This window comes from Serinus canaria, chromosome 7 (assembly GCF_022539315.1).
Source record: "Serinus canaria isolate serCan28SL12 chromosome 7, serCan2020, whole genome shotgun sequence".
In the NCBI taxonomy this organism is placed as follows: Eukaryota; Metazoa; Chordata; class Aves; order Passeriformes; family Fringillidae; genus Serinus; species Serinus canaria.
The window spans coordinates 473,519-541,472 of record NC_066321.1 but is presented as its reverse complement, the minus strand read 5'-3'; the positions used below and the strand labels follow the sequence as shown (position 1 = coordinate 541,472).

The 67,954-nt window shown below is 57.4% G+C and overlaps 4 protein-coding genes across 5 annotated transcripts in view; 1 reads left to right on the top strand and 3 right to left on the bottom strand.

Annotated features, from left to right (window-relative positions):
* The first annotated feature begins 24,640 nt into the window (after positions 1-24,640).
* Positions 24,641-37,111, top strand: GALNT5 (polypeptide N-acetylgalactosaminyltransferase 5). The gene is made up of 10 exons (XM_030240225.2): positions 24,641-25,634; positions 29,133-29,299; positions 30,399-30,518; positions 31,697-31,832; positions 32,166-32,285; positions 32,639-32,756; positions 32,925-33,245; positions 34,311-34,391; positions 34,833-34,994; positions 36,722-37,111. Exons 1-10 carry the CDS (start codon positions 24,784-24,786, stop codon positions 36,866-36,868), a joined length of 2,223 nt encoding a protein of 740 aa, XP_030096085.2. The 5' UTR covers positions 24,641-24,783; the 3' UTR covers positions 36,869-37,111.
* A 3,659-nt stretch (positions 37,112-40,770) lies between these two features.
* On the bottom strand, positions 40,771-43,817 carry ERMN (ermin). Its single transcript, XM_030241752.2, has 3 exons — positions 43,482-43,817; positions 43,096-43,182; positions 40,771-41,323 (listed from the first exon to the last, which is right to left on the bottom strand). The coding sequence occupies exons 1-3, from the start codon at positions 43,726-43,728 to the stop codon at positions 40,917-40,919; spliced, it is 741 nt and encodes a 246-aa protein (XP_030097612.2). The 5' UTR covers positions 43,729-43,817; the 3' UTR covers positions 40,771-40,916.
* Positions 43,818-49,583: 5,766 nt separating this feature from the next.
* On the bottom strand, positions 49,584-56,793 carry CYTIP (cytohesin 1 interacting protein). Of its 2 annotated transcripts, none has more exons than XM_009088223.4 (8): positions 56,334-56,793; positions 54,838-54,887; positions 54,400-54,454; positions 52,174-52,276; positions 51,965-52,058; positions 51,775-51,844; positions 50,954-51,020; positions 49,584-50,392 (listed from the first exon to the last, which is right to left on the bottom strand). In XM_009088223.4, exons 1-8 carry the CDS (start codon positions 56,463-56,465, stop codon positions 49,926-49,928), a joined length of 1,038 nt encoding a protein of 345 aa, XP_009086471.3. In that variant the 5' UTR covers positions 56,466-56,793; the 3' UTR covers positions 49,584-49,925. The 2 variants fall into 2 exon arrangements, with proteins under 2 accessions (XP_009086471.3, XP_050833020.1); XM_050977063.1 differs by having other exon boundaries at positions 50,954-51,017.
* Positions 56,794-60,453: 3,660 nt separating this feature from the next.
* The window catches only part of ACVR1C (activin A receptor type 1C), a 21,008-nt gene continuing 13,507 nt past the window's right edge, over positions 60,454-67,954 (bottom strand). The window contains exons 4-9 of the mRNA XM_050976854.1: positions 67,563-67,793; positions 67,088-67,255; positions 66,206-66,362; positions 65,472-65,596; positions 65,227-65,357; positions 60,454-63,785 (exon numbers count right to left, since the gene is read on the bottom strand). Of these exons, the coding sequence (XP_050832811.1) occupies positions 63,660-63,785; positions 65,227-65,357; positions 65,472-65,596; positions 66,206-66,362; positions 67,088-67,255; positions 67,563-67,793 (938 nt within the window). The 3' untranslated portion in view covers positions 60,454-63,659. The remainder of the gene's footprint in view (positions 63,786-65,226; positions 65,358-65,471; positions 65,597-66,205; positions 66,363-67,087; positions 67,256-67,562; positions 67,794-67,954) is intronic.

The following is a 67,954-nucleotide window of genomic DNA, read 5'->3' as shown; positions in this document are numbered from 1 at the left end:
AATTCCTTGCTCTATCCCAGACCCAATCCTGCTGCGGCCTGGACAGAGCATTCCAAGGGCAGAAGTAACAACAGAAATGCACACACAAAACCCATAATCACCCCTACAGCCTGCAGTGGTGCAAGGATCCAAGGAAAAACTCCTTTAGCAACCCAAAAACCAATCCTGCAGCACCGACCGTTCTTGCTGCTGGAGCCGAGGGGAGCTCCTCCCGAGGATGCTCCACATAAATCAACTAACATTTCTCCCTTCGTCCTTTATTTGTCTAATTCTTTGCTTTCCTCCCCTCTCCTTCTTCTCTCAGCAGCCTTGGGAAGTGACACTGGAGATCTCATAGAACTCAGTGTGGCCGCAGGAGGGGAGGGCAGGCGGACTTCTACCTAAAGGGGGAAATGCACTTGCTAATGTCCCAGCAATCTGGCTGCGGGCAGCCAAGTGTGCGGCTTTCCCTCTCTTTGCTGGGGCCGTGTGCCCGAGCAGCAGCAGCAGCAGCGGCAGCAGCGGCAGCAGCGGCAGCAGCGGCAGCAGCACGTACCTGCCGCGGAGCGCTGCCGGCGCGCACAAGCTGCAGAGATGCTGCCTGATTTCCCTCAGGATGCAGCCGGGAAGGCGAGAGGAATAGCTGAAATTCCTACCTCAGTGAATTAGCAGAACAGGCTAATCCCCGCAAAGAGAGAGGATTTAGGATTTGACTCTCGGTTCTTTATCCAATTGCACAAATCTGCGCAGCCCGGCCGCGCCGGAGCGCCGGAGCTCCGGGTCAGCGGCTCCGCCGGCGGCGCACGGATCAGGGGGCTCCTCTTCGGGATGGTGGGGAAACAGACCCAGGCTGGGTAATTAAATACTGAAACTGAGGCTTGGCATCGCTAATTACGTATTAAAATCCAGCGGCTATTTACATTTCTGCGCCTGGATTTCTACTGGAAGCCGACGGTTAATGTCACCACTTATGCAAACCCGATGGCATCTGCCAGTAAAAGGGTGATTGTAAAAGCTGAGCACTTTACCTATAAATTCATCTCGCTAATAAGCAATGCGCTCGTGACTGAAAGTCAAAGAGTCTTTGGAAAGTAGTTGGGTGTTTTATTTCCTTTAAAAAAAATGTATCTGATGGCAGGCAGGCAAGTTCTGGAGAGCAGCGCTCGTGTCGGAGTGCCAGCGCCGAGCTCGGTGATGCCGGGCAGGGTGATAAATAGCGGCTCCTCAATTACATCTCTGCTTTATTCCCCAAGTGACTTGTATTCGGGTTGATATACAGGCACTGTGATTGCACTTGTTTCCCACTGCAAGGGAAATGCCCTTCATGAAAACGTTATTAATTAGGCGGAGCTGTAATTGCGGGAACGCGGTGGGAGTGGCGGGCGGCTCTGCCTGCCCAGGTAGCGCATCCCTGGCGCTGGCAGAGCGCTCCCACACGCGGGACAGTTTGGCTGGGACTGGGGGCGCACAGCCCCTTCCCAAACCGCTTTGGCTCTCTCTGGAAACGCACATTCCCCGTGTCCGAAGGAGATTTTTTTTCCCATTTATCGTGCGGCCCTTGTTTCCCTTTAATAAACCTGTAATTGTACATGCTCACGGGTATTTGCCGTGCCTCACGCCTTGACATCTCCTGCCTGAACCTTATCCAGGTCAAGAGAGGTCACGAGTCAGTAATGATTTCCCAAGAGCCCCAGCCCAGAATCTATTTTTTTATTTGGAATATCTTTTATTTAATTAACCACCGAGCCAGGCAGACGGTGTGTCCTGCACACCCTGCCAGTACAGGGAATATCTCGGTGAATTTCCTGGGGAGGATTTCTCCCTCCCACTGCGCCAGGCAGGCAGTGCCCACAGAACCCCGCTCTGGGCTCCTGCTTCCTTTCCCCCTCTCTCCTTCTCTCTCTTTTTAATTATGAAAATCAAGGAACCCATAATTCCCATGGCAGCTGTGACTGCACACAGACTGAACCATAAACTGTGCAGCAAATGCCTGGTTTGTGGAAAATCCTGTTCTCTGACATATGTTTCTCATTATGGGGTAGATCTGCAAAGGAACAAGGCTGGTTCCTCCTGCAGGTGCAAAGTGGAGCCCTGCATTTCCCGTGCCCCGCTCTGCACCTGCAGCCCAGCCCGTGGAGGGACGAGGGAGGCTTTGCCTTCCCTTTGCGATGCAGCAGAGGAGCAATCCCCGTGTCCCCGTGCCCGTCACATGCCCCCGAGGGATGTCTGGGAATGCACCACGGCTGTGCTGGGAATAACCCGGGGCAGGGAAAGGTGTCCCTGCCCACGGCAGCGGGTGGAACGGGGGTGGAACCCAAACCATTCTGGGATTCCTCCCGAGGGGCAGGGGAGGGGCAGGTAACCCACTCCTCACTCCCGTGACCTGTGACAGGGCTCGAGGAAACGGCTGGACCTGAGTCAGGAGAGGTTGAGGTTGGATGTCAGGAAAGGCTCTTCCCCCAGAGGGTTGTTGGGCTCTGCCCAGGCTCCCCAGGGAATGGGCACAGCCCCGAGGCTGCCGGAGCTCCAGTAGGGTTTGGACAGCGCTCTCAGGGACAGGGTGTGACCTGTGGGACAGGTGGGCTGTCCTGTTCAGGACCACGAGTTGGATCAATGATCTTATGGGTCCCTCTCAACTCAGCATATTCTCTGATTGTTCGGCTGTCCAGGTCTCGGAGTGCCCCTCAAGTCCCAGGAGTGAGCTGCGAGGTCTGGGCTGCTGCGCTGGGACCGGTCCCTTGACATGTCACCCAAGAGCAGGGGCTGAGCAGTGACAGCCCTGCAGCAGCCGAGCAGGATCCCAGAGGGCGGGAGAGGGAGCAGGGGAGGTTGGTCCTCATCTGGGCAGTGGGATGGTGACAGCCCTGGGGAGCTGGTGAGCGGTGCCCCCACCGATCCTGGCTCCTATCCCTGAGCAGGAGCAGCTCAGCCCCCGCTGTGCCGGGCTCAGCCACTGAGTCCTCCTCCGCCTCCTTCCCCTAGTAAAGAACACTTCCTCCCCCTCCTGGCTGCTCTAACTCCATCCTTCCATGGCATTAACTCTGCATTCCTGCTCTCCCACCGTCAAACGTTTTCATTTCAGCTCCTTTCCTGCATCCCGTGTCTCCATCCAAATTTCCTCATGTCCTAAGGAGTTCAAAAACTTCAGCAGCAGCAGCAGCAGGTTGCAAACAGAAGAGAGAATTTCGTGTTAATCCAGAGGGGGTTGGCAAACCCACGGGCCAGGAGAAGGAAAGTTTCTGTTTCCTGCAGAGGCATCAATCTCACTGAAGGAAGCGCGCACGGGGTGATCTCACAGCTCAGCCCAGACGAGGGCTCTCGGGGGTGCAGCCCTGCCTTCACCCCAGCCATCACCTTCCTCACACCCTTCTCCCGCGCTGAGCAGCACCAGGGCCCTGGCACTGGCTGTGCCGGCACCACCCCTGTCCGAAACCCGAGCGCGGCAGAGCCCGGAGCGCTGCTGCCCCGAGCTGCCCCTTCCTGCCGGGAGCTCTCGCTGGCTCGGTGCTTTGGGGCATCCTGCCTTCCCTCTCAGTGCTGATGCAGATAATTCCGTAGGGATATTTGTTGGAAAAAAAGAAAAAAAAAAAGAAAAAGGAAAAAAAAAAAAAAAGAAAAAAAAAAGCCCAATGCGATGGCCCAGTCTGTGGAACAGTAGCAGAGCAAGTCTAAGCCAACCTCCCTGGCAAGAACCTCTTGGGACAGCAGATCTGACCCTCATCCCTCCTTGATGTCAGCTGAGATCTGTGCAAACTTGGGAAAGAAAAGAGAGAAAAGAAAAGAGAGAAAAGAAAAGAAAAAAGAAGAAAAGAAAAGAAAAGAAAAGAAAAAAAGAAAAGAAAAGAAAGAAAAGCAAAGAAAAGAACAAGAAAAGCAAGAAAGAAAGAAAAGAAAAGAAAAGAAAGACAAGAAAAGAAAGAAAGAAAAGAAAAGAAAGAAAAGAAAAGAAAAGAAATAAAAGCAAGACAAGAAAAGAAACAGCAAAAAAAGACACGCACGCCACAAATAACAGACCACAGCAAAGAAACGAAAGCACAGAAATAGACACGACAAGAAAAGAAAAGCAACGAAACGCAAAGAACAGAAAAGAAAAGAAAACAAGAGCTTTGGATGTACAGAGGAATGTTTCCTGGTGTTTATTTTACAACTGCTCCCGAGCTGGAGAGTGGAGTTGCCATTAAGCATTAACTAGACAGGTATTAGCAATAGCCCATGTCACTGCTCTAAAGGAAATCAATAGACAACATAAATGCAAAATCAAAGGGTTCTTCCCCTGACGGTGTCATCTTGCCAGCACTGAGCAAATAAACCCCAAAGCATCTCTTACTGCTCCCCAGTCCCTTCAGCAGGCTGGAATTGCCTGGGTGTCCTGGGGCATGTGGGTCAGAGATCCCGAGGGTCAGGGATCCCGATGGATCAGAGATCCCCATGGGTCAGAGATCCCTGTGGATCAGAGATCCCGATGGATCAGAGATCCCTGCCAGGAGCCGGCGGTGGAGCACACCCCCCTCACCCCTCACCCCTCACCCCTCACCCCTGGCTGGGCTCAGGCAGGGCCAGCTGGACCCCAGGGGCGCTGGCCAAGCCCGCTGGCCGTGGGCTCATGGAGCAGCAGGGACACCTCGGCTGGTCCCTGTGACCCCGGCCTGCCCAGCCAGGGGAGGCTCGGCTGAGCTCATCCCGAAGGCTCGGGGCATTCCCGGTCCCACAGGACGCACGGGAGCAGGGCAGCTCGGTCCTTCCCTACCTCTTCAAGGGGTGCCAGGTAACCCCAGGAGCCCAGCCTTTGCCTGCTGGGGGTGCCACAGCAGCTCTGGGCAGGGCAGGGCGCATTCCCGTGCGGAGCATCCCCCCGGAGCCCGTCCCTGGCAGCACCAGCCGGGATCGGCCCGGCGGGATGCGGCGGGCTCCGGGGCCGGCGCTGGCCGTGCCCAGCCCCACCCCAGCTCGGGTGGCCGTGTGGCAGTGACACCCGGGCTCTGCTGCCTGCCCCGGAGCAGCTCCATCTGTTTCATCTTGCTCCCTGCTAGGAAATCACATTTCCTTTCAAGGCTGAATTTCTCCAACCTCCACTTCCAGGCGTAACTTCAAGTGAAGAATGAAGATTATATTTTTAGGAAGTGTGATCGTTTGCTGGGGAAAAGCATACAGAACACATAACATAACGAGAGAAGTTGCCTCATTAGATTAATTAACTTGTGCAGGCGAAGCCTCAGACGCCAGCTCTGGAGGGAGCAGAGCCCCAGCTGCCACCACTCCCTGAGCAGGAAAAATGTTCCGCTTCTCCTGGGCTTGCAGGAGAAATCCACAACCTGTGGGCCTTGGAGCCAGTCCAGAGAGGGCCCCAGAGATCATCCAAGGCCACGGAGATGCTCCAAGATGCTCTGCCATGGAGCCAGGCTGGGAGAGCTGGGAATGTTCCCCTGGAGAAGGGAAGGCTCCAGTCAGAGCTCAGAGCCCCTGGCAGGGCCTGGAGGGGCTCCAGGAGAGCTGGAGAGGGACTGGGGACAAGGATGGAGGGACAGGAGCCAGGGAATGGCTCCCAGTGCCAGAGGGCAGGGATGGGTGGGAGATTGGGAACTGGGAATTGCTCCTGTGAGGGGTGCAGCAGCTCCTGTGCCGTGGCTGCAGAGGTGGGACCCCTTCCCCAGCCCTGTGCCACCTTCCCTTGCTGCACAGCCCGCTCCCTCCCAACCACCAGCCCTATAATTCAATGTCAAGGGGGCTTATGTAATATTTAGGTGTGTATTACACTAAATTAATCTTAACATGAAAAATCTTTTGATTACATAGTGTGTTTTTGTCATTGATTGATTAATTCATTTATTCATATAGTAATGCTATGTCCAACTTCTATTTATATTCAGTTGTAAGAGAAAGTTCCTATTCATGTCAGAGGAGATGAATTAAAATAGTTATCACTGGTATTTGCCAGCCGACTGTTCAGAAGGTCCCTTCACAACGTGTACTCTCATTCCTGTGCCAGCTGCCTGCCAGGAATCCCTCCCATTCCCATCCTGCCCAGGGGGCTGAGGAGTCTGGAGGTGCTGATCCCTTCAGGGCAGCCCCCGTGCCCAGGAGCAGGGCTGGGACACCTCCAGGGAGAGGAGAAGGCCAAAGGCTGAGTGGCACCGTGTGACACAGGGGGCCCTGGCACTGCCACAGCCCGGCATGGCCGTGCCACCTGCCCTTGGAGCTGGCACAGCCCTTCCAGGGAAGCAGCACTGCCGGGCTGAGCCGTGGGTGAGGCTGGGCTGCCGTGGCGTGGGGCTGCCCTGATGCAGGAAACATTCCTCTGCATTTTAAATAATGCTTAATTAATTGTGATCCTCCAATGGCTCTGCCATTAAGGCAGAGCACCCAAGGGCCCTGCAAGGCTGTCACCACTGTGACACGTGTCCCCTCAGCCCCTCACCCTCCTTCCCAGCCACCGAGAGTGTGGGGGAGTGACCTGCCCCACAAGGCATGTCCCACCCTCCATCCACAGCAAAACCTGGGAGCTGGCCCCAGTCCCTGTCCCTTGTCCCCAGCCACTGTCCCTTGTCCCCAGCCACTGTCCTTCATCCCCAGCCCCTGTCCTTTGTCCCCAGTCCCTGTCCTTCATCCCCAGCCCCTGTCCCTTGTCCCCAGCCCCTGTCCCTTGTCCCCAGCCCCTGTCCCTTGTCCCCAGCCCTGTCCTTTGTCCCCAGTCCCTGTCCCTCATCCCCAGGCACTGTCTCTAGCCCTGTGTGCCCAGTCCCAAGGCTCAGCTGCCCCAGCAGCTCCTGCCTGGCTCCACAGGGATGCAGGAATTGGTGGCAATTGGAGTCACCTCCAATCCCTTCTGTTCTGTCACACACGACACCAAAGCCACCGGGAAGTGGCTGTGCACACACGGAATGTACCTTCTGCTATTTATAAGTGTTTTCCTAAATTAAGGGCAATATAAAACCTGTGAGAAATCTACTTGGAAGCATTCCCTCTCGGGTGGGCAAACACTTCAATCCCAGCAGTTCCAGCAGGGAGAGCAGAGCCACCACGGAGCAGCCCCAGCGCTCAGAGGGGCAGCCAGGCCCTGGGTGCCCTGGGGCAGGGGGCACTCCCAGCCCCAAACCCACCAGAGCTGGCCTTCCCAGCGGATTTCTGTGCCAGGGACGAGGAGGGCCTGGAGCCCAGCTTGTCTGGGCTGGGCACAGGTCAGCAGGGCTCTCGGGAAGGGGGAGCAGCAGGGCTTGCACTCACCCCCGACTCTGTTCAGCAATATTTCACACACGCAGGTGCACGGAATCTTCATTTTCATGCAAATCCCCCTGCAGCCAGGCAGGTGCATTTCCTGATCTCTATTCATCATCTGGAAATCCAATAACTTGGCTTCTGTGCTTGCAGCTGGTTAGGGGCTGACCCAGTGTGCACTTGAGCATGGATTTCAGGTTGGGCAGCAGAGAAATGGCTTATTTTCCCCCTGGCCTTTATAAAATTAGGTGCAAGCCCCTCTGTGTTGGTGCAATGTTCATGTGGCAGGATCAAGCATTTAGAAGTCAGGAAATTCCATAACTTAAGGTTACTCCAGCGATGCCAAGTTGAGGCATCCCCATTTGATGTGGTTTTCCTGTATGTCTAATTGTAAATATTAATAATTGAGCAGTAAAATGAACAATATTAAAAGATGATAGCATTCCAGACTATTGAAACAAAGGGAATTGTGGCAGGAGATCCCATGTGTGGGCTCAGAGCCCTTGGAGATGGCCTTGCTGAGCCTGACAGGCTGGAATGGGTGGCCAGGCTGTGTCAGAGCAGCATGGCTGGGGCTAAGGTGTCTCCTCACGGGGGGATTCTGCACTGAGATTGTGGAAAAACAGCTCAAACCCAGAGCTTTTGGGGAGGGTTTGGAACCTGCTGGCCCCAGTGTGGCCAAAGCACCCCAGGAATTTCAGCATCCCCCAGGCTGAGCATCCCTGGCACCTGGGTGGGGACACCAGCTGCAGAGGGATTTCAAACACAGCAATTCTGTGTCCTCCTCTTGGTGGGGGAAAATAAACCCTGCAGTTTTCCATGGGGAAAAGCTATGCTCCTGGTGCCAGGAGCTCCTGTGGCTCCGAGCTGGCAGAGGCAGGTGGGCCCCCAGTCTCTGCCCTGAGCTGGGGCTGTGAACCAGACCTGCTCTGGGCAGGGAGAGCCTCTGCCCTCTCTCTGCCAGCCCTCAAACATCCCCATGATCCTGCTGCTGCTGCAGCTTCTCCAGAGATTCTGGGTTGTGTTTGCTTGTTTCAAGCAGGAAAAATATTTGCTTCTTTTATTATCTTAAAAACAGACAAAAAAAGTAAATTTTTCTTTTTGTTCATTTTTTTTCCCTCTGGAAAACGGAGGAACAGAAGGGCAGGAGACCTTTGGGAATGGGCCAGACATGGACAGGTTTGACAAGGAGAGACTTGGAGCAACCTGGTGTAATGGAGGTGTCCCTGCCCAGGGGGCTGGACCAGCTGATCCCCAGGGTCCCTTCCCACCCAAACCACTCCATGATTCTGTGATTTTGGTCATTCACTGACTCTGCCATGCAAGAGGGAGGAAAATCTCATTATAAGGGGATAAACCAAAATCCTGCTGGGACGAGTTCCCCTCCCCAGGCCAGGAGCTGCTGCCTCCCATGGCTGCTGGCCAGGGGGCTGCCAAGGTGCAGCCCCTGTGCTCCAGTTCCAGAGCAGAGGTGCACATGTCATTGCTGTCCAGCTGCTGCAGCTGCTGCGCTTTCATTGCAAAATAATGTTTTTTCAAATGAAGTATCAGAAAACAGCTTTACATTTTGGTTATCCCTTCCAGCACAAAATAAAAAATGCCTTTGCTGCCAGTACCTGATTCAATCAAGTGGAGCACGTTGGATACCCACGGGCTACACAGGCTGGAAAGAGCTGACTTGTATTTTAATTAATAATGTGATACAGCATCTCCAGACCCCGGCCTCTGGCAACGCTCCTGCCTTGCTTCATAATTTGCTGTAAACAATTTCCAAGCGATGTGCAGACAACCCTATTCTTTAATTTCTGCTAATTCATAACCAGCAAAATGCAGGATTTTTCTTGTGCCATAAAGCCAGCGATTCAACCCCCTCCCACCTCCTGGAGGATTTCAGACTGGGTCTGCCCTCAGACCAGGAATGGGCACGAGGTTCAGCAGGGTTCCCCTGGGGCCTGGCAGTGAGGATGGCAGAGGTGGCTCTGGGGGAGCGAGGGGCAGCCCCAGGGTGGGATGCAGGAGTGGCTCCCCTCTCCAAGAGAGGAGTTCATGCTCCAGGCTGCAGAGGGAATGGGATCTCAATCCACCTGCAGCTCTCTCACTGTTTCTCTCCCAGGTCTCTGCCCATCCCACTGGGAGGGGAGTGGGGGGCCAGCTGGATTAACCCCCCCACCACTCAGGCTGGCTTTGTTCTGTCCAGCCCTGCTGTTCCCCTGGCAAGGACCCAGCTGGCCCTGCCCAGACCCAGCACAAACCCCATTTCTGAGGCCGTGGGGATACCTTTGTCCAGCTGGGTGGAAAGGTGGGTGCAAGGCGGAGGGTACAGCTTGCACCCTGGCAGGTACAGGAGCATTGCTCTGTCTGTGATCTCCCTGCTGCTGCCACAGAACCACCACAGTTGGAAGAGCTTTGAGATCACCCAATCCAGCCATCAGCAGTTTTGCTGCATTATTCACCTGATCCTTTCATCCTGTGCATTTGGCTCTGGCAGCTCCAGGATCAGTTTTCCCAATCCAGCACAAACACAGCCAGGAGCAGCTGCCCTGTCCATTTCCTGCAGGGTGCAGCCAGGGCTCTGCAGCCCCAGATGCCTCACAGACCCCTCTGAAATGTGCCTCAGCTCCTGTGACCAGCAGCAGTTTGATCCCAGCTCCTGATGAAAGCCCCCGCACCAGGAACACAGGAACCTGGGGTGGCACAGAACGTGCCGCCCTGCACGGCTGTGCTGCAATTACACAACTTCTAACAATTAAGTGCTCGCTGATTACGTGTTGAAAGGAAGCCCAACACTATCAGATGGCATCGTCGTTGATTTATTGAGTTATTATTGGCCACATCCTCAAGCTCTGCTCTTCTTCTATCAAAACTCCTCATTTAACTGGATGGAGATGAAGAATTTTGCCCTGTAGTCTTTCAGGCCAGAGTGTGTAATCTCCAAACCTTTTCAAATGCTATTTATAATCCCGAAGCATATTGTTTTATGCTTGTTGAGTTTTATAAACAACTATTTTTCCTGCAAGGATAAAAATAAAGTCAGCCAATGGCTTCTGCATTGGAGTCGGGTCACCACAAAGTGCAATAGGCAGGATTTTAAAAGGTCTGGTTTTACAATTTATTGAAGGCAAAAGAAAAGACTCCTGGAAGCTTCCCCATTCCACATGCACTGCAGTACATTATGTATAAAATAAGGTCACAGATGCATTATCTCCTTTCTAGACATCAGGCATGGGATGAAACAGAGCTGACAAGCCATTTACTGAGTGTTTTCTTTATTAATATCACAAACTTAATTCAGCCGCGAGAGACTCTTTGCATAGAGCATGCCACTGACAAAAAGGTACTAGACAATCATAAAGAGAGCAAGGTAAGAGATCTTCATCATTATTATTATTTATTCCATCTCTTCCCTTTCCCCCATTAAGCATTTCATTTGGAAAGCCACTGGGGAAAAAGCAATGGGAGGAAATGCGTTCTGCTCTCCCATCTGAATATCCTTAAGTCACATATGCTATAATGCATTTGCATTTTTAAATAAATACCCCTCGCAGGAGCAGAGAGGAAGGGTTGTTTCTGTCTCTGGGAGCCGTGCTAGCCCGCAGTGCTGTCAGAAGGGCAGCCGGTGCCCCCGAGGTGGCTGTGCCCGCCGTGACCGGGCAGCGCCGCCCATCGCCAGCCTGCCAGACTCGCTCGTCTGCCCGGGGCCTGGCATTTGCCTTATTGCAATGTACACAGACAATATGCATTTCAAACAGCCCCAGCTGCCTGCCCAAAGCAGCCAGGGGCCCGCGGTGCCCGCGTGGGGAGGCTCCCAGCCCGACTCGGAGCAGGCAGCTATCGGAGGGAGCCGGTGCATCTGGAGCGGGGCTGGCTGCACTCGTGCCTGGCATTTGCTCCATATTGCGAGGGAGAGCCATCATCTGCGTCAGCTGGAGCTTAATTACAGTCTGCCACCAGCCAAAGCTGCTCTTCAGCCTCTCTCAGAGAGAGTTCATCAAACGCAGCAACAAAACAGGGGTAGTTCTGCCCTCCTAAAGAAGCTCACCCCAACCCGGAGCCCCTCAGGCGCAGCTGCTGCTGGGACTCCCTGTGGCCGTGGTGCTCGGTCAGCAGGGGCTGAAATGGTCCAAAAGAGCCAATTCCTGCAAGTTTTCCTCTGGCCTGATGGAGCAAACCCGACCCATGGGAGGAGATGAGGACTGCCCGGAGCAGGAGAGGGGAAGGCAGGACAGGATTTAACCATCCCTGCCTCAGGGACACTTTTGGAAAACCCCCGGAGTAGAGCAGTGCCTGGCAGGAGCTGTTCCTGCTGGCCCCTGGGGTCACTCTCACCGGGGCAGACCCAGAGAGGCACCTGCTCTGCCCCTCCCCTCATTACAGGCCACCCACCCTCCTCCCCTAACCCTCAGCTCCTCTGGCAGAAGGCAAACCCCACGGAGCCGTGGCCATCTCCAGCTGACGGGGACCCTCAGGGCCTGTGGGAAGCCAGCAGCTCTCCAGCAGCACTGTGTGATCCTCCTGAAGGTGTCCCAGGCCCCCCAGCCCCAGCAGGGAGGGAGGGACAGTGCCGTGGGCAGGGATGGATGTCCCTCCCCACCAGGGTCTGGCCGGGGGCTGGCAGTGGCCATGGACCAGCTCTGCCCACTCTGCTGGAGAGGGGCTCTGCTCCAAGGGGAAACTTGGCAGATCTTGAGGCTCTTGGAGCACTGCTGATGTGACAGAAGAGGCAGATGGTTTTAAGGTGGTGCCCAGCTGGTGATGGGAGGCTTGGACAACGTGGAATGTCACCACAGTGCTCAGAGTGGCCCTGCTGACAGGGGAAAGCTGTGTGAGGGTACCTGTGAGCCCCCCACGGGGGAGCAGGGCTGGGCTGTGTGTCCCACCCACAGCCTGTGCCAGCACCCATGGGCAGTGGGGCTGTGCCAGGGGAGCAACCAGAGCCAGCTGTGCCCCAGGGCTGGGCTGGCACACTGCAGTGCCCGAGCTGAGCCCCCTGGCAGCCCCTGGGCCAGAGCCAGCTGTGCCCCAGGTCTGGGCTGGCACACTGCAGTGCCTGAGCTGAGCCCCCTGCCAGCCCCTGGGCCAGAGCCAGCTATGCCCCAGGGCTGGGCTGGCACACTGCAGTGCCTGAGCTGAGCCCCCTGCCAGCCCCTGGGCCAGGGCACGGGTCCCTGACCTGGCCCAGGAGAGCTGGAGAGGCACTGGCTGCTGGGGAGTGAGGCAGCAGATGTCAGTGGAGCTGGGGCTGTCTCCTCAGCAGGTTTGCCCTCCACACTTCTCGTCAGAGGCTCAAAGGAATAATGCTGGATACAAACAAGGGAAAAAAGCTCTGAGAGAACCTGCCCCTTTTCTCCCCACCCTTGAAAAACGTGCCCAAGTGATGTCTCCTTTTGGTGTGTCACAGTGCTGGGAGCCAGGAAAGGCAGCCCATGCACTTTCCATGCCTCCTGTTTTATTGAAATATCCACCAGTGCCCGCTGTGTGCAGTGCCAGCCCCGGCTGGGCATGGCACCCAGGGCTCTGTGAAACACCTCACTCCTGCTGGGCACACCTCACTCCTGCTGGGCACACCTCATTCCAGGTGAGCACACCTCACTCCAGGTGATCACACCTCACTCCTGCTGGGCACACCTCACTCCAGGTGATCACACCTCACTCCTGCTGGGCACACCTCACTCCAGGTGAGCACACCTCACTCCAGGTGAGCACACCTCACTCCTGCTGGGCACACCTCACTCCAGGTGAGCACACCTCACTCCTGCTGGGCACACCTCACTCCTGCTGGGCACACCTCACTCCAGGTGAGCACACCTCACTCCAGGTGAGCACACCTCACACCTGTTAAACACACCTCACTCCAGGTGATCACACCTCACACCTGTTAAACACACCTCACTCCAGGTGATCACACCTCACTCCTGCTGGGCACACCTCACTCCAGGTGATCACACCTCACTCCAGTTGGGCACACCTCACTCCTGTTGGGCACACCTCACTCCTGCTGGGCACACCTCACTCCAGGTGAGCACACCTCACTCCAGGTGATCACACCTCACTCCTCTTGGGCACACCTCACTCCTGCTGGGCACACCTCACTCCAGGTGAGCACACCTCACTCCAGGTGATCACACCTCACTCCTGCTGGGCACACCTCACTCCAGGTGAGCACACCTCACTCCTGCTGGGCACACCTCACTCCAGGTGAGCACACCTCACTCCTGCTGGGCACACCTCACTCCAGGTGAGCACACCTCACTCCACGTGAGCACACCTCACTCCAGGTGAGCACACCTCACTCCAGGTGAGCACACCTCACTCCAGGTGATCACACCTCACTCCAGGTGAGCACACCTCACTCCTGCTGGGCACACCTCAGGGAACAGCCAGCATTGCTTCACATCTGCACCTTCATTGAAAACATTTATTCAATCAAAGGGAAAAATAAATGTGGTCCCTCTGCTCTGTCAAGTATAAACTGTTATTGATCCCCTAAATGAAATTTGTCCATGCTGATCGATCAAACACATTATCCTTTTTCCCCAGTCCATTACCAGCAATTGGAAACTCTCAAGCATCAATAGCAGCTTGACCACACACAGCTGCACGTTCAGCCTCTGCTCACCAAACCCAAATCACTCCTGTCTCCCTCCTTCCCCTCCACACAACGGGATCTCAGCATTATAACCACATTTTTTCCAAGCTGACGGGTAGAAAAACTAAATTTCATGAAATGCTGGGAATCAGTTGTGTTGTGTTAAACTCCAGCACTGTGTGATGGCCATGTCACAGTGAGGGGACAGCACCAGGGCCAGCCAGGCTCCCAGCAGGGCCCTGGATGTGGAGGGATGGCTGTGTCACAGCATGGGGACAGCACCAGAGCCAGCCAGGCTCCCCAGTGGGATCCTGGATGTGCAGGGATGGCTGTGTCACAGGGAGGGGACAGCACCAGGGCCAGCCAGGCTCCCAGCAGGGCCCTGGATGTGCAGGGATGGCTGTGTCACAGCATGGGGACAGCACCAGGGCCAGCCAGGCTCCCAGTGGGATCCTGGATGTGCAGGGATGGCCGTGTCACAGTGAGGGGACAGCACCAGAGCCCAGCCAGGCTCCCAGCAGGGCCCTGGATGTGTCCCAGTGTCAGCCCCTGGCACCCTGGCTGCCCACCCCTACTGGAGCAGTGGATGCTGGCATTTCCTAGGAGTGCATGTTTGCCAAAGCTGGTGTTTATTCCTGCTGTACCAGCTGCCTGGCACAGTGCCCACTCCTGGGCATGGCTTTGGGGTGGCCTTGGCAGCGTGGGGGACGGGCTGGGCTCACTGGGCTTTTCCCAGCCGAGCCTCCCCAGGTGCTGTGGTTCCACAGAGCTGGCAGGTGACACCGAGCCCGGAGCCCAGAGGCAGAGCCACTCTGCAGGTGCCCTGCCAGCCCCACGGGCACCTCGCCCTGCTGCTCCCCTCAGTGCCAGCACAGGACAGGCGCCTTCCCACGGCTGCCCCAGCCTGGCACGGCCCAGCAGGGCATGGCCCTGGCCTTGTCCCTCCCTGTGCCCCTGTTCCTGTGCCTGTTCCTGTGCCTGTCCCTGACCCTGTCCCTGTCCCTGTCCCTGTCCCTGTCCCTGTCCCTGTCCCTGTCCCTGACCCTGTCCCTGTCCCTGTTCCTGTCCTTGTCCCTCTGTCCCTGTCCCCCTGTCCCTGTCCCTGTGCCCCTGTCCTTGTCCCCCTGTCCCTGTGCCTGTCCCTGTCCCTGTTCTTGTCCCCCTATCCCTGTCCCTGCCCCTCTCTCCTGGACAGATGGCTCTCCAGGAAGGGCTGTCACACCCATCGTGTCCCAGCTGCTGAACCCCTGGGCACCAGGTGCTGGTTCCACAGGGCCACTGGTGCCATCAGTGTGGCATTCCCATGGTCACAGAGGGCCCAGAGCCAGGGAGTGTTCCAGGACAGGCTGCTCCAGTGGCCCTGCCCTTGGCAGTGGGGTGCAGCTGGGTGTCTGTGGGGTCTCTTCCAACACAAAGCATTCCATGACTCCAAGGTCAGGTGCGAGCTCTCCGGGCTTGGCAGAGCTCTGCTCCTCAGACAGACCCTGACTGCAGGGAGGCAGTGGGGAAAGGCAAGGCTTGTCCCTGCACAGCCCACCAGGGCTGGCTCTGCTGCTGTCATAGCTCCTGTCTTTGTCCTTTGTCTTGCTGAGGGGTGATAATTGTCTGAGGGAGCTGAGGGAGCAGGGACTCCTTTATTAAAACCAATAAGGGAGGGAGCCACAGGCCTTTAAAAATCACTCAGGAAATTATTGCTGACAAGTGTTTCTGGGCTCACCCCTCAGGAGGAGCGTGGTGAGGAGCTGGGATGCCCTGCAGGACATCAGCTCATGGATTTGCTGCCATGTGTGCCCAGGACCCCCGGGCTCACAGTGCCCTGCAGCTTCACTGGGGCCACAGCAGCTCCAAGGGGGCTTGTTTGAAATGTCTGATTCTGTCTGAACATGGCCAAAATCACAAACCAGGGCTGGGGAAGGGAAGGGAAGGGAAGGGAAGGGAAGGGAAGGGAAGGGAAGGGAAGGGAAGGAGGAAGGGAAGGGAAGGGAAGGGAAGGGAAGGGAAGGGAAGGAAGGGAAGGGAAGGAAGGGAAGGGAAGGGAAGGGAAGGGAAGGGAAGGGAAGGGAAGGGAGGGAAGGGAAGGGAAGGGAAGGGAAGGGAAGGGAAGGGAAGGGAAGGGAGGAAGGGAAGGGGAAGGGAAAGGGAAGGGAAGGGAAGGGAAGGGAAGGGAAGGGAAGGGAAGGGAAGGGAAGGGAAGGGAAGGGAAGGGAAGGGAAGGGAAGGGAAGGGAAGGGAAGGGAAGGGAAGGGAAGGGAAGGGAAGGAAGGGAAGGGAAGGGAAGGGAAGGGAAGGGAAGGGAAGGGAAGGGAAGGGAAGGGAAGGAAGGGAAGGGAAGGGAAGGGAAGGGAAGGGAAGGGAAGGGAAGGGAAGGGAAGGGAAGGGAAGGGAAGGGAAGGGACACAGTGGCATTGATGGAGAGAATGGCTAGAAAAGGAGGAGAAGGAGAAGGAAAAAGAGGAGAAGGAGGAGAAAAGAAGAAGAAAAACAGGATAAAATAAAGTAGACTTGAAGAAAACCTAAGAAATAAAATAAAATAAAATAAAATAAAATAAAATGAAAATAAAATAAAATAAAATAAAATAAAATAAAATAAAATAAAATAAAATAAAATCCAAGAAATAGAATGAAAAATAAGATAATAAAAACTAAGGGATAAAATAAAAACTGAGAGGTAAAATAAGGACTCCTGCTCTTGAAGTTAGACTTAAAACAAAAAAGTTAGCTCTTAATGTGCCTCTTTTTTGTCCCAGCTTCTCCACCTGGCTAAATTTACCTGATTTCTTCTGCTGCAGTGCTTCTCCCCTGACCCCTTTGGCTCTTTAACAAACAGTATCCAAATGTGGATGTTCTTCCCCAAAACACCCCTTCCCTCCTTTACCTGAACTTTTATGGCCAAGTGCCTGTGCCACTCTCTGTGTGAGCTGTAAATTCTGCTCCTCTACAGAATCCAGCAGAAGAAGAAACCCTCTTCACCCGAGGCCACAGATGCTCCTTCCCCCTCTGGCCCTGCTGGGTGTGCTGTGCACAGGAAATGAGTTTAAACTATTTATTTTTTCAATTGTAAGCAGGGGAGAACAGGGAGCGCCCTGTGAGCACCCTGCAGGTTCCACCTCCCTGGCACCTCCTGGGAAACCAAGCCCAGCCCCAGGAGATGGAGCTCTGGGAGCCTCCTGCACCTCCTCATTCCAGGGGTGCAATTGCACCAGTGGATTTCTCTCTTTCATCACAGGACGAGCTTTGAAAAGGAAAACGCCCGGGCCCGGCAGGTTCTCCCTGTGATCTGTGCTGGGGGATAATTCAATTACTGTAGGAAATTATTTTAAACATTAAGATGCACAAAGTTCAGTTTCCCCTGTTTCTGTGACTATCACCCAAGCTATTGATAAGATGTCTAAATTTATTGCAGAATAATTCTGCAGGAAAAGAGATAAAAGGTTCCTGAATAAAATATGAGGCGAGAGCTGTAAATTGTAGCAATGCATATCATTTCATTCAAATGTAGGAAGCAATTACCATCTGCTATACTCATCAGTTCCCTCCTTTATGACTTAATTATATGTTTAATGCTATCAGATCAAGGAAAGGGCACAATAGATGAATGAGTGAAAGAAACAGAAAAGATTCAGCAACAAGACAAAAGGCAGATGAAAAGTAACCCAAGAACAGAATTGATTTCATTTGTTGGGAGAGGAGTTAATTTAAATAGTATATTCTATCATCTCCCGTGCTGTACTGAGATAATATAAATCATGTGTTTGTGAATTTGCTTCATACAATTTTAACAAAAGCATTCAAGTTTCTGAAAACCCAGGGTCTGCAGGTTTTGATTTATTTATGAAATGAGTAACATTTACAAAGAAAGAGCAGTGAGTGACACCCGAGCATTTAAATGGTTATGAACAGCACTTTGCTGTACAAGTAGGAGATGACAGAGGGGAAGGCAGCGAGCTCAGCTCAGCCCTTCCTGCCTGGGCTCCAGGGCCTGCTGGGATCCTCTCCTGGGGACATGGGGCATGGCCACCAATGTCATGGCCACCACAGCCACCAGAGCCACCACAGCCACCACAGCCACCAGAGCCACAGCCACCAGGGCCACCAGAGCCACCAGGGCCACAGCCACAGCCACCACAGCCACTACAGCCGCCAGAGCCACCACAGCCACAGCCACCACAGCCACCACAGCCACCAAAGCCACCACAGCCACTGCAGCCATGGCCATCTGAGCCACCACAGCCACTACAGCCACAGCCACCACAGCCACCAGAGCCACCACAGCCACGGCCACCAGAGCCACCAGGGCCACCAGAGCCACCACAGCCACAGCCACCAGAGCCACCAGGGCCACAGCCTCTGCACCCTGTATCCCTGTATCCCTGTATCTCCATCCTGCACCCTGTATCCCTGTATCCCTCCATTCTGCATCCTGCACCCTCTATCCCTGCACCCTCTATCCTTGCACCCTCTATCCCTGTATCCCTGTATCCCTGCATCCCTCCATCCTGCACCCTGCACCCTTCTGACCATACCTGCCCATGGAGGAAAGTAATCCTGGAATAATGCAATTTGCTTAAATATCACATGGTGGGGTTAGAGCACAAAAAAGGATGTGATCTCCTGACAGAGCTCGGGTGCTTTTAACTCCCCCCAGTGTCAGCAGGAGCCGTGGGGCTGGAGCAAATCCCATGGGAATGCCTCACGGAGAACTGGACACAGCTGGAGTCAGAGGCACAGCCAAGTGACACCCCTGATTTAGATTGGATATCAGGAAGAAATCGTTCCTGTGAGGGTGGGCAGGCCCTGGCACAGGTGCCCAGAGCAGCCGTGGCTGCCCCTGGATCCCTGGCAGTGCCCAAGGCCAGGCTGGACAGGGCTGGGAGCACCTGGCACAATGGAAGGTGTCCCTGCCATGGCAGGGTGGCACTGGGGGGGATTTCTGGTCCCTTCCCACCCAAACCATCCTGTGCATCCATGATTCCCAGTGCTCAGCAGGGACCACGGAGGGGTTTGCCCCCTCTGAGGGGGGTCACCCTCCTGCAGCAGTGGAGCTGTCAGAGGGCTGGACCTGCATCCCCTTGTGGGCACCAACACCAGGGCCTGCCCACAGCCTCAGCCACCGTGTGGGCAGGCAGAGATGTGCTGGAAGTTCCAGAGAAAGGAAGCAGTTTTGTACTAATTCCCTTAATTTATTCACATCAAATGTCAGTGCAGTGTCATATAAAAGTCTTTTATGATTTTAAAACAAATGGTCCCTGAGGCAGGAAAATAGTTATAGTGCCATTTCTAAAATTAATTTAATTCCTGCGGAATAGAAATAAAAAAGGTGCCTGCTCAGTTGCACAAGCATCACAAATAGCACTGGAATGTTTCTGGAGAGGCTTTTCAGCTGCACCCACCCAGGGTTTCCCAGCCTTTTGCCAGCCCTGGCACTGGGAGCCTCACACTGAGCAGTGCTTCCTCAGCAGAGCTGCTCCTGCCTGCTGCCCTCGCCCCCTCCACTGCTGTCCCTGCTCTGCAGCTGGATCCACGCTGGTTCCACACTTGATCCACACTGGATCCACACTGGATCCACACTGGTTCCACACTGGGACAGGGCTGGCAGAGCTGCCAGGGCCAGGCAGTGCCATCCCCAGCCCACCTGTCCCTCTGGCAGGGGGACACACTGCCCTCACCCCAAAGAATCCCAGAACGGTTTGGGTGGGAAGGGACCTAAAACCCCCCCCAGTCCCACCCTGCCATGGCAGGGACAGCTTCCACTGCCCCAGGTGCTCCCAGCCCTGTCCAGCCTGGCCTGGGACACTGCCAGGGACCCAGGGGCAGCCCCAGCTGCTCTGGGCACCCTGTGCCAGGGCTCACCTCCTTCACAGCCAGCGATTTCTCCCTGACATCTAACCAGGATCTCCCCTCCTTCGTTTGGAAGCCCCTCTCCCTTGCCCTGTCACCACAGGCCCTGCTAAAGGTTTGTGCCCATCTGTTTTATTGTCCCCATGGTCTCTGGTGCCCGTGCTGGTGCCCAAGGGCAGTGCTGGGGGAGAACAAAGGGGTGAGACCTCCTGAAAGCTGCCGGTGTGGATAATTAAAATAAGTCCCATACACAAGGAATCCTGTTCAGTGACTCAGTCCCCACACTCCCCCACTGCTCCCACACACCTGCTGCTGCTCAGGCAGAAGGGAAGCACTTATGGATTTTTCGTGCTTTGTATTTAGGGCTCCACATTTTCTGTCTCCTTGGGCCCATCCAAGGCCACCCCCAGCCTGCTGGGGTTTGGGAACCTGCCAGAGATGCCTCCAGCTGCCCTGGCCCACCTGGAGCAGGGCAGGCTCCGTGCCAGGGAGTGAGGAGGAGGCAGAGGCAGCAGCCTGCAGCGGGAGCATGGCTTTGTCCCCTCCACATAGGGAGCACCCCGGGTTTCCCTCCCCAGGAGGGGTGCCCGGGCTGCACAGGGACCCCTCACCCCCAGACCCCTCCGTGTGCCAGGGGGAGCCAGGCTGGTGCATTCCAGCTCTGTGGGACAAGGGATGTGTGCAGCCCAGCCCTCGCCTGACTGGGGTGGAGCACTCAGAGCTCACCCTGCCTACAAAAGCCATGGGGAGGATGAGGAAGGAGGGTCGTGAAATGCTGCTTTTGGTGGGGAATGCTGCTGGGGAATGCTGCTGGGGAATGCTGCTGGGGAATGCTGCTGACCAGCCTGACTGATCCCCAGGTGAAGTGTTCCGTGTGAGCGTGTGGAGGACAATGCTCCCTGACAGAACCCAGCAGCAATGAGGATGGGAAGGCTCCTGATAAAGGAACCAACGAGTCAGAGTGCTGCTGCCTTACTGCCCTGCACAGCCCTGGGGACAGCAAGGCTGGGTGGGAAACAAGGAGGAAAAGGAATATGAGACTAACCTGGGGTGCAGAGGAGGGAGAAAAGGTGGAGGTTTGCAGGAGGTCCTGCCCCAGAGCCAGGGATGATGCCCAGAGGGTCCCTGCACCCTGTGGGGATCTGGGGCCCAGGGCCATCCCTGCTCCAAACATCCCAGTGCTCAGCAGACAACTTGACAAATTTGGTTTAACTGTTTTGATGTAATAATGTAATTAGGTAAAAGGGTTCAGCAACCAATTGCATTTCACTAATTTCAACCATCTGCTTCAGCACTTGTTCTGTGTGTGCCAGACTTCAGCGTCTTTGCTCTAATAGTAATTAATGAAACTGTTAATAAGCTACATATATCATATTATGCTGCAATAATTTATCAAAGGATAATGTTATGAGACAAGTTCTATATAACAATTATAGAAAATGGCTTACATTACTAATGCTGCACACTGCTCACTAGTTTCTTTACTCTTCCCTTCTTAATGAATTCCCTAATTAATTAAATGCATACGTTATACATAATTTGAAATTTAAAAACATCGCTGGGTCAGGTTTAAACCATCCTCTTTTACATGCTGTCTGCTTCTACAAGACACATATTAGCAAAACATGACCTCTATGCAAATGGGGGTGCCCGCTGCCGTTCCCATTCCCGGTGGTGGCAGCGGCACTCCGGCGCCACGCTCCTGTGCCAGGGCACAGAGTGCCACAGAGGCACCACCTGCAACCAACCCATCCACCAGCAGCCTTCCAGTCTCTGGCTGTGTAACCAGCCCTGTTCTGGGGAGAGCTGCCCTCAGTCACACACAGCCATCCAGCACCAGGGCCTCGCTGCCGTCACCCAGCCCTGATCACGAGGTCAGCTGAAAAATCCAGAAACCTTCCAAAATAGAGATGGGAACTTCAGTCTCTTCTCTTCAGATTTGTAAGCATCCAGCACACAATTGCACGGTACTTCCCAGCTTTCTGCCTCTACAGCTTTGGGGTTGTCCTGCAGAACATGACCACAAACTCTTCTTCCAAAGTTTCCATTTTCATTCCCATCTGACTTCCAGAACAGCACCAAACAGCCCAGCAGGACAGTGTACTCCAGCTTCAGTGTTTCCTTCAGTGGGACAGTGGAAGGTGTCCCTGCCCACAGGCAGGGTGTGGAACTGGATGAGCTTTAAGGTCCCTTCCAACCCAAACCATTCTGAGATTCTTGTGCTCCATGGAAGAAATACAATCTACCAAGCTAGCCAGGCTTTGGCAAGAGATCATTCCCTCACAAATTCTTTTCAGACAATATATTATTTACATTGCTAAGACATTATACAGAGACCCAGAGTGGGTTATATTAGCATTTCCTTATCTTCTGGGGCACTTCTGGCTGAAAAAATGTTGAGTTTTCATCTTCGAGCAAGCTTGCTTCCGTGCTTTTCCATCTGACGCGTCAGATTATTTTAATGATGAAGTACTTGATTAAATTAATTCCTCCCTACAAAAGCAGCTGTCTTGTGTCACGGAATCTGTTCAGCTATCTGGAACATTTGTACTTGCCAGGGAGGAGAGCCAAGGCGCAGAGTGTGCGGAGGGGGTGCCTGACCATACCCAGACTTTGTCACAACGCGTAAGGCTGAAGCTCGGCGGGCGGCTCGGGTCTCCCCCTGTGCCCAGGGATCAGGGAACAGGCTGCTGGCCTGGCCCACCGGCCAGGAACGCACTGCCAGCAGCTCCAGGGGTCCCTGTGCGGGTGCTGAGCCCTGCTGTGCCCACGGCTGAGCCCCAAAACACGGCCCTGGGGTGGGGGGGCAGGGCCAGCAGTGGGGACCCAACCCTGCCCGAGGGAGGGTCAGCACCAGCAAGGGGGAAAAACAAATGAAAATGGAAAACTGTGCCAGCATGGTGAATGAAGCACAGACCATGTGCAGCAAACTTTCATTTCTAAACAAACAGAATTGTTCCATTTAAGTTCATCTCTTGCTTACTATCAAGCTGCTGCTCAGTCTTTTTTCCCTTTAGAGAGTTTTTGCAATCTTATCCTTCCCTCCCTCTTACTGGGAGTCCTCAAGCAACATCCCCACATGCAAATCCTCTGAAATCAGAACTGCCTGCCGCGTCTGAAGGAGTTTGCTTGGCAAAGAAAAGCCTTGGAAAAACCACAGAATGGCCATTCCTTTCTATTCCATCACACAATGTAACCATAGGATGGGTTTTGATATTACTTATTTTTGGAAGTATGAATAGTAATGTAATTTTTTCCACTTATTTCTTTTCAATATTCATATGCACTGCAGTGGGCTGCAGCCCTTTATTTAACAAAATCTCCTACTTTGGCTTTGAAATACAGTGCATTGCTATTAAATTTATTAATACCAGAGAACTTTAAGAGAGTTTAAGCTAAGTTTAGTAAAGCTGCAAAATACCAGCTCAGGCTTTTTTTCTTTCACTTTGGTGCCTGTATCCCGAGTTCTTGGAACAGCTTCTCTGGTGGCTCACCTGAACCGAGCAGCAGCCAAGCAGGGGGAACACCACAGGATTGACACCTGGGGGCAGCCCATGGCCACAGACTACAGAGCCCATGGCTACAGCCACACAGGCCAGGCTCACTGGGGCTGCCTGGCGTGCTCTTAGGATGCTCTGCACAGCCCACCTGAGCTCCCAGGCTGGAGCCGGCAGGCAGCCCCAGCCCTCAGCTGCCAGCACTGCCGGGACAGCCAGCAGAGCTGGCACAGCCAGCACTGCCAGCATAGCCGGCACTGCCAGCACTGCCAGCACTGCCAGCATAGCCAGCACTGCCAGGACAGCCAGCACTGCCAGCATAGCCAGCACTGCCAGGACAGCAAGCAGAGCAGGCACAGCCAGCACTGCCAGGACAGCCAGTGCAGCCTAGCACTGCCAGCACAGCCAGCACGGCCACAACAGCCTGGAGAGCCACCACAGCCAATGCAGCCTGGCCTGCCAGGACAGCCAGCACACATGGCACAGCTGGCACAGCCAGGACAGGTGGCACAGCCAGAAGAGCGAGCACAGCCAGCCCTGCCAGCAAAGCCTGCCACGTCCCAGCCTGCCGGAGCAGGAGCCCGAGCAGGAGCAGGAGGGTGGTTCCTCTCTCGTTCCTTCCTTGGCGCTCTCCGGCTCAGCCCACCGGAGGCTGCCGTGCTCGCCAGCGTGGCTCCCGTGCCCTGTAATTGAGCGGGATGTGGAACACACCCACGTCCTCAGCAGCGGCTCAACCGCCGAGCGCCGCGCCAGCTGCCACGTGGAGCAGGGACACGCACGGCTCCGCCGAGCCACGGCCCCTCTGCCCCCGGCGGGGACCCCCGATGCACAGCCCGAGGCAGAGACGCCCCAAGACCGGGATGTGCCCCCCAGCCCCATCACTGACCCCCGGGATGTGCCCCCCGAGCCACACCACCCGGACTGTCTCCCCCAGGCACAGCCCCGCTGCTCCCGGGAGGTTCCGCCGGGGCCGGGCGGATCCCCGGCTCGCCTTCCAGCGCGGGCGGGTCCGGGCGCGGGGTGGGGCGGGTCAGCCGCGTCCCGGCCCCATCCCCAGCCCATCCCCATCCCCGGTCCCGGTCGCGGCCCGCCTCCCGCCCCTCTGGCCCGGCGGCTCCGCGCCCGCCCGGGATGAGCGGGCTGCGGCGGCTGTTCCGCGGCAGCGGGCGGGCCCTGGCCTTCGTGTTCGCCGCCTCGGTGGCCTGGGTGCTGCTCGACATGGCCGCGCTCCGCCTCTCGCTCGGCGAGGCGGGCGGGCGGCTGCTGCGGGAGGCGGCGGGACGCGGGCCGGGGCCGGGGCCGGGGCCGGGGATGGAGCCGGGGATGGGGATGGGGATGGGGATGGGGCCGGGGATGGGGATGGGGTTGGGGCGGGTGCGGCCCCGGCGCGGCCCCGGGGCGCCGGCGAAGGCAGCGGCGGAGCCGGGAGCAGCCCCCGGGGGCCCGGGGCCATCGCCGCCGCCCCGCCAGTCCCCGGGCCCCGGCGGCGGGACGGGCAGAGCGCTCCCCGGAGCCCCCGGGAGCGAGCAGCGCCCCTCCGGCACCGCGGCACCGATCGGCCCGGCAGCCCGGGATGCGGGCACCGCAGCCCAGCCTGGAGCAGAGGAGACCAACAAGGGACGCGGAGAAACTCCCTCCGAAACTCGCTTCATCCTCAGTAGCAAGGAGGGGATGATTCTCGCCGGCCCCGCAGCCCCGCGCCGTGGGCCCCACTCTGCGGGCAATGCCACAGGGAGACGTGGAAAGCACAAAGAACTTGCTGACAAGAGCAGTGACGGTGCCCACGCTGCGACTGCCACTGCTGGGGCCACCGCTGGGGGTGGCCGGAGCCGGACGCTGGGTACGACCCCAGGAGGAGCTCCTGGAGCAGCTGGCACTGGCCGGGATGGGCAGGAGCAGAGGGAAGCAGCTCCTGGAGCAGCTGGCACTGGCCGGGATGGGCAGGAGCAGAGGGAAGCAGCTCCTGGAACAACTGGCACTGGCCGGGATGGGCAGGAGCAGAGGGGAGCAACTCCTGGAACAACTGGCACTGGCCGGGATGGGCAGGAGCAGAGGGGAGCAGCTCCTGGAGCGGCTGGCACTGGCCGGGATGGGCAGGAGCAGAGGGGAGCAACTCCTGGAACAGCTGGCACTGGCCAGGATGGGCAGGAGCAGAGGGGAGCAGCTCCTGGAGCAGCTGGCACTGGCCAGGATGGGCAGGAGCAGAGGGGAGCAGCTCCTGGAGCGGCTGGCACTGGCCAGGATGGGCAGGAGCAGAGGGGAGCAGCTCCTGGAACAACTGGCACTGGCCAGGATGGGCAGGAACACACAGGGAGCAGCCCAGGGATGCACAGAGTCCTGTCCATGGATGCAACGCTCGCCCCGAGAGACCCCCGAGCTCCCGGCCAGTTTGGACACCCTGTTGCTGTCCCTGATGATAAACAAGAAGAAGCAAAAAGCAGATGGAAAGAAGGAAACTTCAATGTCTACCTCAGCGATCTGATCCCTGTGGATCGAGCCCTCGCAGACACCAGGCCTGCCGGGTAAGACCTGCTCCCCTTGCCCAAAGCCCCGTGTGCACCCTGGGCATGGCTCCGTGGCTCTGGGCAGGGCTGCTGGGGGAACACCAAGCCCTCCACTTCAGCCGTGCTGCCTGTCAGATGGCTTTTGTCTGTCCAGCTCAGAGCAGCCTGTTGTTAAACATCAAACTGGGTAAAGTTTGCAGGTTGTCATAACCCATTGAGCCCAGCTGCCAAGGGGCCAGGACAGCCAGCACAGGTGATAGGCTCAGGCCTCTCTGTGTCTTTGGACACTGTACCTGGTGGGTAAGGTGTAGCTCTGGTTACCTGGTGGGTAAGGTGCAGCTCTGGTTACCTGGTGGGTAAGGTGCAGCTCTGGTTACCTGGTGGGTCAGGTGCAGCTCTGGTTACCTGGTGGGTCAGGTGTAGCTCTGGTTACCTGGTGGGTCAGGTGCAGCTCTGGTTACCTGGTGGGTCAGGTGCAGCTCTGGTTACCTGGTGGGTCAGGTGCAGCTCTGGTTACCTGGTGGGTCAGGTGCAGCTCTGGTTACCTGGTGGGTCAGGTGCAGCTCTGGTTACCTGTGTGTCAGGTGCAGCTCTGGTTACCTGGTGGGTCAGGTGCAGCTCTGGTTACCTGGTGGGTCAGGTGCAGCTCTGGTTACCTGTGTGTCAGGTACAGCTCTGGTTACCTGGTGTGTCAGGTACAGCTCTGGTTACCTGGTGGGTCAGGTGCAGCTCTGGTTACCTGTGGGTAAGGTGCAGCTCTGGTTACCTGGTGGGTCAGGTGCAGCTCTGGTTACCTGGTGGGTCAGGTGTAGCTCTGGTTACCTGGTGGGTAAGGTGCAGCTCTGAGCAGCCAGAATTCGTGTGTTGGTTCCCGTGGGTTCCCACTGCCCAGAGGGGCTCTCCCACCTCAGGCTGCCATGGCCCTTCCCTCGAGGGAGGGTCACCAGCCCTCCCACCAGGACCTGCTGTGGCTGCACAGAGCCTGCAGGAGACGAGCTGAGTGCTGGCACCATCCAGCACTCAGACTGGAGAGGCAGTCTGGGGCACTCTGCTCAGTGGGGCCGTGCAGGGAGGGGTGCGGAGTCTGGCTTTGGAGCAGTGTCACAGTTACAGCTGTCACCCTGAGGAGTGAACTGACCCTGCAGGGCTCAGCCCTGCGCTCCAAGAGAGCCACTCCCTGCCGGCAGAGGAGAGCGGGACAGGCGAGGGCAGTGCCTCGCCGACAGAAGGACAGGAGGCTGGACAGCCCCGTCCTCAGCGGCCAGGCGGGCTCGGCAGGGCTGGCTTGACGCTGGACTTGATGGCCTTAAAGCTCTTTTTCAACCAAAGCCATTCTGGGGTTGTGACAGCTGCAGGGAGGGAGGGAGGGAAGGTGCCAGCTCAGGTGAGTGCCAGGTTCCTCTCGTTCTCTCAGCCCTTCCTGCAAACACCTCTGAGCCCGTGGGCAGGTGAGAGACCCACCCATGTCCCTGTTCCTGCACTCACAGTGGGTACGGTGGGCTGGGAATTGTGCCACGATTGTCCCCGTGCCACAGCACCGTGCAGGCATTGCCTGAGGCGAGCCCTGCCCGGCAGGAATGAGCAGGGCAGACAGCTGTGGCTGTTCCTGATGCCAGCTGTGCAGGGACGTGCGGCGCGGTGGCGCAGAGCCAGCCCGGCTCGGTCCGGACAGCCGAGCCCGAGCTGCCCAGCAGGAAGCGCCTCCGGCACTGACGCACCCGGCCAGGAGGAGAGCTCTGCTGTCCCGGGAACTCCTTGGCCAAACAGGGATGGGAGCTGCTGCCTCGGGGCTCGGAGCTGCCCTGGGCACCCTGGTTCTGGCAGGAGCCTGTGCCAGCTGGGGGAAGGGGCTGGTGGCAGCTCTTGGCAGCCAACAATTTTTTTTTTTTGGTGTATCCAGTCTGTCCCAATTTAGACTCCAGTTCCTGTTGTGGCTCTGCCTAAGGTTCTGCCCTAGGCACTGAAATCTGGCCATTCCTGCCTCCCTGTGCTCAGGGCTCGCTGCTTTTGGAGCTTTACGGGCAGGGCTGTGCTCATGGACACCGTGTCCCTGCAGCTGGTGTGGGGAGAGGCCCTGAGGAGGAGTGTGGGGCAGGAGGCTTGTGGGGAGCATCCCATGCAGAGCCTGGACCCAGAGTCCTGGGGCTGAGTGAGAAAGGGAAGAGAAGGCTCCAGGGAGACCTTAGAGCCCCTTCCAACGCATGGGAGCTTCAAGAGAGATGAAGAGGGACCCTGCGTTAGGGTCTGGAGTGCCAGGACCAGGAGCAGGGGTTTCCTCCTGCCAGGGGGCAGGGATAGATGGGATATTGGAAGAGAATCCTTCCCTGGGATATTGGGAGAGAATCCTTCCCTGGGGACACCCTCACAGCTTCACAGGTTGCCCAGAGAAGCTGTGACTGCCCTGTCCCTGGAGGTTTGAGGCCAGGCTGGATGGGGTTCTGAGCAGCCTGGTTTGCTGGAAGGTGTTCCTGCCATGGGAGCCCTTGGAAGGAGTTGGGCTTTGAGTTCCCTTCCAACCCAAACCATCCCAGGATTCTATGGTGGAGGACAAAGGGGGCATGCCCCAGGTCTGCTCAGCAGCTGCCCAGCAAGGTGAGGCAGGGCTGGATCCAAAATGGACTTTTTTGGTGTTTTCTGCCCACTGACCCCCTTGAGACAGAAATACCCATCTCAAGGATTGCGAGACAGAGTAATTCTGGGGTGAATTTCACTTAGCCAGAGCACTTCTCATGAACTGCAAAGCCCAGAAATACCTCTAAATTTCCTTCAGAAGAGTTCCTGTCAGAACAAGTGAGTCCTGTCTGTCCCAAGGGGCTGCCCATGAGAGGGGCCCTGGGACAGTGTGTGGAGCCCCCTCACCCTCTGTTCCCCTCCCAGCACTGCAGGGCTTTCCCTCCGTGTGTCAGGCTGGCCATTTTCTCCTTCCCCACACATTCCCCCTCCCCACACATTGCCCCCCTTGCCCCACACAGTTCCCGTCCCACACATGCCCCGGCCGCACACAGGGCCCCCGGCCCCACACAGGGCCCCCGCCCCACACAGGCCCCCGCCCCCACACAGGTCCCCTCCCCACACAGGCCCCGGCCCCACACAGGCCCCGCCCCACACAGGCCCGGCCCCACACAGGCCCCGTCCCCACACATGCCCCGGCCCCACACAGGCCCCCGTCCCCACACATGCCCCTCCCCACACATTCCCTGTCCCACACAGTCCCCTCCCACACATCCCCTTCCCCACACATTCCCCTTCCCACACATTCCCCTTCCCCACACATTTCCCCTCCCCACACATTTCCCCTCCCCACACATTCCCCCTGCCCCACACAGTCCCCTTCCCCACACATTCCCCTTCCCCACACATTCCCCTTCCCCACACATTCCCCCTTCCCCACACATTCCCCTTCCCCACACATTTCCCTTTCCCCACACATTTTCCCTGGGCATTTTCCCGGGACCACAGGCCTGCAGACTCCCAGGAGCGTGCCTGCCATGCCTGTGGGCCGCGTTGCCGTTGCAGGTGCTCTGAGCAGCAGGTGCACGCCGACCTGCCCAGCACCAGTGTCATCATGTGCTTTGTGGACGAGGTGTGGTCGGCGCTGCTGCGCTCCGTGCACAGCGTCCTCGGCCGCTCGCCCCCGCGCCTCCTGCACGAGATCATCCTGGTGGACGACTGCAGCACCAAGGGTAGGGGAGCCTTCTGCTGCCTCCATGAAACTCATATAGCTCGGGGGCGAAATGCAATCTGTCCTCTGTAATTCAATTCCAAGTAGGAGAGAAATCACATTTTCTCCTTTCTCTGTATTGAAGTGCATCCCTGGCCTGTGCTGGGGCTGAGGGTGATCAGAGGGCAGGGGGTGCTGGGGCTGAGGGTGATCAGAGGGCAGGGGGTGCTGGGGCTGGCTCTGGGGGATGAGGGCAGGGAGTGCTGGTGGCTGAGGGTGATCAGAGGGCAGGGGGTGCTGGGCCTGGCTCTGGGGGATGAGGGCAGGGGGGTGCTGGGCCTGGCTCTGGGGGATGAGGGCAGGGGGTGCTGGGGCTGGCTCTGGGGGATGAGGGCAGGGGGTGCTGGGGCTGAGGGTGATCAGAGGGCAGGGGGTGCTGGGCCTCGCTCTGGGGGATGAGGGCAGGGAGTGCTGGAGCTGGCTCTGGGGGATGAGGGCAGGGAGTGCTGGGGCTGGCTCTGGGGGATGAGGGCAGGGGGGTGCTGGGGCTGGCTCTGGGGGATGAGGGCAGGGGGTGCTGGGGCTGGCTCTGGGGGATGAGGGCAGGGAGTGCTGGGGCTGGCTCTGGGGGATGAGGGCAGAGGCTCCAGAGGCTCCAGGAGCACCAGGGAGCTGCGTCCTGCCCAGCCCATTTGTCTTTGGGGCATCCTTCCATCAGATGCTCCCAGCCCTCAGTGGCAGCCCCCAGGCAGGTGCCCCGTGCTCCCAGGGCTGGGGACACACTCTGGGGTGGCTCAGAGGGCAGCAGTGGGAGCAGTGCTGAGCCAGGATCTGTGCTGCACAGGCCTTCCATGGCCATTCCAGCTAGTACCCAGCCCCTGCAGTGATGCCTCCACTCTCTGCTGGGCTCAGCCCTCCAAAATCGAGGAGTGGTGCAGTTTGCCCACTGCTGGTTCTCCAGGAGAGCGCTGTCTCAGATGGCTCAGAGCCCTCACCACGGGCACCAGGAGCTGTTCACAGCCCAGAGCTGAGCGCCTGGCGTGCCCAGGAAGATCTGTTTGTGGCTTTTCACGGTGTCAGAGGGTGGCAGGGGCTGAGCCAGGTGGCTGTCCCCTCTGCAGAGTACCTGAAGGAGCAGCTGGACGCGTACATGGCGCGCTTCCCCAAGGTGAAGGTGCTGCACCTCCAGGAGAGGCACGGCCTGATCCGGGCCAGGCTGGCGGGAGCCAAGGTGGCCACAGGTAGGACAGGGGCACGGGGTGGGCCAGGCCTTGGGGACACAGCCCAGGCTGCACATGGGATTGGCACTTCTGACTGCACCACTGGAGCCTGTGGGATTTGCATGGGAACAAGGCAGGGCAGGATGGAGGGGAGTGTGTGTGGGGGGGGATCTGGGGTGGATGGAGCAGCTCCAGGGCTGCCAGAGCTCCCAGCCAGGGCTGGGGGGCTCTGCTCCTCCTCCAGCCCCTCCAAAGGCAGCCTCACGCTCAACAATGCCAGGGAAAAGACTTTAATTCAGACAAGAGTCTTGCATTCCTAGTTTATGGCTTAATGCTTTGCGTGGGGGCTCAGAGCGATCACAGAGCTCTTCTCTGCCATCAGCACAGCTTAAGGAGATGCTGAGGGGAAACTGGGATTGGAGGGAAAACAAGAAAACCCAACTGGAGCAATCAAACCCAAAAACATTTCCGGGCTAACAAGCTTTAGGGGACCCCAGAGGTGCTGGCCCCCCCTCCAGCACCGTCTTTGTCCCTCCCAGGGCACCAAGGGTGTCCTTTTGCCACCATCTCCAGCCCCAGCCCCATCACCTGTGCTGCTGGGCTGTGTCAGCCCCAAAATGGCCATTTCTGTCAGAAGCTGCCCCTGCCAGGCTGTGTCAGCCCCAAAATGGCCATTTCTGTCAGGAGCTGCCCCTGCTGGTCTGTGCCAGCCCCAAAATGGCCATTTCTGTCAGGAGCTGCCCCTGCCAGGCTGTGCCAGCCCCAAAATGGCCATTTCTGACAGGAGCTGCCCCTGCCAGGCTGTGCCAGCCCCACGATGGCCATTTCTGTCAGGAGCTGCCCTGCCAGGCTGTGCCAGCCCCAAAATGGCCATTTCTGTCAGAAGCTGCCCTGCCAGGCTGTGCCAGCCCCAAAGTGGCCATTTCTGTCAGGAGCTGCCCCTGCCAGGCTGTGCCAGCCCCAAAATGGCCATTTCTGTCAGGAGCTGCCCTGCCAGGCTGTGCCAGCCCCAAAATGGCCATTTCTGCCAGGAGCTGCCCTGCCGAGCAGGGAAGGAACGCTCTTGGCTGTGGCTGGGCAGGTCCGGGGAGCCAAGGAGGGCCTGGCACAGTCAGCAGTGCCCCAGGGAGCCCACGGGGAGCTGCTCAGCAGGGCAGGGTTGGAGTGCCCGAGGCTGAGCCTGCCCTTCCGTGCCCCAGGCGCTGTGCTGACCTTCCTGGACTCACATGTGGAGTGCAACGTGGGCTGGCTGGAGCCGCTGCTGGAGCGCGTGCGCCTGCGCCGCACCAAGGTGGCCTGCCCCGTCATCGAGGTCATCAGCGACAAGGACATGAGGTGAGGCAGCTGTCCCTGCAGTGCTATCACCGCCAGGATCCATCGCAGGCCGTGGAGCCTTGGCTCCAGACCCCTCAGAGCCTCCAGAGCTTTCCACGGGGCACACAGAGCGTTGCTGTCCACCAGAAATCAACAGTAGCTGTGGATGTGGCCCCTGTTCATCACACACCTTTCTGCTTTCTCACAACTTTTAGTACATGAGGAGGATTCCTGATGAAATTTGTTAAAATCCAGGTTTAATTACCCACAGATATTCATCTTCTCTCATTAGGGGTGACATTTCAATCAGGAATGTGACTCAGAATTAGCCAGCCCCATCTTTCCTCTGTTTAGTTACATGACCGTGGACAACTTCCAGCGTGGGATTTTTACTTGGCCAATGAATTTTGGATGGAGACAGATTCCACAAGAGGTCATTGAGAAAAATAAGATCAAGGAAACTGATATAATAAGGTAAATAAAAGAGACACCAGAGCTTTGCACACCAGCCCGTTCCTTTGGTAATAATTGAGCAGCAGAGGCTCCTTTGAGGCCAATTGATGTTATTTTGTGGCCAAGTATTGTTCCTGTGCTTTCAGAACAGGGGAGGCACAGGCAGTCCCCCCATCAAGCATGGCTAAAGCCCAGGGAGCCTTTCTCCCCACGCATGGCACTGCTGGCGTGTCAGCCAGGAGAACATTTCACTGCCTTGCTTGGCAGTGCCTTTCTTTCTTTCACTGCTTTTCTTGCCCTTCCCTGCCCCGTTACAGCTTTCAGGCCCTCTCTGTCACAGCCTCTGTCACACCGTGTGGCCTCTCTGTTCCCAGGTGCCCCGTCATGGCAGGTGGCCTGTTCTCCATCGACAAGAAGTATTTCTCTGAATTGGGAATGTACGACCCAGGACTGGATGTCTGGGGAGGGGAAAATATGGAGATTTCGTTCAAGGTAGGTGACCGTCACACAGGTGCAGCCCTGCCAGCCTGGGGGGGTGATGGGGCTCGGGCAGGGGCTCCCCAGGGACAGCTCCATCTCCCTGGGCACCTGAGCCCCTCTTGGCTTGCCCAAGGCAGCGCCCACCCTCAGCTGTGTCTGTCAGTGACCTCTGTCCCTCAGGTCTGGATGTGCGGAGGAGAGATCGAGATAGTCCCGTGCTCCAGGGTCGGGCATATTTTCAGGAATGACAATCCCTATTCCTTCCCCAAAGACCGGGTGAGGACGGTGGAGAGGAACCTGGCCCGCGTGGCCGAGGTGTGGCTGGACGAGTACAAGGAGCTCTTCTACGGCCATGCCTACCACCTGCTGCACAGCGTGGATGTGGGCGACCTGAGCCCGCAGATCCGGCTGCGGGAGAGGCTCCGCTGCAAAACCTTCCGCTGGTACCTGCAGAACGTCTACCCGGACCTGGAGGCTCCCCTGGTCAAAGCCAGTGGGCTGGTACGTGCCCAGGGGCTGCTCCCAGGGGCTGCCCGTGCCCTGGGCTGCACACCTCCCGGGCCTCTGGCAGCTTTTGGGGCGTTTCTTACGGCACAGAGGTCTGCATTCCTGGGCATTTTTGTAAGGAAATAGGTCACAGTCAGAAGGGATACCTCTGCTCTAGAGGGCTGGTTGGGTGTTTGGATGGCTGAGCTGGGCACACGGCAGTGCTGGGACCGGCTGTGCCCAGGGCTGGGAGTGCCTGGGGGTGAGAAACCAGTCCTGGGAGTGCCGCTGGAAGGGGCTGGGGGTGGGTGAGAAACCCCCCCGTGCTGGGAGTGCCGCTGGAAGGGGCTGGGGGAAAACTGGCCTCGCCCCCTGCCCTGGCTCGGGGGGCACATGGTGGTGCGGGGTCTGTAGGTGCAGGGTCTATAGGGTCAGGGTCTGTAGGAGCAGGGTCTATAGGGTCGGGGTCTGTAGGAGCGGGGTCTATAGGGTCAGGGTCTGTAGGGTCAGGGTCTGTAGGAGCGGGGTCTATAGGGTCGGGGTCTGTAGGAGCAGGGTCTGTAGGGTCGGGGTCTGTAGGAGCCGGGTCTGTAGCACGGCTCCGCCGCCAGCAGAGCGCAGCAGCCGCTCGCGTTCCCGGCGCTGCGGGGCCGGGAGGAGGGACCGGCACCGCTCCGGGCTCGGAACCTGCGCCTCGCCGGGGGCAGTGGGCAGAGAGCACTTTGAAGCTGTTTTGGGTTCAATGCTGCCTGCACAAACCTCTTGCTTGGCGCCTAGTGAGAGAAACCGGGTCAGGCTCCCCTTCTCCTCCACCACAGAATTCCAGAATGGTTTGGGTGGAAAGGGACCTTAAAGCTCAGCCCATTCCATCCCCTGCCATGGGCTGGGACACCTCTCACTAGACCACGGTGCTCCAAGCCCCGTCCAGCCTGGCCAGGAACACTCTTTTCTGCCTCCCTTAGTTATGTGGACGGTGTTAATTAGAGTGTCCCGTGAGCCCAGCAGGTTCAGTGCAGTGTAACATCCTCTCCCCCTCCTGGGAATTTCTGTCTAAATCTGCATTTTGTTTCTGTTTCCCAGCTCGTTAACGTGGCCCTGGCGGGGTGCATCGCTGTGGATGGCTCCACCCTGGCGTTTGAGGAGTGTGATGCTACCAACACGGTAAGGACAGCCCGCAGGCACCCCGGCTGTTCCCCCCTGCCCGTGGCAGCTGGCACGGAGCTCCTCAGCCTCCCGCGGTGACCTGTCCCCTCCCCGGGGGCTAACACAGCCCTTCCCACATGGCCAGGCCGTGCCTGGGAGCAGCAAGGGGCAGGAGCAGCCTGTAGCCAAGCAACAGTGTCAGAAACAGCAAATTCAGCTGGTTGGGAAAGTTTGATAAAGCTGTGAGTTTGCACATGAAAACAGAGAAAGATTTGTGATCTGTGTGCAGCTGCTGGACATCCAGCTGTACCTCACAGCCCTTTCAGTGCCAGGGGGCAGGGATGGATGGGAGATTGGGAAGGGATCCCTGGCTGGGAGGGTGGATGTGCCCGGGGCACTGTGGCCAGCCCTGCCATGGAGCCTGACGGGGCCGTGTCTCCTCCTGCTCTCTGCCCACAGAACCAGATGTTCAACTACACCTGGCTGAGGCTGATCCAGCACGGAGAGCTCTGCCTGGCCCCAGCGGGCGTGCTGGGAGCCGTGGGCCTGCGCCAGTGCCAGGGCAGGAGCCGCAGCCTGGCCTGGCTCCACGGGTCACTGGCCACTGTCCAGCCCGGCCTGGTGAGTGATGCTGCAGCTCTGTCCCCCAGGGGATAGCAGGAGGGGTCAGGGCTGGCCCCTGCCCGCCCAGCAGGTGCCAGGAGAGCACTGACAGGGCACAGCCCTGCACAGGGGCACCCCACCCTCTGCTGCCCGCTTTGCCAACGCCACCTGTCCCCTAAAGACGGGCTGGTGCCCAGGCCCCCCCATCCCTCATGCCCCTCTGCCAGGGGTTGTGTCCGTCCCAGTGCCGAGCATCCCGACACGGCTGCCAGGCTGGGGACACTGGGGGACCTGCAGGCACTGCCACACTCACAGCAGCAGCAGCAGCAGCAAAACAGCCAAAACAGCCTGGTTTTACACAGAAAGCGTCAATAGCACTTAAAGGGAGATGAGTCAGCATCGATTGGCTCTCAGCTCACAGGGGTTTTTAAAGACAGCACTTATGGAAAGGAGAAGAATGGATACTTACACTAATTGCCTGCACTGCACAAAGAATCATGGCTCTACCTCTGTCAGCCTGGTGCAAGTAGTTGTCCAAAATGCTCTGAAATGACACAGTCTATTGCTGAGAAAAAAACACTCTCCACTTAAGAAAGAAAAAATGTAGCATTCAATAGACAGACAATTTCCTGTTGCCCTTTGGTTTTTTCAGCCTAAAGTGTTGAATGTCAGAATGCCACAGGCTCACGTTGGGTGTTTAGGGAAAAATACTAGAAAATTTTTATCCACTTACTGAAAATTGTGAAATTGTCATTTCACTTTGTGAAAAATAGGCAGAAATGCCCAGGGAGCTGTATGGGGCACGGGCAGGTCTTGTCTCCTGTCACAGCCCGGTTTCTCAGCTGGGGGAGAGATGGATTTGGTGCTGCTCTTTTACTGGTGCCAGCAGCAGGAGTCTGAGGAGAGCCCTGAAGGAGTTGCAGTGCTTTGCCCTCTCCTGACATCAGGCATTGCATTGTCCAAGGATGTGAAGTGCAGTTCCTGTCTGCACAAAGGTGCAGCTTCTGCCCAGGCCCCCTGCACAGGTCACACCAGGAGTGTCTCACTCGGGGTTACTGAGCTGCTCCTGAGGACCACTGCAGTGCCAGGAGTGGCACAGAAATGTCCCTCACCTGTGGCAGCACCTGCAGCATCTCCTGGCTGGCCACAGGGTTTAGAGAGGTGAATCCAAGCAGATGTGAAGAGCAGAAGGATGGAGGTCACTCAGACTCTTTGTCCTTTCCCTGCCCCAGCTCTTGGGCTCCAGGGCTGAGTTACCTGACATCCTTGTCAGTGCAGTGACTGGGCCAGGCTCATCAGCCACAAGCTAAACACAGAAATCAGTCTCCTGCTGCACATGCCCTGTGGAGCAGATCCCACCCGAGGGACTCCCTCCACGTGGCAATTGCCACACAGACAGTGAGAGAGCTCATCTCTCTGTTCCCAGCCAAGCAAAGTCCAGGACAGATGTGGTGTGACTGCACAGCTGTGGTGTGACCCCGGCCCAGCTGCAGCTGCAGGCATGGATGCCAAGCCAAAGTCCCTGTAAGTCAACAGAGGTGTCTCAGCAGAGATACCTCTATTAGGGACAAGCCAAAAAGGGCACACTGTGAGGAGCTGGGCTTTCTCAGAGGGAAAGTAGAGTTGCTGCTGCTGCTGCTGCTGCTGCAGGAGCCCTGAAGCCTGAGCACCCCCTAAGCCTGAGCCCCCCTGCAGCCCAAGCCCCCCCGAGCCTGAGCCCCCTGAGCCCCCTGTCTGTCCCCCAGAGCGCCCACCTGGTCTCGCAGCACCAGCGCCTCCCGCAGCCGGCGTGCCTGGAGGTGGATCCCTCGTTCCGAGCCCTGCGGGTGAGGGGCTGTGACGCCAGGAACCCCCACCAGAAGTGGCAGTTCAGCAGGTACCACGCCGACTGAGGGCAGCCCTGCTGCACAGGACTGCCCGCTGTCACTGTGGCTCCGGGGGACATCGGGTGGCTGCCCAAGGGAGAAGTGCATTTCCAGTGGGAACTGGAATGTGTGATGTGAGACCTGCACGTGGAGGGATCCCAGCACCCAGAGCAGCATGCCTGAACAGAGCAGCATCATTTCCCTCTCTGCAGGAGACTCTGGGAAAAACTCATTTTCTGTATTATTAAATGGAAATATTTTTTGAAGTCCCCATCCTACTGTAAGCAAATCCCTCAGCTCCCTCTGACAGCAGCATAAGCTACAGAAATACTTCTGGGCCCTGTAAGTCTGTATTAGCAAATTGGGCTGCTTGTTCCTCCACAGAAACAGAAAATCCAGCACCATGTCCACTCTGGACCTGGCTGCAGGACCCCTCCCTGTGGGACGTGTCGTGTGGCAGGTGAGGATCAGGGATCCGTGAGGAATCCCTTGCACATCAATTAAGCCCACATTTTATAGTGGGAGGTGGATGGGGGTCAGTCCCACCAGGAGAGGCCTGGAGCAGCCCTTGCCTGTGCTGGGGACAGCAAGGACACACAGGTTTTGTTTGGTGGGGAGAGGAGCTGCAGGAGCAGGGAACCAGAGGTTTGTCCTGCTTCTTGCCAGAGGCACACTCCAGGGCCTGCCTGGAGGCTCCTCCTCCCAGGGCAGCCAGGTTGTCCCACCTGGGGCTGCCAGGATCCCAGCCCTGTCCCCGAGCCCCTGAGGCTTCCTGGGGCTCTCCAGGAGCCCTGCTGCTCCCTCAGCCCAGAGTGTGGGGCACAGCCAGGCTCTGCACACCAAACTCCCTCTGGACTCAGTGTCACGGGCAGGTGTTGGCTGTACTGTGAAGTTCTTCACTCCAAAATCCAGCATCAGGCACTGAGGGGATGGATCTGATGGGAGAATAGATCCTGTGTGCCCAGGCTTTGAGATCCAGAGGATGTAACGCCAGGCAGGGTTTCCACCCCTGCTCCCACTGGGAATTCCTGCTGTGGGATGCTGCTCCCTGTGCCCTGCAGGGCTGCAGTGGGAGGCAGTGCTGTCCCCTGCCCCGCTGCCCTGTGCTGAGCTGAGGGCTGCTCCAGCCCAAGCCCTTGGGTACGTGGGCCGAGCGTGGCACCGAGAGCTCACGGTGGGCACAGCCGAGCGCCCAGCCCTGCCTCACACCCCCCCTCCTCTGGCTGTGCAGGGGCACAGCACTACCTCTGACGTGGGCATCAGTGCTGACAGCATCTGACAGGCTCAGTCTGCCCAAGTATTGACTGGCCCAACAGATTTCCCCAGTTGACTCCTATTCCAACTGTCTTCCTGATTTTCTCTCCCTCCTTCAGCGCAGCTAGCCCGCAGTCACCATCAGAAAAATGACACAGACGTTGTTTGGGCAGTCAGCTCGTATCAGGAGCATGAATTTCATCAAATTCTGTTTGCTGACATTCAATCACTTGTCACGGAGCAGGCAGCAGGCAGTCATATGTCACGGTCACATCCCATCGCCAGCCCTGTCACTCGCACGCCGCTGCCCCGCTCCGGTAAATGCTCACTTCCCTGCTGGATCTTTGCTCACAGACTGCAGGCTGCCCGGGGGCTGCTGGCAGTGAGCTGGGGCCCTGCTGCTGCTCAGTGCTGAGACCATTGCGAGGGCACCAGTCAGCCCAGTCTTCCAGAAACGAGAGCATTTTTCCGGCAGGCGCGGCCGTGCCGCCGCTCCGCACACCCCGGGCTCGGCTCCGGGAGCGGCGGGGCCGGGGAGCACCAGGGGTGGGGAACCCGTCTGTGGGCTGGGCTGGGGAGTCCCTGCTGTCCCCGGTGCTAAACTGTTAAATTAAAAAAGGAATAGATGATAGTGGATGGAGCTGCATCCTCTGAGCGCAGAGTGTCACCTCTGACCAGCCCGGGCCCTCTCGAGGGGCTCCCCCGAGTTACTGCCAGGCTGAGCCAAGGCATCGCCCCAGGAGGAGCCCTCCGAGCACCAATTCCCTGGATTCTGGCCTGTTGGCACCTCGCTCGGTGCAGGGAAGGGCAACAGCCGAGCTGGTTGCTGCAGCCACAGCTGCTGCAGCTGTCGTGACATCTGTCACCTGTCACCGACACACCCCACGAGGCTCCGCCTCTTACTCACCTGCCGCCAGCCCGCCCCGGCCCGGCAGAAACGGAGAAAAGCGATTTTCGGGCTGCCATGGCCTGGCCAGCGCCTGCCTCCAAGTGTCTGTGCTGCCAGGGACAGTGCCCAGATCCCCGCGTGTGCCCTGCCCTCTCGGGAGTGCGGGCAGCTCCTGCCCGGCTGCTCCGCTGCCCGACCCTGTGCCCACGGGCACGGACAGAGCTCCAGCTCCCCGTCCCTGCCCGCTCCTGGCCTGTGAGCCCCTGCTGTCCACACCACACCCAGGCCAGGTGGGCAGGGCTCTCCGGCCCCCCGAGCATCCCAGCACTTCAATTTTTCCCTTTTTTAACCCAGGAAAGCAGGAGAGGGCGCTGCTGTCCTCGGCTGAGCGAGCGCGGCTCTGCAAGGAAGGCAAACAGCGAGCCAAAGGTTCTCAAAGCCTTGGGGAGCCTTTGCACCCTCGGGAGCCTCCATCAGTGGTCACAGACACTGACGGAATTGGAATGGTTTGGGGTTGGAAGAGACCTTAAAGCCCATCTCGTTGCACCCCCTGCCGTGACAGGGACACCTCCCCCTGTCCCGGGCTGTGCCAGCCCTGCCAGCGAGGCCCTGGCTGCAGCACCACAGCCCCGTCCCCAGGAGGCTGTGCCACCCCCAGAGCAGCTGCCAGCAGCAACAGACCCGCAGTATAGGTTGGTACAAGCAGAGCTCAGAACTTGCCCGGGCCAAGGAGCAAACAAACAAGTGTGAATGGCACAATGAGGGCTATGTCTGCTGGCACAATGCAGAATTGCCCCGTATTATTTTCACGTTGCCAATAAATAATTGCCTTTATGTAGAACAAGAAAAGTCAAAGCGATATTCAGTGCTGCTGGAGATGTAAAACTAATCCTTTAAAAGGCACTTATGGCTGTAGGAGGCCCTGTATAACTCCTTCCTTACCTCCTCTCCCTTGCCAGCAGTCCTCAGCTTTCCCAGATGTTTTCTGGGATGACAAGTGCAAAGCTAAGTCCCAACTCTAGACAAACCTAGAGTAAAACAGTTTAAAAATATTGACACCACTGCATGGTGCTTACACAAAGGTCTTTCAAAATGGAGAAGGGTAATATCCAGGTGAGACAAAAATAACGGATTAAAACTCAGCCGCTTTTGACAAAATAATCTTTAAAATTTTGCTCCTAAACTTAGGATGAAAATCAGGACACCTAAGAGAGTCTGACCTGGTGGCACTGGGACAATAAGTGTTCCTGGTGGTGGCCAGGCTCACCAGCTGCACACAGACACAGGCAGGAGGGTGCCAGCTGAGCTGCTGCCCCTGGAGCCAGCTCAGAGCCCGGCTGTGCCTCTGGAGGTGGCACTGGCCACCGGTGCCACTGCCCCAAAGCCACCCCGGGCTGGCACCATGGCCAGCCAGCACCAACAGCCATGCCCACAGCTGCCCTGGCCTGGTGGCACCTCAGCACGAGCTGGGGACAGGCAGTGCTGGCAGAGGGCAGCTGTCGGGCACCAGGACAGACAGACAGACAGACTGCAGAACAGAGCAGGGGTGGTCACAGCCATCCCTGTTGGTGCCCCCTGCCCTGGCAGTGACACGGCTGCCACACTGCCAGCTCCTTACAGCACGGCTGGCAGCCCGGGGCAGCCAGAGGTGCCCAGCCCGTGCCAGCCTGCCCTGGTGTCCCCTGGCTACAAAGGAGAAAGGAGGATAACCTGAACACCCAGGGGTGTGTACTTAGCAAACTGATTATTTATTTTCCTGCGCTATGGATGCCTCTGCCCCCGTCAAAGCCAAGATGTTAAATTGTCACAGTGTATTATAAATCATGTACAAAAAGAAGAAAAGCCGTGACCCTGTGTTGTGTGAAGAGACACGTTTGGGGGAGCAAAAGAAAGCCAAGGCCAGAGCAAAGGCTCGGCGCACTCCCCCTCAGTTCACAAGTGCATCATGGACTCGAACTCGTCGATCCGCTGTTTGGTGTTTCCTTTACGGATCCTCCGGTAGGAGATTGTGTTGTACCTGGAATAGCTGTGTCTGGAGATGTCGTTCTTCTTCCCCAGGCTGGGCTGCTCCCCCGCCTTCTCCAGCGGGGAGTTGCAGCCGGGGCTGCCCGGGGGCGATGGCTGCTTGCCGCCGTCCCTCTGCTGCAGCCGGGACGCCTCGCTGCTCTCCTTCTTGATTTCGATCACCTGAACTTCATCCTCCTCGGTGTCCTCCTCCTCCTCCGCATCCTCCTCCTCCGCCTCCAGGGCCGCGTTCCCTCTGGGCTCGGCGCTGCCCGGCGGGGTCTCCGGTACCTCCCTGCCGGCCGTGGCCGCTGTCCCCGCCGTGCCACCCGGCCCTGCGCGACACGGGGGACACGGGGGACACGGCGGCTGCGGCTCCGGGCACCGGCTCCTGCCCCCGGAGTCGCCATTCGGGGTGACACGGGGCCAGGCCGGACCCCAGCACCCTGACGGCACCCCAACACCTGGGGACAGCTCCCAAAGCCACCCCCTGTCCTTGGGAATGTCCCCTCCGTACTGCCACCGAGGGGAGGGGAGGGGAGGGGAGGGGAGGGGAGGGGAGGGAAGGGGAGGGAAGGGAGGGAGGGGAAGGGAAGGGAAGGGAGGGAAGGGAAGGGAAGGGAAGGGAAGGGAAGGGAAGGGAAGGGAAGGGAAGGGAAGGGAAGGGAAGGGAAGGAAGGGAAGGGAAGGGAAGGGAAGGGAAGGGAAGGGAAGGGAAGGGAAGGGAAGGGAAGGGAAGGGAAGGGAAGGGAAGGGAAGGGAAGGGAAGGGAAGGGAAGGGAAGGGAAGGGAAGGGAAGGGAAGGGAAGGGAAGGGAGCCATTCCGCATGCAGTGCCCAGCTGTGCCCCGATGGGAAGTGTCCCTCCCTCAGCAGTGGCCACCTCTGCTGCGGTGGCCATCTCCCATTTGCCCTGTTTGGCACGTCTCTGCGGTTAATGATGCTTTAGTGCTGAAACAAATGGCCTATTCAAGGTTTTGCCTGTGGGGTCCAGAGTATTAATTAGACTAAATTGGTTGGGTACTAAAAAGCTGCCTGCAATTTGGAGATAAAGCGCTGTGGTCGCAGGGCTGGTGCAGGGGGCCCAGGAGAGATCAATTAATAGGTTTTATTGTGTGCTCCTAAAGCAGCACAGCTGGAATATGGATGTCAGCTCTAAGTGGGAAAGCCTCCGCCACTATTCACCTCCTCACATCCTGGACAGTTGCTATGAAATATTAATTTGGCCATGACAAATGTTTGGATATTTTTCCTTTTGTAATGGAAGCAGGTTTTGCTTGCTGGGCACAGCCCATGGCTCCTTTAGAGCCCACTTCAAAGCTCAGGGCAGAGCACCACCGGCAGCTCCCGGCGCAGCCGCCCTTGTCCCACCCCTGCCAAAGCCAACAAGACAGGAGGAGCCCGTGGTGGGAGATGAGGAAAGGAATGATTCCTAGAGCCCTCCTTGGAGAGACACGGCTGCTCTCCTCCAGTAACACACCATGAAATACTCCTCCTTTTGGGGAAGTGGCTGCAGTCTGCATAGCACAATAAATATGTTCATTTCTGTATATACTCAGTACATTTTTGTCTCATGGCCAAGACAGGCCGTGACCCCCTGCAGCCCTACTCACGACAGGAGGTGGCTGAGGCTCCAGCCCTGGCTCCTGCTCATTTCCACCATTTTCACCCAGAAATGAGCAGGGCAAGACCCAGGAATGGGTGTTTATGTGGATACTTGGGCATTGGGGGATTCAACACTTGGTGAAAAGGAAACACTTGCCAGGAAAAGGATTTGGGTTTTGTGAGCTCCGGCAGCCTCACAAGGCTCTCCTCTGAGCATGGAGCAGAAGACAGATAATCTCCCAGCCCCCCGAGGCTGTTGGGGACCTCCTGCCTGAAGACCCCACAGTGCTTGGACACCCCATGGTCCATGAGATGTGTCAAACTCTGGCAGGAAGATAGCAGCTGTGGTTTCTAAGGTGCAGAAACTCACAGGTGAGAAATGAGTCACTGCTCCCTGGAATAGAAGGGTCTGACCCAATTAAAATAAAATAATAACCACCTGTATCCATTGTCTCTGTGCTAGACCCCAGTGAAACCCTGCATCAGATGGCATTTGGCATTACCTTCCCCTGATCCCTGGCCATTGGTCCCTGCCTCCTGGATATCCGCTGCTCCCTGCTGTGGTGTCCCAGCCTTCTCCTCTCGCTTTCCTTTGGAAACACAAAGCACAAGACATGGGCTGGTGGAGAAATTAGTGATGGCAATCAGGTTTTAATGGCTGCAGATCAGCAAGTTTTCAGAGCAGATTTAGAATGGCTCATTTCTTTAGTTATGATCTTTTCATTGCATCCCTCAAATGTGTCCCAGATTCTGAAATACCCCAAGTCACTGTTACAGCGACCACAGACAGGGAATTTTGGCTAACAGCACATCCCGTTATTCATCAGGCTACAGATAAATCAGAACCTTTCTCTCCCAACACCTAGAGACAGGCAGCCCTGTACAATACCTTGGCATCGCTTCTCTCCAGCACAGTTATCAGGAGTGATGTCCTCTGCCAATGAATTTCTGTTTTCCTCCAGATTTTCCTTTGCAGGTGAGGTGTCAGGGCTCATTTCTGCATTTGCATACGGGACTGTCCCAAGAGATTTTGCAATTTCTTCGAGGCCACCGATGACCTGGAGGGGGCCGTCCTCCGGGGGAAGGCTCCCGTTGCACGCCGGCATGGTGGCAGCTGCGGGCACTTCTTCTGTCATACTCCCCGCTCCTGCCCCGGGGTGGGGAGCTCCTCCTCGCCCCTTCGCCCCGGGGTCTGGTCCCCTGCGCGAGTGGCCCTGGCGCGTCTCCTGTGCCCGGCCCGCGGCCGCACCATCCGCTGTGCCCGGGGCTTGCCAGCCCAATCAGCACCTCCCTCGTCGCCGGGGCTCTGCCCGTTGCATAATTAAATGCACCATTATAATTTACATAAACAAACAATCTGAAGCAAGGAAGCTTTTGTGCTGGCCTGGAGAGCGGGGCTGTGGGCATGTCAGCCCCGCGGGAATAAACAGGAGCTTGTGCTCTGGGCACAATGGCTCTTTGTGTCCCCGCTGGCCACAGGGACAGCCTTTGTTCTGACCCCTAATCCCCGGAGGGTGACCACCTTCCCCAGCGCCGGCCACCTAACCCGCTTAACATTCCCCAGCGGGTTTGCGCCGGGGAACCGCGCCGGGCATGGAGCTCACCGGGCATGGAGCTCACCGGGCATGGAGCTCAGCGGGCATGGAGCTCAGCGGGCATGGAGCTCACCAGGGATGGAGCTCACCGGGCATGGAGCTCGCTGGGGATAGAGCTCAGCAGGCATGGAGCTCACCAGGGATGGAGCTCACCGGGCATGGAGCTCGCTGGGGATGGAGCCCACCAGGGATGGAGCCCACCAGGGATGGAGCTCACCAGGGATGGAGCTCAGCGGGCATGGAGCTCGCTGGGGATGGAGCTCACCGGGCATGGAGCTCACCGGGCATGGAGCTCACCAGGGATGGAGCTCACCAGGGATGGAGCCCACCAGGGATGGAGCCCACCAGGGATGGAGCTCACCAGGGATGGAGCTCACCAGGGATGGAGCTTGCCGGGATGGAGCTCGCTGGGGATGGAGCCCACCAGGGATGGAGCTCACCAGGGATGGAGCTTGCCGGGGATGGAGCTCGCTGGGGATGGAGCCCACCAGGGATGGAGCTCACCAGGGATGGAGCTCAGCGGGCATGGAGCTCGCTGGGGATGGAGCCCACCAGGGATGGAGCTCACCAGGGATGGAGCTCAGCGGGCATGGAGCTCACCAGGATGGAGCTCAACAGGGATGGAGCTCGCTGGGGATAGAGCTCAACAGGGATGGAGCTCACCAGGGATGGAGCTCACCGGGCATGGAGCTCACCAGGGAAGGAGCTCGCTGGGGATGGAGCTCGACAGGGATGGAGCTCACCATGGATGGACCACGCCATGGATGAAACTTGCCATGGGTTAACCTTGCCATGGATGGATCTCACCATGGATGGATCTCACCATGGATGGACCTCACTGTGGATGGAGCTCACCAGGAATGAACTTTGCTGTGGATGGAGCTCACTGTGCATGGAGCTCACCAGGGATGACCCTCGCCATGGATGGAACTTTCCATGGATGAAACTCGCCGTGGATGGAGCTCACCATGGGTGGAGCTCACAGTGGATGAGCCATGTTATAGACAAACCTTGCCGTGGATGAACCTTGCAAGGGATGGAACTCACCAGGGATGGACCTCGCCATGGATGGACCTCGCCGTGGATGGACCTCGCTGTGGATGGAGCTCACCATGGATGGACCTCGCTGTGGATGGAGCTCACCATGGATGGACCTCGCTGTGGATGGATCTCACCATGGATGGAGCTCACCATGGATGGACCTCACCGTGGATGGACCTCGCCGTGGATGGACCTCACCATGCCCTGGGGCACAACGGATCTACTCTGCCCTCTGGGGAGCAGCTCCAGCAGTGGGACAGGCACAGGCCCTGCATACAGCACGGTGTCACGCTGTCCACCTGTGCCTGGCCATGCACCCTGGACAGCCAGCACTGCCCAGAGGGGCCATGGCTGCCCCTGGAACCCTGGAAGTGTCCCAGGCCAGGCTGGACAGGGCTTGGAGCATCCTGGAGCAGTGGAAGGTGCCCGTGGCAGGGGGTGGAACAGGGAGAGCTTTAAGGTCCCTCCCAGCCCGAGACATTCCATGATTCTCTCAGTAGCTCTCAGTCACACCTAAGGCTGGCAGGATCGAGAGGGAGCAGTTTGCAGAGGGAAGCTGAAGAGTCACCCGAGCAGCACTGGGGCATTTCTGACCACAGCTGAACTCGTCTCAACCCTGGTGCCCAAAGCCAGGTTTACATAACAGTGTAATCTCCTGCTGTGAATGACATTCTGTGTTTGTGCAATACAGCATTTCTGGTATCTTTGGGCTTTAGGGTTTGGAAATCCTCTTGTCAAGTTCAGCCCCCGATTAGAAATGGACCCAAACACTTTCCACTGCTTCTATTAATCTTTTGAGTTTGTGTCTTTAAATCAACAAGTTTTCATTACTGTTTTAAAATTGATTTGGTGTGATTGATTTATAAAACCCATCCTTTGCTGGAAAACGTTGTCCAAGAAAAGCAAACGATGAGGTTTGAGTGTGAGCTGACAATGAGCAGTGGTGGGTGCCCTCAGGAGGAGAGGCTGAGCACCCAGCAAGGCCTGGTGACTGAGGGAGGAAGGTTCCTTCCTGCTATCACAGGATCACAGAACCGTTTGGGCTGCAGGATTGCAGAAGGAAAAGGCAGGTGTGGGTTCTTCCCACCGCAGGCAGCTGTTTGTAAACAGCTGGACAAAACCACCTCTCAAGGGCAGGGAACAATTCCCTCTGAACAACACCCACAGGATGGATTTCTGCCTCTTCAAGCTTTTAAAAATGAAAAAGCTTTGTTCTGTCCAGTCAGGTGTGGCACAGCCACAGCTGGATGTGACACCACTAACAGCAGCTGGTCCATGCCAGGAGCACTGGGACCCCCTCCTGGCTCTGTCTGTGGATAAAGTGTGGGACCCCCTGAGCAGGCCAGGCTCAGCTGCCCTGGATAACCACCTGTGCCATCCTCTGCTGGGAGCCCTGGGAGCTGGGTGTGACCAGCTGCGGCACGGGGGAACAGGGGAACAGGGGAACAGGGCCCCACCACCGCGGGGAAAGGAAGTGCGGGGTGGGGCTGCAGGAACCAGCCCATCAGAGCAGCAGGAGGGAGGCGGCTCCACATCCCTGACTGAGGGGCAGGATGGAGCCCAAAAGGCAGCACCACATCCCTGACTGTGGGGCAGGATGGAGCCCAAAGGCAGCACCACATCCCTGACTGTGGGGCAGGATGGAGCCCAAAGGCAGCACCACATCCCTGACTGTGGGGCAGGATGGAGCCCAAAGGCAGCACCACATCCCTGACTGTGGGGCAGGATGGAGCCCAAAAGGCAGCACCACATCCCTGACTGTGGGGCAGGATGGAACCAGGGGGGCAGCACCACATCCCTGACTGTGGGGCAGGATGGAGCCCAGGAGTTAGGACCTGGTTGGAGGGTCTGGGCAGTGAAGTCCCCTGAGAAGGTCAGGCTCTGTAGCATTCATCAAATTAATTGAAAAGTTCAGTTTAAAATCCAATTGCATTGGTCGAGGACCAGCTGCGCTCTCCTCTGCAGTAAACTGGTGCTACCCCCTCAGCCCCTGGGGGATAAGCAGAGAAAAGGTTCCATTGGCTGCTGGGAACTCTCCCACCCCTCCAACACCCCTGTGATCAGTGAGAACTCTGCTGCTGGAGGTCCAGAGCCCAGGGAGCCCAAGCCCTGGTGTGACTGTCCCACGCTGGGTGTACACCCACCCTCCTCCTGCGCCTCACCCAGGAGGCAGAGCAGGAGCCACCCAAAGTGCTCTCTGCAAGGAGAAATGCCTCTTTTGAAAGCTGTTGCAGTTGCTTTTCTTTCTGAGCACTTTGGCTGGCCTGTGAGCTCCTTCCTCCCCCACAGGCTGGGGCACAGCAGGGCTGGGTGCTTGTCACCCACATCCTGTTTGTGGCTGTGGTGAGAGCATGTCACGCTGTCATGCTGAGGCACCCAAAAACGTGCTCTCACCCTGCTGGAAAGGTTCACTTGTTCAGGCTCTCCTGAGCTTGTGGGGTGCCCAGGCTCCTCCAGCCTTTCCACACTCACACTAAGTGCCTGTATCCCAAACTGTGGCAAATTAACCTTTCATACCTAGAGGAGTCTCACTTTGGACTGTAAAGCTGCAATACTTTAGGGTCTCTTTCTCAGTGCTGGAGCTGTCCATTCCCTTTGGGCCCTTCAACAACTCTCACCAGATGTTCTGGTTTTTCTGCCCCTGGCTGCTTTTGCACACCCCTACACCCGCCTTTTACTCAACATATTGGCCAAATAGAACCAGTCTCTGATTTCTTTTCTCCTTTCAGCTGGTGCAACTGGCAATGAAAAGTAGAACTCTATTTTGAGACAGCAAAGCATGGGTCATAATATTGGTGCCTAGTGACAAGCTCGAGAGCTCAGCACCTGAAACACCTCAGCCTGAGCTGGGGATGGGCTTCAAATCCACGTGGGGGTTGGAGCAGAACCTCCCTCCAGAGCAGGGCTGGGGCTGGACCCAGAGCAGAGGGGCTCCCGGGCTGAACTGCAGCACTCGGTGCAGCAGCATGGACAGGACAGCACCCCATGTACACACCATGGGAGCTCCTCCCCTGCCTGCCCTCTACTTCCCCTGCCTGCCCTCCACCTCCCCTGCCTGCCCTCCACCTCCCCTGCCTGCCCTCCATCTCCCCTGACTGTCCCCCAGCCCCATGATTGTCCCCCAGCCCCATGACTGTCCCCCAGCCCCCTGACTGTCCCCCAGCCCCATGACTGTCCCCCAGCCCCCTGACTGTCCCCCACCCCCTGGCTGGCCCCCAGCCCCATGATTGTCCCCCAGCCCCATGACTGTCCCCCAGCCCCTGAGTGCCCTTCATCTCTCCCAGAGCCATGCCATATTTCCAGCTACTTAATCCTTTCCACAGAAATTACAGAGGCCAGTACTGACTCTTCTGTCTCAGCAGTGTTGGTGAATCAGAGGAGTTTTGGGAACAGATTGTTTTTGTTTGGAGCTCATCCTGCAGGGAAGCTGCTGGATTTAGCCTGTGGTCTCTGAGAAGCCCAGAGATCCCTGGCACAGCAGTACCTGAGGGCACAACTGCACAGGCTGCCCGGGCAACAGGCGAATGAGTCACCCAAGGTCTTTGAATTATATCTAAAATGATTCCAGTTGTATTTGAAAAACATCATTAGGCTGCTCGGGCTGAACAAACAGCCTTTTCTGTGTACTGAGAGGGAGCAAAAAAACTCTTTTTCTTCACCTCTGTGCCCGTGGTTATTAATCCCCACTTCACACAGGCTCTCGTGTGATCCCTGCTGCCTGGAGCCTCGGCTCCTGGGGAAATAAATGTGAGCAGGTGTGGAGTGCTGACAGCAGTGGGAACGGGGGACCAAGGGGCAGCTCCTGCAGCCTCGGGGTACTGGTGGGCAGGGTCCCCAGCATGGCACTGCGGGGAGGTCCCTGGATGTCACCAACTGCCAGTGTCACCAATCCTGGTCACCCCTGCAGGACAGCCCTCTGCCTTTCTTCTCTCCTGCCCTAGGGAGGTCAGCCCTGCCAGTGTCACCAATCCTGGTCACCCCTGCAGGACAGCCCTCTGCCTTTCTTCTCTCCTGCCTCAGGGAGGTCAGCCCTGCTGGACACCCAGAGCTGCTCAGGGCAGTGTCACAGACACCCCTCAGGGCTCTGCAGAGCAGCCTGGGGACCTGTGCGTGCTCAGGAGGGTCCTTTCCACTCCACATCCTCTGGAATGAGACACTTGGCAAGACGTGGGATATCAGCACCTGGCAGAGGCTGCAGCTGGCCAGACCAAGCCAGCTCTGGGTTGTCACACCGTTTGTACAACGGGGTGCAAACCTGGCAGAGCGGTTTCATTCCAGAACACCTTGCCCAGGCTCTCTCTGCCACACACTCCAGGCTCCATCCTCTTCCCATGGGACTCTGCAACTGGTTTTAGTAGAAGCACTCATTTTATTGAAGACCTTTGGAAGACACTGACTCTGGTAACAGGAAATAAATAGCTTTCAATTTTGCATTCAATTAAAAACTGTTATTAACAGTAAAGTTCGCTGAGTAAGTTCTGCAAAGGTTCTTCACATTTTGGCGTCACTCATTTTTCATATTAATGAAGAGGTCTGCAGCGTGCTCTGATTGAAAATGAAAATAATTAAGACCCCAGAGCCATGTGACTCTGATCAGAGCTGTAGTCCGGGGGAGTGTCCTGCGGTGCCACCGCCGTGTGCCCCAGCGGGGCAGCCTCAGGCCACCGAGCCCGGGCATCGAGGGTGACACTGCGACATCAGACCCGGCTTTCTTCCTCTTCTACCGCCCGGTGAAAGCCCGGAATGAATTTCAAGAGGTGCTTCCGAACGCTGTCTCTGCGGCTCTTGCGCGGGAGGGTGCCGAAGGTGCTGGAGCAGCCGCCGCTGTCCCAGAGCGGGGACGCGGAGCCGCTGCTGGCCAGGCTGATGCTGCGGTGGCGGCGCACGGAGCCCCTGCCCGCGGGCCCGTCCCTGGGGAACACACAGTCATCGTCCACGCTGGACTGCCGGCTCAGGCTCTCCGCAGCCGAGTCCTCGAAGGCGCTGCCCTGGTAGAAGCTGTCCTCGCTGCCCACCGTCATGGAGCTCAGGCGGCTGCGGGAGCTGCTCTCGCTGGAGAAGCGCGGCTTGCCTGGGGAGAAGGGTCCCGGGGAGCTGCAGCCGCCGCCCGGGCTGGGCTCTCCCGGCTCCAGCGCAACCAGCAGAGCGTTGTCGTTCACCTCCCCTGGAAGCAGGAGCCAGAGAGCAGCGTTGGCCAGAGGGCAGCGAGCAGCGTTGGCCAGCCTGCCCCTCTCCGGGAGCAGTCCGTCTGTGCCCTGGCAGCACCGGAGCGCCGTGCCCAGCCCCTTGGCACAGGGAGCAGCCCGTCTGTGCCCTGGCAGCACCGGAGCGCCGTGCCCAGCCCCTTGGCACAGGGAGCAGCCCGTCTGTGCCCTGGCAACACCGGAGCGCCGTGCCCAGCCCCTTGGCACAGGGAGCAGCCCCTTCCCACGTGGGCGGCTGCCCCGGCTTGTGAGGTGCTCCCTGCACCCTGGGCAGTCCATACAAAACCCAACCCGGCCCCTTCCCCGGTAAAGGGGAACGTATAAAAATGGAAAAAAATTTACCACCCACATAAGCTCCTAGCCCAGGACTGATGCAAAGAGCCCTCGGTCAAGCAGCAGCCAAGGCCATTGCCCTCGGCACAAAGGCGTTGCCCGGCCAGCCCCCGGCCCTCCTCAGGAGGGAAGGGAAGCCAGAGCCGGTGAGATTGCAGGAGGGCTGCCCAGCAGGGCCCCACACGTACCGTGCAGCAGGAGCCGCTCCCGGGCCAGCAGCGCCCGCAGCTCCCCCCACCGCTGGTGCAGCGCCTGCTGTGGGGACAGGGAACAGCTCTGTCACTGCAGGGAAGCTGAACAGTCTGCACGAGTGCGGGTCACCCCCGGGAAACACCCGCGTGTGCCAGAGTTTAGCAAATTTCTTCCAGAAAACACGAGTTGGCTCATGGCTGAGGGCGCTCTGGCCAAAGCACTGCCGCGTCCGAAAATTTGGGAAAGGAGCAGCCTGGAACCTGCCTGGAGAGCAGGGACCCACCTTCCCCCCGCTGTGGCAATGCCAGCACTCTTCTGCAGCCCTGCCCAGCTCTGGAGCACCCACCAGAGCTGGCACCCCACCTCTCCTCACAGCGTGGGACTGGCACAGCCACCCCTACCTCCCCTGGGAGCACACCTGGAAATCCTGACAGCCCCCAGTGCCACCAGCCACCAACACCCAGCAACGCTTCTTTCCCCCTGCTGCAGCTCCCTCAGCTCCCCTCCCTCTGCTCTGGGGGTGAAATAAACCACTGCAGAGCTGATTTAAAACTCCAAACAGGCGAGGCTGTGCCTGGGACAGCCACAGGAGGCACCTCCCCACCAGCCCAATCCTGGGGTTTTAACCACATTTCCTTATTCCTGGTTTCCAAAAAATAATGTCAGGGGCACCAGGGCTGGGGTGGCTGGGGGTGCTGGCGGCACGGGTGTCAGCCCTTGCCAGGAGCCCCTGTGCCATGGACACCCACCTGCCCCCATCAGCAGTGAACCACAGCAGTCTCCATTTGACAGGGGAACAAACAATTAATCCCATTACCTTGAGAGCCTGCAGTTTGGCCTCCAGCTCCATTTTCCTCAGGAACAAGGCCCCGTTGACAGTCTCTAACCTGCGGGAAGGGTGATGCTGCCCTGAGGGACAGAGGCTCTGCCCAGCCCAGCCCTTGGGGTTTCTGTCCCTCGGGCAGTGCAGGGCTGTGGGAGAATCCATCCAAAGGAGAGGCACCCACCTCAGGTAGTTCCCTGAGGACTTTATCAACTCCACTATTTGCTTGTGACCGAAGCCCTCGATGTTCACGCCGTTGATGCTGCTGAGGATGTCACCTGCCAGACACACACAGAGGCCAGAGTGGGCATCAGCAGCCCCTGCCCACCCCACCTGCTCCACGGGAACAGCAGCAGGCACACGGGAGGATCAGGAAAACCCAGGGACAGTTACCAGTCTGGAGGCCAGAGAGGTGGGCAGGGCTCTCCTCTTGGATTCTGCAGACACAGGTGCACACCTCCAGGGAGAAATCACTCTGGTGGGGGAACCTAATGGTCTGTTAATGCCAGAGGGACAGAGTTACCAATCCTGGAGCCAGGAAAGCCAGTTAAAATTCAGCACTTCTTCAATGAGAAGGCTGCGATGAGCAGAGTACATTACATGCAAGTGAGATCAAAATGCTATAAACCCAACAATTAAAAATGCATTTGTAGAGCAGAAAACAGCAGACACTTGACAGGAGCCTGTACACAGGGTCTGGGGGAAAAAAACCCAACAAACAACTTTTAAAAACAGGCTGATGCTCGGGTTTGTTTGTTTGGTTGGTTGGTTTTGTTTGTTTAAAACAAAAAGTTTTAGAGCAAGCTGGTTATTCAGCATTAAAAACTCTGTAACTTCAACCAAGAATATGTCAGCATGGGTGGGAATGGCTTTCTGGAAAGATGTCTCATTTCCCAGGGGAACATGAGGAATGGGACTGGGGCTTTTCAAGGGATTGGCTCCTATTCATTGGCAATGCTGTGTGGAGTCAGCTGCTGCTACCAGACAGCTCCGTCTGCATTGGAACTGAAAAGACAGAAGATTTAAACTTACTTTTGCTCTTCTGGCCTCTGGAACTTGTCACCCACACACATCCCACCCTCCTCGAAGTGCTTTTTATTCCTGAGTTGCCCACTTAACTGACCATTTAGTAACTCCAATTACTCTGAATCCCTCGTGGGGTTATGGTGCTGACAGGAATTCAGAAAAATGCAAAATCCGCTGCCGCAGCCTGTCCGGGTCCCGCGGCAGCAGGAAACCTTTCCTGTGACATGCAAACACCACCTCTGCTTCCTGGAAACCTGCCACTGCCCCTTCTAACCCAGAGACAGCTCACGCTGGACTCCCAGGTTTCTCAGCCAGTGAGGAACCAGGGATGGAGGCCGGGGAAGTTCAGAGCTCCTCTGGCCAAATCCCCCCATGCCTTGGTGATTGCAGCCTTTGGACTAGCAGTAAAATTCGTGCCTAAACTAAGAGTGAGGAGTGAAGCATGAGCTCCCTGCAGATGTGGACCCAAAGTTTCACATAATCTTATTCTGCTTTGCCTGAGTTTATCTCCTAGTGATGGAACTGCAGCTCCTAAACCCCTCAGTACCTGACAGATGCTGCCTTTCTGCAGCCTGGGCTTCCTATGAAGTGCTCTCGCTGAATGTATCTTCAGGAAGAAAACGTGCCAAGAACAATTATTTTCAATCAGAATGCCACATTTAATGAAAATCTGCCCTGACAATTTACACAAAAGCCCAATAATTGACTCAGTTATCCTCCCTTCTGAAAGCTCTCCTCTGTTCACGAGCTCAGGGCTGACCCGCTCATTAGCCACAGACCCAAACTGGGCAAAGTTAAGCTTTTCCTAATACACTAATTTCACAGAAAACACTTTTTCCCTTTGTGTGCAGACAGAGGAAAGCACTATGAAAGTGCCCTGCTGCTGGCAGGCAGATCCCTCTGCTCCCAAACCACATCCCTTTATTGCTGGGATCATTTTTAGCTTCACCCAGGATTTTAGCAGACCTGCTGATTAGGAGTTACCTTTCTCACAAAACCCCACAAACACAGGATCTCCCACTAGCAGTACTCCTGGTAACATTCTGGTTCTCCTGCCTGATGTCTTACTGACTTCTACACCAAACACAATCTCTTCCTATATGATTTAGCTCCTGCCCCAAAAGTCATGCTTAGCAGGTATTTATGGAAAAATATTGTACATCTTCTTGAAAAGTGCATATCTCTCTGTGCATATTGAAGGAGGTAGCAAAAAGCCAGTGTAAGGTATTTTTAAGAGAGGTTTTTCATCTCTCTAGTTTGAAAATATTCTCATATACAATTCTCAAAAAAATATTCACATATGGAGGTAAGAAGGCACCATCCTTGCCTCTTACTTGGATTTGAATGGGATTTCTCCTGCATTCAACACTCTGACTTGTGAGAAGGCCAGAAATTCTCATCTGTGACCTTCACTATGAAATAATCCTCAGAGAAACACCCCTGTTTTGTATGAGTGCTGTGAGCCCTTCAGATTCCACAGGCTCTGACAGAACCCTCCTCTGCTCGGGCTGCCTCAGCTGGATTGGGGATATGGCACTTCAGACTCTGCACCACCTTTTGTTTGAATGGAACAACTTGTCACTTAGGTCTTACCTGGATTTCAAACCCAAACGTCTCTCTATCTTCTTTCAGTATGGCAACGAGGTTCCTGCAGGAGGAGCACACAGAATTCCGTGGGAGCCTGGGGTGCTGCTCTTTGTGGAACTCATTTCCACCCAAAACCAGGGTGTCCCCACATGGCCCCTCCCTGTGCCTGCAGGGTGTCACCAGCCTGTGGGGTGTCACCACACTGTCCCTCCCTGTGCCTGCAGGGTGTCACCCCACTGTCCCTCCCACGGTGGTGCTGCCTGTTTCCATGCCCAAGCCAAAGGTCACAGCTGCACCTGCCTGTCCCAGGTGCTGGGTACCACTTGTCTCACTCTCTGCCTCGCACCCCAATCCCACTTGGGTGCCACAGCTCCTGGGACACACCTTCCATGCAGAATAAGCCAGGAGCAGGGACTGTAGAATCACAGAATCATGGAATCATACCTCTGTGGCTTGGAGGGGTCCCCCAAGGAGCTGGATCTGGCCAGGGAGAGCTGTGACCAGAAACAGGAGAGAAAGGCATCAGTAGGTCTGTGGTTCTTTGAGGCACACAGATACAACCAGCAGTTTAGAGAAGAGCTAAAAGCAGCTGCTGGCATCCCACCAACACCTCTGCCTTGGTCAAAAGAGAGCTTGAACTTTCTGACCTGGAGGAAAAGCATCTGGAGGTCAAATCCTCCTGTCAGATGCTGGGGCAAGCTCAGAGCACAAATCACATCTCTGTTGTGCCAAGAGCTCATCTGACTTTTACTTTCCTGTAAAATTCTGTGGGTGTTTACAAGCTGAACGCCTGCCAGGAGAGGCACCCAGCACCCCCGAGGCAGGGAGAGCACACCCTGAGCCCTGCAGAGTCTGCACAGCATCTCCCAGCCAGGCCCCTGCTTCAGGCCAGGACACCTGTGCCTGCAGAGGTCTCTGGGGAGAGCCAGGTCAAAGATGGGCTCTTCCCACAAAAGTGAGCCAGGAATAAGGCATCCCACTATCAGTGAGATGTCTGTGGTCAGCAGAGCTGGTGTCTCTCCAGCAGGATAAAATGGTGCCACGGTGTGACCTCCTGCAGAAACAGCCCCTTCAGGGACATGGTGCATTTACTGCCGAGGGCAAGGGAGGAGAGGGAGGCCAGGTACAATCAATCCTTCTGGGGGGAGGAGAGGGCCTGGGCACGGGACCCCTGCCCTGGGCACGGTCCCTGCAGTGTGACCTTGGCCCTGATGTAGCTCAGCTTTGCCAGCCTCAGCCGAGCACAGCACTGTCCCCTCGCCACTGCCGGCCACCGGGAGGGGCTGCTGCCCCGGCAGCCCCCTCCCACCACTGCAGCTCTGCCTTGTCCCCTCACACACCAACCAAGGGAAGGGTCAGGGCCCTTCTGCAGCCAAACAAAGCAAAGCCTGCCGTGCACAGCTATGGCAGCAGATTTCCTGGTTATGCTTTCAGACTAGCTCATCCCACAGACACTTTCTGTTCTGGCCCCTTCGTGTCAGACAAACAGCCCAGAGCCGAGCTGCTGACCGACGAGGGACGGCGGTTCTGTGGGGGCCCGGGGAGTGTGTTGGCCGGGGCTGCTCTGGGGGAGAGCCCAGCGGCAGAGCCAGCCCCGGCACCTGCACAGAAACACCGCCAGTCCACACGGAAACGGCTCTGGTGTCACTGCTGCCAGCCTTGCCGGACAGGGCAGCCGGGCCACCTGGCCCAGGTAAACGCACATTTGAAGGAGTGCCCAGACAGCACAAACCCTCCCTGGCCCCCAGCAGGGCTGGAAATGGAGCGTTCAGCCGCGCCGGTCTCAGCTGCCACTTCCTCCGCAGCCCGAGCATCCCTGGCTCCTCGCAGAGCTTCCCACTCCGCCGGCGCTGCCGAGGTTCCACTGCCACCCCAAACCAGCCCGCGGTCACCCTGCCAGTCCCCCAGCTCCCCAGGGAGCACGGGGACACAGCCCGTACCTGCCTGCGCCCGCGGGGCAGCGTGCCCACCGTGCTGGCCAGGTGCTGCATCCTCCTGCCGTCCGTGGGCAGCGCCGGCTCCTCGCAGGAGCTGCAGCTGGCGCTGGGCTGCAGGAGCCGCCGCAGGGCCATGCCGGGCTCGGGGCAGCGCCCGGGGCTCAGGGCGAGCTCTGTGCCGGGCCGGGCTCAGGCGAGCTCTGTGCCGTGCCGGGCTCAGGGCGAGCTCTGTGCCGGGCCGGGCTCGGGGTGAGCTCTGTGCCGGGCCGGGCTCAGGCGAGCTCTGTGCCGTGCCGGGCTCAGGCGAGCTCTGTGCCGTGCCGGGCTCAGGCGAGCTCTGTGCCGGGCCGGGCTCAGGCTGAGCTCTGTGCCGTGCCGGGCTAAGGCGAGCTCTGTGCCGGGCCGGGCTCAGGGCGAGCTCCGTGCCGTGCCGGGCTCAGGGCGAGCTCCGTGCCATGGCCCCGCTGCCCCGCTCCGGGAGGGCGAGGGCGGAAGGGCCTCCACGTGATCTGTGGTTTAGGTGCGACTCGCACAAATCCCTCCTAGCAGAGCCCCAGGCTCTCGGGGCGCCTTGTGCTCACACGGGAGTTAAGAATCGGGCTTGGCAGTTACGGAAATCTGCTTAATTTTTCCATTCCTGCACACAGTTCTCACCGGCAGCTGCTGATCTGCCAGGGTTTGTCCTTACAGCCCTGCCCGCCTCGGGCACTCACCTGACCTCAACCTGCTCATACTCTGACTTGCTCGGCATCCCTGGCATCCCTCAAGTCACCTTTGGCGAGGATGGGAAGGTGACACCGCCCTCGGCTAATGGTGTCCGTGCAGTTCCTCCAGCTGCAGAGGGAAACAGGAGCTGAAGGCCAAGAGCAGAGGCTGAGGTGTGGCAGAGCAGGGGCAGGACAGTGCCCTCAGCCACACTCGGGTCTCAGTGGGGACCGAGGCACAGCAAAGCCCTGCAGAGCCTCCAGGGCACACGGGGCTGCTGTGGCAGAGCTGGGACAGGCCTGGTGCCAGGGACAGCCCTGGCCAGAGGTCATCCCTGCACCTTTCCCACATGGCCAGAGCTCGAGGAAGTTTGATGGCTCTGAGAATTTCTGGCTGGGTTGGTTTTTCTCTCCAGTTATTACCTGACCTGTTGTTACTTCAGCATGGCTTTGAAGAGCCTTCTCCTGGACATGGTGGAGAAACACAGGAGGCAGCCCTCCGCCTGGGGGTCACTGGAGTGGGTGCCTGTCCCTGCTGCCCCTCAGTCCCCAGTAAGCAATGCAGGAGGATGGGCGAGGAGCAGGCGAGCCCTGGGCAGAGCAGTTTGCAGCCCTGGCAGCCACCCGCCAAGCCCTGAGCACCCACAGAGCCCTGGCAGCAGCCCTGCTGGAGCCCTGTGTCCCTGCTGCTGGCACTGCTGGCTGTCAGTGACCTGCAGCAGCTGCTGCCACAGGCTGGCCATCCCCACAGACACACGCTGGGACAGTTCTTGTTGAGACAAACACCAGGGACAGCAACTGCACAGAGCAGCCAGACTTGGACACAAGTAACCCTGGCTGGGATGTGAGCCCGCACGGGGAAAAGCAGGGGCCCTGCTATCAAAACAGAGCAATAAAAACATCCAGGTTAATGTCATTTTCCTGAGCACAGACCTTTTATGTACCTTTATGAAGTATTGCCACACACAGCAGGGACTGCCAGCTCCAGGAGGAAAGGCTGGCAGAGCACAGGCAGGAGAGGGGGCAGCCAGGACTGTGGGGTGAGGGTGCTGGGCTCTGCCTGCCAGCTCTGGGGTAAGGGTGCTGGGCTCTGCCTGCCAGCTCTGGGGTAAGGGTGCTGGGCTCTGCCTGCCAGCTGCAGGGTGAGGGTGCTGGGCTCTGCCTGCCCGATGTGTGGAAGCTCAGTGCAGGCTGGCACACGCTGTCATGACAGATCAAGGCAGAGCTGCCCTGCACACCTTCTGTAAGGGCCCTGCCTCTGCCAGCTGCAGCAGATGAGCTGCAGGATGGGTGTCCTTGGAGGGGGGACAGAGATGGGTGACCATGGAAGGGGGGGAAAGGGATGGGTGTCCATGGAGGGGGGGCAGAGATGGGTGTCCAAGGAGGGGGTGGCTACAGTTGCTGGTGCAGATGAGCTCTGAGTGCCAGGGAAATGTTGGGATGGAGGTTCCCACACTCCAGGGTATCCCCCCATTGCCCTGGATGGCTGAAGTGTCAGTTCAAACCCATCCTGAAGGTTCATCCCTCAAAAACCCAACATCTCACGGCAGAGAAACAGCCTGTCAGGAAACATCTGGTCCTCCCACCTGGAGGAGGGCTGGTGGCTGGTCTGCGGCGAGTGCCTGCGGTCCCTGTGCCTCTCCTGGGGACAAACAGCGACAGGGAAGTGCTGCACACAGCAGCACCACAGCAACGGATTCAGATGTCTGTCCTTCACCTCAGCGTTCCTTGGGAGAACCCCTCCGGGCTAAGGGGAAGAAAAAAGATGTTCAAAAAGCACAGCAGGCAAGGGAGAAAGCTCTTTCTCTTTTCCTGAGAAAAATATCTGCACCCCTGGGCGTCATCTGCTCACTTGCCAGGGCACGGTGACCAGCGCGGGGAGCGGGTGACTCAAAGCCTCTTCCCCTTTTCCTGCTCACGGCCACCCCGCTGAGTGCTTGAAAACAAAGCGCGTTTCGCTTCCTCCGGCAGCCCATTCTGACGTTCCTGAAACCCAGTGACTCATCTGCAAACAAGCTGTGGGCAGAAATAAACGACGCCTCTCATCAGAGCACAGGGCAGCACCTTGGTGCGAGCTGCCCCAGCAGCCCCGTTACCCTGCGCTGCTCTGAGCCCCGCACGGCCACGCACCCCTCACCCCCGGCAGGCATCACCCACCTCCGACACGCACCCCGCACCACAGCAGACACCCCCAAACCCCCGGCACCCATCCCTCCTCCAGGGCGGGGCCGGAGCTGCCCGGGGCCGGTTCAGGGGCAGAGCGGGCCAGGCAGGGCTCACAGGTGGCTCACAGGTGGCTCACAGGTGCCCCGGGAGGTCACACTGATGCCCTGCCCCAGCCTCCTCCTGGGCACGGCGCTGGTTCAGTGCCAGGGCTGGAGCCGCGGGGCGCCTTCCTCCAGAGCTGGCTGCCCCTGCCCGGTCCAGCCCGGCCTTGAGCGCTTCCAGGGGTGGAACTCATCCCTCCGAGGCTGCAGCGCCTGCAGGGTGTCTGCCCACAGCGCCTTTCCCGGACGAAGGAAGGAGCCATCCTCGGTGGGACACAAGCCCTCGGGGGCTCAGGAGCTGCTCCCCTCCTCAGCTGCCGAGAGGACACCAGGGGCTGCTGGGGAGTTGATTGACTGAACCATAAACACTTGGGGAATCAGCCCTTTCTCTTTCCCAGCCGACCCCTCCACCGAGCGGGGTCTCCCCGGGTGCCAGCCCCGCCGGGCCGGGATGCGCAGCCGGGGCGCGACATCCAGGGCAGAAGCACCACCCGCCTCCACCCAAGGGTGCTGGAAAAGAATGAATCCCGGGAGGCAGAAACGCCCCCGGTGCTGGAAGGGCAGCACGCAGCTCTCCCGAGCCGTGCCCACCCGCCCGGCGCGGCGTGGCCGGGGGATGGCAGCCGACGCTCACCGGTGAGCCGCTGCTGGTCCCTCGGGACCCCGACTGCCCGGCCACAGCCACCGCCGTGACAGCGACACCGTCCTGGAGACGGGCAGGGACCAGAGAGACCACGAGTAATTGCTGCAATACAAAGGTCTTGGTAGGGGAAAAATAAACCAACCCACAGTATCCTTCAAAAGCCACCGAAGTTTGTTGGGTCACAGCACAGCAGATTTCGTTTTGACGTGCCTTAAGTAAAAATAAAGTCTGACTTGAATTCCGGGATTATGGCGGTGTCAGGGGAATTTTCAAGCATGCACACTCCAGAATTGAGAGTTCAGGGTGAGCTGGTCCCCCTCAGATTTGCACCACTGAGAATCTGACAGGCTGGAAGAGCAGGATCAGGGTGTGCCGTGTGAAAGGGAGCTCAGGGAGAGCCCCCACTGCTGTGGGTGCAAGAGCCACAGGGAAGGGTTCTACAGGTTCACACAGGCTCAGCCCTTTTCCCCTCACACGATGAACATAAGAACAGTTTCAGGCCACGGGAGCACAAGGGCAGAGTATGCTGAATTTATTAAAATTGCCACGTCTTCCCCAAATCCGCATACAAAATACAACAGCTAAGCCAGTATTTACATCCAGGCAGCTGCAATATCAAGCAATAACTTTAGCAATCGTTTTAAAAATAACTCTGCAGTGTACACAGATCAGATATTTCACAACACGAGGGTTGAAGTTAGCATTGCCCTGCTATACTTAGTTCAGAAATATTGCAGTGTTCCAGATAAAATACTCACGCTTCTTTTAAAAACAGACAACTGAGGAAGTGGTTTGTAGATTGACAAAACACGACACGTTTTTCTTGGGGACTGAGAATCACAGCAGGCTTAGACACAATGTCATAGCTACATTCAGAACGCATCTGGTCCATTTATGCCAAAAATACATTCAGTGTGAGTTACAATTTATTGCACATTTCTTATATTCTGTAGAAATATATCGTACCTCAATGCTTATTCCCTGTACATTCATAAATATTGCTCTGCCCATTAGAGCAGAACATGGACATCTTTCCCTAAAAGCTTTGGGGGGTTGGGGTCCCACAGCCTGTGGGGGTGGTCCCTGCAATCACAGACACACAGACAAGGACAGAGGAGGGGACAGACATGCAGTGCTGCTGGGGGCACCCGGGTGCTGGCCCAGGGCTCCCCAAGGACACCCCAGGACACCCCAGGAGACCCTCACAGACCCCATAGCAGACCCCCTGACCCATGGCAGGGGGGTTTGAGCCACACTCAAAGGCTGTGCCTGCCCCCCGTGCACCTGAAGGAGGTGGCCAGGCTGTGCCCACCTGCAGCCCCCAGCAGCACCCCAGTGCCACCCTGTCCCTGCCCTGTCATTCTGCCCCCAGGCAAAGCCCAGACTCCCCCTTCCCACGGGCCAGGGGCAGCCTGAGCCCACCCTGGCACAGGAGCTCTGGGCACTGAGAAGGACTTGCCCTGCTCAAAGCCCAGAGCTGTTGTAGGGACTGGGCATACTTCTAAACTCATTAATTCGTAATTCCTGAATCTAGTACCAAGCAAAGTGACACAGCAATTGCTAAAATATTGTAGGACTCTTTATAAAAGTGTCATGTGAGGGAATGAGCTCGATTAAGTGCAAATTATAAAAGTAGGGAAGTGCAGAGGAGATTACAGCCTGAGTTTCTAAAGGAGTGTGTGGGGACGGCAATTCAAGTTACACAAAAAAAAATTAGGTGTTACAGGAAACATTAATTAACTTTTCCTTTCAGTGCGTAATCCCTACATTAAACTTTAGATTGTTATTAGAAGGAAATTATAAAATATTGGTTATTCCCCCTAGTTAGAAGCATCAATTAGGAGAAGCTGAATGTGGTAAGAGGTTTTGAGCATCCTTGACCTTAAAAATTTTCATGAGCTGAAGAACTTTTGCTTTAAGTGAAGATTATCAGGAACATTGTGACCTCTGAGGAAACCTAAGCCTCCCCAAACTGCACAGAAGGGTCTTGGCATAACCTCTGTGCTTAAATTAGACCAAGACAAACCCACATGGAGAGGAAAGGCCACTAAAACAAGGGTTCTTTGGAGTATTTCTAAAGGACTGTAGAGTTTACAAATGTTGCAGAGCTCAATACAACATCAGCCCCTTGGCTCAGTTACACTCAACTCCAATTCATCAAAATGCACATTCACCTCTCAACAACAAAAGGGAAAAGAAAACCAGAGCAAAAATACTGAGTTGGGTGAAAAGCCAGGGCAAACAGACCATAATGTCTGGTGCCAAGAGCTATGTCCAGGGAAAAGGTTAAAGCACTTCTGGGGCTGGAGCTGTGACCTGTGTGAGGAGTAGCTGAGCCTGAGCATCCTCCACCCACACTTCCCAGCCAGGCCCCAAAAGGGTCTTGTTCAAATTACCAGGCTGGTCAACGATTTTCAGAGACTCCAGGGGGGAAACTGAAAACTGAAACTCTTTTCCCACTTAAAAAAAAAAATAAAGCTTCGATTCTGATTTTTTAAGATAAGTATGCTGGATCTTAGCTTTGCAAAGTCTTTAATAGTCAAGTCAGCACCAGGCTTTGGATCATGCAGCTGCCAAGATTTCCCCTCAAACAGCCTAAAAAGTCACATCTCTGAGCTCCACGGGGAGTTCAGGCAGTTGAAGCACGCACAAATTGAATCACGGAAACCCAGAATGGTTTGGGCCAGCAGAGACCTTAAAGCTTGCCTCATTTTACCTCCCTGCCTCGGGCCAGGGACACCTTCCACCGGACCAGGCTGCTCCAAGCCCCGTCCAGCCTGCCGTGGATCCCTAAGACAGCCTTGGTCAGGTGAGAGAAGGCGCCCTGCAGCAGCGCTGGCAGCAGCTGGGGGAAGCAGGCTGCAGGGCTGGGCTGCAGCAGAGGGAAGCAGGCTGCAGGGCTGGGCTGCAGCGGGGGGAAGCAGGCTGCAGGGCTGGCAGCAGCTGGGGGAAGCAGGCTGCAGGGCTGGGCTGCAGCGGAGGGAAGCAGGCTGCAGGGCTGGGCTGCAGCGGAGGGAAGCAGGCTGCAGGGCCTTCATTGATCTGTTCAATGAACAAAACAGAGTGAAACAACTCAATTTTTACCCATAACATTGTATGTGAAATTGAGACAATAAAAATAAATGTTAATAGGGAACTGATTCAATGGTTTTGCTCACAGTGTACACACTTAGTGGAATTTCCCTCTTTTCTAATTGCTTGGCTAATTATAAATACAGTAATTCAAAATGCATTTACTGACAACCACTTTTCTGATCCCTGAAATAAAATTTAAAAAAAAAAAAAAAAAAAAACAAAAAACAAAACGGGTAAAAAGCTGGGTTAATTTGGTCTTTTACTTGGTTTGAGGACAGAATGTGAGGTTGTCTCACAAACAGGCTTTAACCAACACCAGACACTTCCAGGACGTTTGGGGTCTGATAAGGATGAAAAGCACAACAGCAAAAGGTATTTTTACACTGTCATGATGCTTTAAGCTCCTTCCTGCGATTCACCCGTGTCTGATTTACCGAAAAAAAGCCAAAGCGAGTCACGGACTCGCTGTACCAAACCCGAGCTCCGAGTCCCGAGCTGCCCGGTGCCCCGGCCGGGCGCAGCGCCGGAGCTCGGTGCTCTGCCTCGGGCACCGCAGCGCTGAGCCGCGCCATCTGAGGTAGGCAGAAACAAAAACACTGTCACACGTGAGAGACGAGAGCGGAGCGTCCCGCGGGAGCTGTCAGGCTTTGCAGTCCTCGGGCACGCAGAGCTGCGAGATGGTTTTCTTGACGCGCAGCGCCGTGAGACGCGCGGCGCCGCTGGCACGCCAGCACTCCCGCATCAGCCGGCCCAGCACCCGCAGCGCCTGCGGGACGGGATGGAGCGGGCACTGAGCGGGCTGGGAACGGGGATGGAGCGGGCACTGAGGGGCCTGGGGATGGGGATGGAGCGGGAACTGAGCGGGCTGGGGATAGGGAGGGAGCAGGCACTGAGGGGCCTGGGGATGGGGATGGAGCGGGCACTGAGCGGGCTGGGAACCGGAATGGAGCGGGCACTGAGCGGGCTGGGGATGGGGATGGAGCGGGCACTGAGCGGGCTGGGATAGGGAGGGAGCAGGCATGAGCGGGCTGGGAACGGGAGGGAGCGGGGCACTGAGGGGCTGGGAACGGGGAGGGAGCGGGCACTGAGGGGCCTGGGGATGGGGATGGAGCGGGAACTGAGCGGGCTGGGGATGGGGAGGAGCGGCAGAGCGGGCTGGGACGGGAATGGAGCGGGAACTGAGCGGGCTGGGAACTGGGAGGGAGCGGGCACTGAGGGGCCTGGGGATGGGGATGGAGCGGGAACTGAGCGGGCTGGGAACGGGAATGGAGCGGGCACTGAGGGGCCTGGGGATGGGGATGGAGCGGGCACTGAGGGGCTGGAACGGGGATGGAGCGGGCACTGAGGGGCTGGGACGGGGATGGAGCGGGAACTGAGGGGGCTGGGGATGGGGATGGAGCGGGCACTGGCGGGCTGGAGCTGGGAGGGAGCGGGCACTGAGGGGCTGGGGAGGGATGGAGCGGGCACTGAGTGGGGCTGGGATGGGGATGGGGATGGAGCGGGCACAAGGGGCTGGGGATGGGGATGGAGCGGGAACTGAGGGGCCTGGGGATGGGGATGGAGCGGGCACTGAGCGGGCTGGGAACGGGGAGGGAGCGGGCACTGAGGGGCCTGGGGATGGAGACGGAGCGGGCACTGAGCGGGCTCAGAACGGGAGGGAGCGGGCACTGAGGGGGCTGGGGATGGGGATGGGGATGGAGCGGGCACTGAGTGGGGCTGGGGACAGGGACAGGATCGGGCACTGAGTGGGGTTGGGGATGGAAACAGGAATGGGTACAGACAGGGCTGGGGACAGAGACAGGGCTGGGTACTGACAGGGGCTGGGGGACAGGAACGGGACCAGGTACAGACATGGTCTGCAGGGGGACAGACAACAGCCAGAGATACAACCACCACCCCCTGCTTTCCAGTTTTAATGCAGGGAGATAAAGTGCAGTGCTCTGAAACAGTGACACAACAGCAGCAGCATCAATTAAGACCTGCCTTGGACAGCATCGAGCACTTTGTGCAGAGTTTTTTCTGTATTGATCTGAAGGACAGCTAGACATCTGAAGCTTTTAAATTCAGAAGAAGCTGGGCATTGAGTGTCCTATCTCTCACTGAAAAGTTCTGTCTTGATTTAAATTTGAAAATATAAATAACGAAATAAAACTAGAAAAAGAAACCCTACAAAATAAACCTATAATAAACTAGAAAATTGATTTTACCTCACAGCTTTGCCACTGGTTTGGAATACTTGGTCTGAGCTTCTGTTCACAGACAACCCTTCTCATATCTTCTATCGAAGGATCAGAAGGCACAAGGTCATAGTAAGGTAACTGGTATTCCTCGGTGATCCCTGGGAAGATGTGTTATTGTCTAGGTGCCCATGGCAGGGGGTGGAACGAGGAGGGCTTTGCTGTCCCTTCCAACCCAAACCCACCCAGGACTGGGTGAAAAGCCAAGGCCTCACCTCCAACGGAGCACCTCCGGGCTATCTCCCAGTACACCAGCCCCAGGGAGTAGATGTCTGCACGCTTGAAGGACTCAAAGATGTTCGTGTTCATCGCATCGTCCAGGATCTCGGGGGCCATGTACCTTTGGGGCACACAGGGTCACTTTGCTGGGGCAGCTCCTACCAAAGGCCACAGCTGTGCTGCCACGTGCCCGTGGGAGCCCCGTGACCCCTCATGGTGCTGGCATGCCCAGAGCACCGGGGTGACCGGGGTGACTGGCACACCATGCCCCACGTGGGGCAGAGAGCTCCATCCCACAGCAGGGTCTGCAACCTCCTCCCCCCCCAGCCAGCCCCCCACCCACCCTCCCCGTGGGGCTGCGGCCATCCCTGCCCGGTGCCAGGGCAGAGGGGACATGGCTGATGGAGGCAGGGCTGCAAGGGGCCATCCCAGGGCTGCAGTGCCTGACCCACCTCCTGGTGCCCACGGGGGTTCAGGGGCTGCAGTGCCTGACCCATCCCCAGGGGCTGCAGTGCCTGACCCACCTCCTGGTGCCCACGGGGGTTCTGGGGCTGCAGTGCCTGACCCATCCCAGGGGCTGCAGTGCCTGACCCACCTCCTGGTGCCCACGGGGGTTCTGGGGCTGCAGTGCCTGACCCACCTCCTGGTGCCCACGGGGGTTCAGGGGCTGCAGTGCCTGACCCACCTCCTGGTGCCCACGGGGGTTCAGGGGCTGCAGTGCCTGACCCACCTCCTGGTGCCCACGCGGGGGTTCTGGGGGATGTCGATGGTGTTCAGCACCGAGTCGTGCTTCACCGCCAGGCCCAGGTCGGCGATGGCGCAGGTCTCGTTCCTCTTCACCAGGATGTTCTTGGATTTCAGATCCCGGTGAGCGATCGCTGGCTTCCCTGCTCTCAGCAAGAGAAACCGCCTCCAGTTTTGGTAACAACTGTGTGGATTTTAATGTAAGGAGCAAGGATGCAAAACCAGTTTTATTCACTTTTGTTACTCTACCCTATAGAAATATTGAAGCCTATTTTGAACCAAGCAAAGCTCTGCTAAATGTTCTCAACTTCAAAAGAAAACTTTAAGGGCATTTTTTTTGAGTATCTGTTTTTCAGGAATAAAACACAAAAAGAGAAACTGGAAGTTCACCATCCTAACTAGTTTAGAAAATTACAGAATCACTGAATGTATTGGGTCATAAAAACCTTCTAAGACCTCTGAGTCCCACCATTCCTCAGCACTGACAAGACCACCAGTAACCCATTTCCCCAGGTGCCACATCCACACAGCTTTTTACCCCACCCCTGCCCAGGGCAATCTGTGCCAGGGCTGGGCAAACCTTCCCGTGAAGAAATTTTTCCTAATTTTTTCCTTCATTAGTGCTCACTCCTCTTCAGCAGAGCTGCTTCTGTAGGCATCTCTTTAGAGGCAGGGACAAATGCAGACAGTGGAAGTGGGAAGGGAACGTCCCTCTTCCCCGTCTGCACTGCAGCACTCTCACTCACGCTGTTCCCCCTGGTGTCAGCACCTTGGAAAGCCCTTCACGACACCACCTCGCCCATGAACGGTTTTGAGAACACTGAAGCTCCTTAAAATACTTGAAGGGAAGTGGGAGGGCAGCACTTGCCTTGCGTGCCAACGATCTCCATGTGGAGGTGTGCCAGGCCGCTGGCCACGGACAGTGCCAGCCTGACCATGCCCTCCACGGTCACCGTGCCCCTGTTCAGGTAGTCGAACAGCGAGCCCTGCTCGTGGTACTCGGAGACAAGCCACAGCTGAGTCCACGTCCCATTATCTGGCCAGAGGAAGCAGGAGAATCAAAAATGTTAGCTAGGAAAGCCTTCCCCTTTTGGGGAATGCCAGGGAGGAGGTGTGCCAGCTGTGGCCCGGGAAGGAGCCCAGGGCTGAGTTTCGGATGGAGCCGGGGCAGCAGAGCTGTGCTGGGACAGCCCCTCAGGACCCAGTGGTGCCATCACGGGGCTGGGAAGCACCGCAGGACCCTGAGCCCAAGCATTAGCCAGCCCTGCCCGGGCCAGCCCAGGCTCAGGGCTGTTTGGGCAGGCAGAGCCGTGCAGGAGGCGGGCAGCCCCGGCGCTGCTCACCCTTGTTGTCGGCAGCGATGAAGCCCAGGATGTTCTCGTGCCTCAGCATCACTGTCTGGTAAATCTCTGCCTCCCGGAACCACGACCGCTCGTCTCTGGAGGAGAAGATTTTCACAGCCACGTCCTCCCCGCACCACTTCCCGTGCCACACTTCTCCAAAGCGGCCCTTGCCCACGATCTCCTGCAGCACAATGGTCCTGGCGATGGTTCTCTGCACCAGCAGGGGCAGCCCTGGGGAAAAGAGAGGCAGGTGCCTGTGAAAGGGCTCAGCTGGGACCTTCACACCCCACTCAGCTGCACCCATGGCTTTGCTTCCCAACGCTGCCAAGGGAAAATCCTCTCCCAACCAATATCTCCTCAAATCAGATTTTTGATGTTACTTCCCAGTGTCT

Excerpts from the sequence above, each read along its gene's own strand:
- ERMN (XM_030241752.2), bottom strand. The coding sequence starts at position 43,728 with ATGACAGAAGAAGTGCCCGCAGCTGCCACCATGCCGGCGTGCAACGGG. Across the intron at positions 43,183-43,481 it reads TGGAGAGAAGCGATGCCAAG|GAAAGCGAGAGGAGAAGGCT; the intron begins GTATTGTACAGG and ends GTGTTTCCAAAG. Across the intron at positions 41,324-43,095 it reads TGGCCAGGGATCAGGGGAAG|GGCCGGGTGGCACGGCGGGG; the intron begins GTAATGCCAAAT and ends CGTGTCGCGCAG.
- GALNT5 (XM_030240225.2), top strand. The coding sequence starts at position 24,784 with ATGATTCTCGCCGGCCCCGCAGCCCCGCGCCGTGGGCCCCACTCTGCG. Across the intron at positions 25,635-29,132 it reads GCAGACACCAGGCCTGCCGG|GTGCTCTGAGCAGCAGGTGC; the intron begins GTAAGACCTGCT and ends TTGCCGTTGCAG. Across the intron at positions 33,246-34,310 it reads TGGTCAAAGCCAGTGGGCTG|CTCGTTAACGTGGCCCTGGC; the intron begins GTACGTGCCCAG and ends TCTGTTTCCCAG.
- CYTIP (XM_009088223.4), bottom strand. The coding sequence starts at position 56,465 with ATGGCCCTGCGGCGGCTCCTGCAGCCCAGCGCCAGCTGCAGCTCCTGC. Across the intron at positions 54,888-56,333 it reads TGCCCCGCGGGCGCAGGCAG|CTCTCCCTGGCCAGATCCAG; the intron begins GTACGGGCTGTG and ends TTCTGGTCACAG. Across the intron at positions 51,845-51,964 it reads TCCTCAGGGAACTACCTGAG|GTTAGAGACTGTCAACGGGG; the intron begins GTGGGTGCCTCT and ends CCCTTCCCGCAG.